Below are 61,608 nucleotides of genomic sequence, written 5' to 3' on the forward strand. Positions count from 1 at the left end.
TTCTACTCCTTGGATTTCTGATCTATGTAAATTGGACTCCTTGCACTGGTCACGCATAAATATATAGGACCGTTTTTACCAAAAAAAAATACATTGGGACTATAATTAAACGAAATTACTCGACTTCATAATATAAGGGGCAAACTTCTCTATACAGTGAGATGCTAAAAAGGGGTGCGGTTTTTTTTTTTTTTTTTCACATAATCATGTTGTGTTTTGACAACCCCCCTCTCTGTATGTATGTGTTTTAAATACATACCATATTATTGTCATGTCATAAAGGTTGGTTCATATTTTTAAATGCTATAAATTATTTATTTTTGCCATGTAAACAAATGATATATCAACTTTTGTTTTTTAGCAATGATATATCAATTCCAATTATTGGATAAAAACGCCATGGTCTAGATTAGTCATGTCAAATTTTAAAGTCTGATTCAATAAAATATGTTTTTCTGTACTAGCACACATCCTATGCACATTTTCAAAGTCTAATCCACGCACATTTTCAGAGTCTAGTACTGTAGACATTATTGTGCACTCTCTCGATTTGAATGGAAATAATTGGTTTATATTAAAAATATAAAATAAAAATGAATGACTCAGAATTGTCTTGTGATTTTTTAATATCGCCTTCTATTGTTACATAGATAACTATTCTAAAAGAAATCTAAATCTAATAAAAAAGCAGTTCCCTATCCAGGAGAATGGCTTTTGCTAATGTGTCTGTCTCTCTCTTCAATCCAAAATAAGTGGCAGCGATGTCTTTTCATATAAAAAGAAGAGAAGAGAGAGACAAATGGGAGCACTGGTGTAGGTTATGCTTCTTAATAGAGTTCCTTTTCCTATCTGTTTAATATCTATAAGGTTGTTTACTTGTCAAATTTTTTTTTTTTTTTTTTGGATTGAGTTTTACTAAAACCACAGTGAACATAAATTTGTTCATAGCGTTGCCCCGTGACCCCAGGATATAAGAGAGAAAGAGGGGGACGGGGGGTCACATTTAGACCATCTCATCGTTTAGCCACCAATCAAAGAAAACAATTTTTTGTCTACCCAAACTTTCTCACCTTGCTCTTGAGTTCTTAGTCAATCACTACCATGGTTCAAGATGTCGATGAATACCACATAGTATTACTAGCCACAATTTCGATACTTAGCTAATACCATATCCATGGAATGATACAGACTAGATGTACGTAAGGGTGTTAATCGGTTCGGTTTCGGTTTAAATGGTGTGGCTCGGTTCACATTTATTTGGCTGAAACCAAAATCGCACCATTTACTAAATAATTACATTTTCTAAAATTGCAATCATTTAGTAAACGGTTTTTGTTCCACTATTTTTAAACGGTTAGTTTCATGGTTTTAAACAGTTTCAGTTTCGATTTATTCCATACGATTTCTAAACGATTAGCTATCAGTTTGCTAGTTTATTTGCATGTTTACTAAAATTTGCTTTTAGTGATAAATGATTCAATCTTGAGAATGTGAAATGCAAACCATTATGTTTTGTTAAAACAACCAAGCAACTAAGCAAAATAAAATATTACATTGAGAAAGTGAAATGCAAACAAAACTACTAATGAACACCGGTAGTTGTGGTAAATGATGCTGAAATAGGAGTAGAAGGCTTTGAAAACACATCTTCCAAGGCTTCAAATAATTCCTCTTCATCCGTCTTAACTATATAAAGGAAGAAACAATTACTTAGAATATGAAACTAATATCCAAAAAATTTCATACGAGGTTAAAAGAAAAAATATTACCTCCAAAAGTTGGTTACTTAATCGTTAAACGGGTTAATCAGATTGATTTTGATGGTTTTAATTGTTCGATTTTCACGGTTTCAATTCAGTTTAAAACCAACGGGTTAAACGGTTAAAACGGATTCAACACATTTAATTAATCGGCCTTAAACTTAAAACCAAAACCGAACCATTTACTAAATGATTTTACAATTTCGATGTAAATGATTCTATTGGGTTTCGATAAACGATTTCGATTTTAGATCCACATCCTTAGATGTACGATCACTATCCATTACTCACCGAAAGGAGGAGCCAATCCCCGATACATTAGCCGCAGAAATTGAAGCCGAGCTTAGCAGCTGCAGCCGCAGCTAAACCGGAACAAGTGCAGAATGGGCTATTACACGTGTCGTTTAATTGTGACACGATTGGGCGGCTGCCACGTTGGAAACCAACAAAAAACCTTTTCGACATGGACGAGAAATGGGCAGATTAACCGACTCTGGAAATCTGCTGAAAGATTTGTCACTGTTCAAGGAATCGTGAGATTGGAATCTGTTGACTTGAAAAGATTGATGCCGATTCAGGGGATGTGATATGTCTCCTATATGTGTATGACTTCATGATATGACATGGTACGATAAAGCCATATAGCCATCATGGGCATGCAGCTGAAAGGAAACGAAACCATGAAACCTCCGAACCGGTTGGATTGATCGAGATCGATTGAATAAAATTGAACCGAATCAAACCAAAAGTGAACCCGGTTTTGTATCGGGATTTTAGTGACCAGTTAAAAAACCAAACAGATTGGATGGATCAAATGGCCCGCCCGAAGCTGGAAACCAAACCAACTCTAGAACTGATGAAAAAAGACGATAGGAAACTGCTACGAAATCAAAAAATTATTATTGTTGTTTTTTAAATATTAATATGCAACAAAGAAAATGAATGGGGCTGAAACGAAAGAACACTAAGACCAAACCGAACCAAAAAATTTAAACGATATAACCTAGCTTCAGCTTACATTTTAGTTTTGGTTTTGGTCTTGGTTTTGGTTTGATTTAATATTAAATCGAAATTGGTTTAGTACTAGATCAAACCGATATGCTTTCGGACAATGGAAAAAATCTCTTATAATTGTGCTTTCGTTTTGAAAAAGATGCGCTCACTTAGGGGAGGAGATTATTAAGACACTGTTTGATAACGTTTTTATTATTAAGACACCGTTTGATAATGTTTCTATTGTTTCTGTGTCTATAAATAATAGAAACGCACTTTTTGGTGTTTGATAAACCTGTTTCTCGAATTGAGTAGGGTTAGTTAAATTTCTTGGGTCGGTGTATGTTTTGTTGGGGAATTCGAACTTCCATCCCCAACAACGATTCAATAATCAATTCATAAAGGTTTGGAGAGAATTGGAAGAAATCCACAAAGGAATCGATAAATGTGGATTTAAGGCTTCCACTAGTAAAACAAAAATTCAGTATATTCCTTCTCGTTTCCCTAGAGAATCTTTGAACTTTGGAAAACCGCTAAGTAGGGTAAATGATGGGTTGTGAGATACAATTTTTAATCTGGAGTCCATTGATTTTTGGGCCCACAAGTTATTCCAAGAAATGGAAAAACAAGTCTCAATTGTTTTGTCAAACCTTTTTCTAGACATAGAAATAAGCGTAAATTTCTATCTATATTTGAAAAAACACGAGAAATGAATTAGGTTTATCAAACAATTTTTGAGGTGTTTTTCCATTTATGAACATAGAAAAATGAAAAAACACGTTTCTAAAGAACGTCAGCAAACGATGCCTAAGATTCAACATGAAAACAGATGATTTGTAAAAAATTGGATGAATTGAAATATTCTTTAGCGACTTTTCCTCCAACCTCACATAGGCACACAAATCAACACTCAGGTGATTAACGCTTAGCCAATGCTCATATCTCTGATTAAAAAACTGTTGAACATAAAGCCGTTAGAGAGGATCCAAATCCAAATTGGATATTCCTCCTTGGTTAGTCTTTTGTACGTAAGTTTTACTCAAATCCTAACAAGTGACTGATGAATGAGTATGAAAGCCGCTATAGCAGCTATTTTCTTCCATAAGAGACAAAGAAATCTTACAACAGCGTACTTACTACAGCACAGGGTTTCAAAGATTCAGGAGGGCAAAATGATGGATCTTAGGATTCCCTGGAGGCTGAAGCTCCACAGGTCACAGACAAAACTGTAGAGATGATGTGTTTGGTTGTCTGTATCGTCCTTGATTTTAGGTTCCATGCATGTATATATATGTATGAACTGCAACTTGCAAAATGGTCTATGACCTACTGTGAAGGTCTTATAAGTTCATTGAATGAAGCCATGCTCAAACAAGAATATATATTTAATTTTAAGAAGAAGAACACCTTTAAATAATGGTTGAAACTTGAAATATAGTTGTAGCATCTTAAATAATGTTTCTTCGAAAATTGAAGTATTTGCAATGTGTTCTTAGAAAGTATACACATTCCTAACACTCCCTCGTAAGTGAGAGAATAGGTACTGCAGACACATATCTAATACGATGAAAACCTACTCTAATATCATGTAAAGTTTTTATATCTCAATCACAGGTTTAAGGGATGGTATTGATATATTGATTCAAATTGGATCAATGCATATTGATCGGTTTTTTTTTTTTTTTTTTTTTTTTTTTTTTTTTAAGTATAATTTTTTACTATTTTACCCCTAAAACGATACGGGTAACTGATCCGGATCAATTAGGGATCGATCTTAACACTGATGCAATACGGTCGATACGATATTGATACTTGAAACCATGATCTCAATAGTTCGAATTGGTAGGTGGAGGGACACGCTGGTGTAGAGGTGTCAATCGATTAGTTTGGATTGGTTTCGGTTTGGTTTCATTGATTTCGGTGTGAGAATGAGTGAAATCGGAACATGAACTAATTTGGATGCACCACTTTTGGTTTCTCTTATCAGTTTTTACTATTGGTTTGATTTCGGTTTACCATGTAATTATATTAAAAAGTATGGAAAAAAAAAGTGTTTTTAATGAATCTCGAGTTGGTATCGATTTCTTATCGAGTTATATCAATTTCAATACAATTTTTTAAGTTCATTTCAATATCTTAACAGTTTCAATGCGGTCCAATTTGGTTTCAATGTCACAAATCTTCAACCCAAAACATGATCCAATAAGGTCATATCATTTCGATTCAATTCGATATTGTTTGGTTTCATTGGTTCATATTAAGTTTTGACACCTCTACCTAGGTGTATAAGGGTGGTTGTAGGTTAATTAATAGTCATTATGGGGCTAAATTCCTAATAACACCAATGAAGAGCGATGGAATAGTTTTGTTCAAGGAGGCAAAGAGATCATTTCACTTGAGGAGGAGAAAGATAGAGAGATAATCCTAATCTATGGGAGAACTTTTTATCTTCCACAGCCGGCTTAGAGTACTGTTTTTTCCTTCTTTCACTTATATAGCTAGATGTACCTATTGTAAAAGAATTCAACCCACTGGTTATCACTCTTTCTAAAAGTTCTCTTTAAATTTATCTTTCACATTAGGCTTAGAGAACTTTTTCATTTCTTTCTTTTATATAGCTAAAAGTACCTATTATAAAATAATGCAACTTGCTAGTTATCCCTCTTTCTAAAAGTTTGATGGGTCTATCTGCCTCCAGTTCTTCTGCATTAGTCTTTCTGTACCTCTCTAAGGAACTTAGACCATGATTTGTCCAATCAATAAGGCATTTTTGTATTTAAAAAAAAAAAGTATGGCATGTGATAGGTTGGTTAGTGCTCAAATTTTTTTAGTTTTGTTGTCTGTAAAGAATTTACATCATTCTTTACTAATGTGGAAAAGTTCAATTCAAAAGCTTCTGTTTTTTTCCCTAAGAAAGGGGTTTCACATTCAAGCCTGATAATAAGGTTTTCAAATTCTTAAAAACAGAAGACAGCTCAACAAAGAAAAGAGTTCCTTCCTTCGATATGAAGTTCAGTTAATAATATTTATTTTCATTTCGAGAAAAAGCTCGTACCATGGATTATAGTGGTATCAGTCTCTGCTGATATCGATCCAATCTGGTCCGGATTAGTATCAAAGACGATCGGTGGGTATCGATCATTTTTGCCTATTGTTTTCAAAAAGGTACGTTTTTTTTTTACTGTTTTACCCCTAAAACGATACGAGTAACCAATCCGGATTGATCAAGGATCGGAGATCTGTCTCAGCTGATATTGATACTTGAAACCATGGCTGGTATGCTATTGGGTTGCCTAGCCTGTGTCATTCTCTCTCTCTCTTCATTTTGGAAATGATTTCAATTTTCCTCCCATCCCAGCCCCCATGAATCCTCTCTCCCCCCTTTTTTTTGACACTAATTTGGATTTGTTTTCCAGGTCAAAACAATACATAAGAAAAGACATGTAATATTTAGGTGATTGAGTTTTATTAGACCCATGGTGAATGAGAATCGTGGGTGTGGGTGTGGGTGTGGGTGTGGGTGTGGGTGTAAGACGGTATCAGAAGGGTATTTTGAGAAACCTAGGATGTTGGGTCTTGAACCATCCTTTAGGGTGAACAAAAACTTTCTCCATTATCTAAGTAAAGGTTTTTTTCTTGAAAAATCCTTCTCCATAGAGGAAGTGACCATATATGATTGAACTCTTACCGTCATTATCTCACATGGTGAATGAACGGGTGAAATAAATCTCGTATCTTATATCTATTGAAAATATAAGATTGTGTTTGGTATGTATTATAGGAATAAATTATGGGTCTAAAGCACATTTTGAAACCAATTCTTATCTATTCTCTCGCTTCAAATATGTTCTAAACTCAAAAATTCTATTTGGAGAATAAATATCAAAATACGTTCTAAATACTAATAAATCTATTCGTAGAATACATACCAAACATCATAATATTTATTTCAACTTTTTTCCCTTCTTGTAAACAAAATGGAGAAGTAAAAGTGGGAAACTGATCCCACTAGTTTCCATTTCTTCAAGTAATCTATTCATAAAGGTCCTTGATCAGCAAGAAATTAAGATTGTGAACAGAATTGTGTCACTTTAATGGAACACAAGCTTTTACAAATCCTTTTTCTTTCTCTCTATTCATCTTTTGACTTTTTCCATTTGCTTTCTTTGAAACCAATCGCAAGAAACCAAACAAGAGGAATTAAAAAAAGTTGGAAAAGAAAAATATGAGAGAGAGAGAGAGAAAAAAAAAATTATTAAGCAGTGTCAAATCAAACACGTGAATGATAAAGTGAACCTTTTACCCTTTACGCTGTGAAAAGTAGAGACTACTTATCAGTTATCACTCTAATAAGAAAATCACTATCAGGATGGAGAGATCTGTGAATGAAAGAAACCATGAAACCAGGAAAGGGCGTGGTGAAGAAGACAGCTAAGAAGAAAAAGATTATATAATATGTGGAATACACGCACTGCCACTTTGCATAAGTGCATTTTCATACAAAGAATCACACATCACTCAAACCCCCCACCCCCTCCCCCTTTTTTTTTCTTCTTTTGAAGGAAAACCTGACCCCTACCAAGAAAAAAAGAAAAAAAGGAAAAAGGGCAGGGAACCAGACCTACTTTCTTCTCTTTAGTTATTACTCTAAGCTTGACTGATTTAACAATTAATGACTACTTTATAACAATGGTAGGTAAATCTAACATAGGTCTTAGATATCTTCTTAAAAAAAAAATCAAATAATAATAACAAAATCAAATAAAAAATAAAAAAACTTAGGTATTGATATCGGTATTGATATGTATCAATCGTAAATACAGAGATAGATTGGATCGTTTTGCCTCTCAAAATTAGGGGTGTCAAAATTTAGCAAGCCGTAATAGGTTCGACCTGAACTGATCGGTTGATCCTCAAGCCCAGTCCAATCGATTACTAAACTTTTGGGTTCAAGCACTAACTGATTAACAATCGAGCGGTGTTGGTGCGATGTGGATCGAATATCGTGACAACCAATGACCAACCATGTATAGGACCAATTAGATTGTTTAAGCCTATTTGACCTGATTAGAGCTCATTTATGTTCCATTTATAACTTAATTAATCAATTTGCCCATTTAAAGCTTGATTAACGACCTAATTACATGGAGCACAATTATGGACTAGAAACTGATCAGTCGAATAGACACATGTCCATGCCATGGTCCATGATTCCCAATTACCTAAATGAGCGAAAACAGTGTGAGGCCTTAAATTAGTGGGGGACAATTATGCCCAATCGAAATCGATCAAGCTCAATCGATTGACATCCCTACACAAAATATCCTAACTTTGGACCATTTTACCTTCCCTTGTATTGATACAACTATTATGGCATTGAATTGTACAAGATTTAGAAAAGTAGAGTCGAGGATCATATTGATTAGCAAGATTATAATTCGGTTCAAAATGTACCAGAATCTACCAAAAATGAAGTACAATGGATTAGATCAGTTATGAACAATTCTAATTCAAAACAGTCGTCTGGGCTTGGCCACTAGACCCCCTTTGTGAAGACACCCCTTTTTCTAAAGTTATTTTACCGAGTTCCTTAGAAAGAATTCTTGCACCCTTAAAGTAGTCTCTACCTACCCACTTGTGTTGGTTTTAGGTACAAGTAATCTTTTGTTGAAAGTTTTTCCTAGGCATGCTGATAGGATAACAATACCTTCAACCATGATGGGACATAAAAGTCACATATTTCGATTTCCAAAGACAGAAAACAAGATTCTCCACCAATGCAGCCGTGAGTCCGTGACCCATAAGGAATCAATAGAAATGGTGGGTGTGATCTGTTGGAATAATTTTTTATTGGGCCATTAAGAGTTCCACAGCCACAAATTGTATACGTTGAAGGTTGAAATCTACACAACTATAATGAATTGATGTTAGGGGAGAAACAAACAGGTGATAAAGTAATGGGTTTGGCAAAAGGTTTTATGTACGGCTGTGTCTGTAAATGATTCTAACTATTTTTTTGGCTAACTATGAGTATTTAAGAAGTCCTGGGAATTCATAATGACCCCATAACCATATGGTCATATGGATCGGATCATACCAGGGTTAAATAAAAATCATTCAATTTTCAGTGAAAGTTATGAAGAGCACTAAACATTTCGTGTGAGTGACCCAAGATTTTCTTAGTGGGAATCAAGCTTAAGACATTTGAATTTGCGGCTCATACCAAGTTTTATTGGTTAGAGGTAAATGATTGTACCTTTAATTGTTAGATGAGAGAAAAAAATATATATGATCACTTTTTTGCTGTTATTCTTATTCAACGACTGCAAAATACAATTGTATACATACACGATCGTGCGTAAAATAATATATATATATATATATATATATACACGACAAACTTTGGTTCAATAGTTTTGGTCTACCTAAAGAGAAATTTTTAATTTGTGCCGACATAGGTGAGGGTATGAGATGAGGCCATGAGGGTGAGGGCCATCTCTGATGGGACGACAGAGTTGGTCAAAAGGAGATGGAGGGAGACACGAAACCATTTCTAGCTTTTACGTGAATGTCTAGTTGGACAATGGCCTTTAACAGGTGGAAGGCACATGAATGCCACCAGCTTTTCTTGTATACAAGTCTATATTCTAAAACAGCACTTCCATCCAAAACTAAAAAGTCTAGAAGAACCCCCCCCCCTCTCTCTCTCTCTCTCTTACATTGTCTAATAAATCATGTACCATATTTTTAATTTAGGGTAGAGCTTTTCCAAAAAATCCTCACCAATGAGAGGATGGGAGGTGGATTCATTTAGTAGAAAACCTATATTTTGTTTGAGGAGAGAATGTGTCAGTATAGGTTTTATAGCTCATTATGTGGAATGGCATGGAAAGGAATATCCACTTTTTTTTTTTGGTAAGGAATATCCGCTTGGCATTATAAGAATCTTTTTTTAACTTCTTTCGGCTGTACCCATTTGGACTTCTAATGCTTATATGACAGCAATTGACTATGATAATTGTCATTAAGTTGATCGTCATCTTGACTTTGGCTTTGTCTTTTTCTTTCATTATATTAAATTTTAGGATCAAGTTTTTTGTCACCTATGATGAGAAGAGAACATCTTTTACTTGTGGGTTCTAGTGCTTAAATATGACTCTTGAAACAGTGGGGAGGTAGTTCAGATATTCATATACAAAGGAGCATGTCATTATAGCATCTTAGTGGTGGGATTCCCTTCATCTACAATGAAAGAAAACTTTTGTTTCAACTTTAAACATACTTTTTAATTCATTATTAAAAAAATTAGGTTTAATTTTATATCCTAAATAAGAGGACCTATTGTTGGATTTAAGTTATTCAATATTATAATTTTATTATAAAGTTTAATTTTCAAAAGATTTAAAACATTTTCTCCTTGTATTTGTTTTGGCATGAATTATAACAGGGAACTTGTAAAGGAACAAAAGAACCTTCTTAAAATTAAGTCCCATATTGGTTTGGGAGGAAATAAATGATGGACATATAAAGTTTTGGCTCCAAAATCATATAATCACACCCCTCCATTGAAGATACACACATACAAATATATTTGTATGTATTTACACTACATGGAGAGACATTTCATGAACCAAACATACTTGCACGTAGAAAGACACGTACAATCACCTCTACATCTATAAATATAGAAGTCATAATGGGATTTGTTCTTTGATACACAATAGCGTATAAGAATGTTCTACTAGTCCAATCTTTTTTGTTCGCTTTGTTCTCTGAAATTGTTCTTCATCCACAAAAGACTTTGTTTGGCTTAAAATGTATATTGTTTTCTACCCTTCTTGTCTTGAACAAATATTGAGTATTACCTTCAGATATCGTTGTTGTAATCACTTTTGGAGTGCACCTTAAGTAGTTGAAGAGTTGTTTTATCTTAGAGCTGAAGACGTATGGTCAACCCGATTGCATATTTATACTGGGATGTTCAAATAACTTAAGGAGAATTTGCCTATATGACTCAACTTTACATAGATTGAAGGATCTCTATTATCTTTAGGAAACTCAAATTTATAAGTTTTTGGATGAAATTTGGATGAAGAATAGGGAATGGAAGGCCTACTTGCATATGTTTCCTTTCACCTATGGTGAACGTGAGAATTCCTCCTAACAAGGGTATCGGACGGTATAAAAAGGGTATTGGGAAACAATAGGAGCATTATCGACTTCGTACAATAGGATGGAGGAAAATTTGGCCTTACTCTCTCATAGATTTTCCCCAATTAAATAGAAGTAAGCCGGTGGGGGAGAAAAATCAAGGCCCAAGTATGGCCTAGTGGTTTTCTCTATCCATGGGCTTGGCTCAACCATGGATACAATAGCGGTGCCAATTCCAGGCCGTGCCAGAAATGGCCAGGGTTTTAGGATTTACAGCCAATCCGTATCGGTATAGGCTGACACCGATACCAATATCTCTCGATGCCAGATTGGTGATACAGTACAGACAATGTAAAATGCTCAAAATCCATATTAATATATCTTTGAGAGCAAAAATGTCCGATACAAACCGATATTTATTGGTATTGATATTGGTTTTGGAACTGATCGATACCCAATCCGATACGATAAACTAATCTGTTCGATGTTTGTGTTTCATCTTTGTATCAAAGCAATGGTAATCTTCTCCCATCTTTGCACATGTTCGTGTGTTGGGATTGCGACTCTACATAGGCCCATTATTTATTTTGGTTGGGTCTAACTTTGAGCGGATAATTAAATGGCAGCGTGTCTTGAAAAGGAGAAGGTTTCCCTCGAAACCAATCTGGGGATGGAATCTATCACCCCACCTCAACGACAATGTGGAGAATGACATCATTTACATGGGACTCACATGCAGTGTTATCAATTCGGCTGAATAATTCGGTCGAACCGAATTTTTTCGAATTTAATCAAAAATTCTGACCGAATCTGAATTAAAGATAAAATTCGGTAAAATTTGCGATTTTTTCAAAAGTGAATATAAAACGCGAATAATTCGGACCGAACCAAATTAAACCGAATTATTCGGTCCACTTAAACAGTATTTAAAAAAAAAAACCAAAAAAAACAAAAAAACAAAAAAACAAAACCCAGTAAGCTTTTTTGACCGAATCCTTAAATTAATCAATCGAATTATTCCGAATAATTCTCCGCCCGAATAATTCCCGAATCCGAATTTGCTAACTATGCTCACATGATCAAGTTAGGAGAGAAAAAATAATAAAATAATCTCATGTGAGAAGGTGATATTATATTGATATTAGGATCCAGCTCCCTTCCGACACTATAGGGGTGGTAACGCACATCCAACGGCCGGAAGCACCCACACATGGACCCCAACACATTGACGCACGTCTCAAGGTGCTCCAAGCAGTCAAATGTGCACTATCACTTCCACCTTGCCATAGAAGAGCCCCACCCTTCGTGTCATTGTGGGAAACTTTTCCCCCTTTGGAATTGAAAGCCATTTGAAATGAATTCTAGCGCTCGTGGCATAAAAGTTCATAATAAGAAATGGGGTCATCCTTTTTTTTCCTAAGAATATGAAAAAAATGTTTCCCACACAACTGATTTCCCGTATGCCCTCTCACATGAGTTTAATTTATGGGAGAGAAAATTTATTTTTTGGTGGAATTTATGGGAGAGGCTATTCTAAGCAAACAACATTGTTTAATACACCAATGAGATGCAACAAATTCAAAGAAGTGAGGTCATTTCATATGAAGAGAGACATAGACATAGACATAGAAATGCTAACGTACCCACCTCTCCCTTTAGGTATTTATTGAAAGAAAAAAGAAAACTAAAAGGCAGCAAGACCCATGCACCCACACACATAGCAAAACGACACGACCCGAAACAAAACGAACCCACCCCCCGTCCTGGTGATAGTGGAAATCCCTTCATGAGTGGGGAACCCTGGTTTTGGCGGAGAACAAATAGAGCCCAAGAAAAGTGGGGCTTGGAGATATGCAAACCAGAGGCCAAAGAAAGTAGAGTTTAGGGAATCCCTCTTTACAACAGCTTAGGCCTGGACTATCCTAGCCCAATAGTTTGAGGCCCACTCACTTTCGGCTGGTCCATTGATGGCCTACGAGATTCTTAGTCTCCCGACCCATGCCTCTTTCATAACCAACGTCTCTGGCTCCGTCCCGTTTTTATTTATAGTTATAATCTACGAAGGTAAAAGACTCACACTCCATTTGTGTGCGGATTCTGCCCTCTTAATTTTAGTGAGGGCCCACATTCTCTCTTTCCTCTGAAATCCACTATTTATATAAACACTGCCCCGAGGAAACTTCACGTAATAAAATACCCAGTTCTTATTCAGTGGGCTTTGGGCTTCCATCATGGAAGTGGCCCATTCCATGTTTATGAAATATAACCTATGCTCTTTAGGATTAAGTCCAATTCGCTGATTCCATTCACAAAGAATCTGCACCGTTGATGAAGAAAGAAATTCTTTCATCCACCCCATTTAGACTATGGCTGCGTTTGATAATGTACTAGAAAAACATTTCTGGACTTTTTACGTTTTATGTGAACGAAAAACGGAATAAATCGTTCGGTGCATTTATGGTGTGTTTCGTTTTTTTTTTTGAACAAAAAGTGAAAAAAAAAAAAAAATGATAGAAACGAGAATTGATGGAACAATAAAAGGTTGTTCTGTTGTTCCAGTTTCGTTAAAAAAAAAAAAAACGACATTTTGACATATAAACTAAAATTTCCATTATTGACAAGAAATGTCGTTTCTGGAATAAAAATGTTACCAAACGTAGTCTATAGGTATGATTATGATCTCACATTAAGAATCACCTTTGAAAACATATGAGGCTGTGTTTGGCAGTCATTCGAAAAAACATTTCTGGCGTTTTTTCGTTTTATGGGAATAAGAAAACGGGAATCTTCTGTTTGGTATCCATGGTCTGTTTTTCCATTTTTTTGAAATGAACCGGGAAAAAAAGAAAAACACCAGAAACAAGAAATGTTGGAATGTGATAAGCATGTTCCAACTTTTGAGTTTCGTTTCAAAAAGAAATTTTGACATAGAAACGGAAAATTCTGATTTTGACATGAAACGTCATTTTTAGAACAGAATGACTATCAAACACAGCCTAAGGTGTAACAAACACATCAAGGTTCATTTGATGGAACATCACAGTAAGATGAAAATGGAATGTGAACCCTAAATAAGACATGCTTGTAGCTTCTTGCTAGCTGAAACAACAACCCAAGGCAGACACTTCTAACCGATAGCCAAACAACTGCGATCTGGTCCCCCTTATATATAGTATTATTTCTTGATAATTTTTGTGTTTTCCTTGCAGAAGCTGAGGCATTGATTCCTTAGGAAGAAGGTGGCCATAATAATTCTTTGCAGTGACCATTTGGGTCTGTTCTATCCATCTTTCTATGTAAGGATAACAAACAATCGAATCCATTTATCCACTTCAAGTGTATGAGATTCTTATTATATGACTTCATATAAGCTTTGAAGCTACGCAAAGTCTCTCCCTTGAGAGTTGAGGAATGGTTACAAGTAAAGACAACCAGCATTTAAATAAGGGTTGGATCCCCCCCAAAGAAACCACAAAACACAAAATAAGGAAAAAAAGAGAAGGAGAGGTAGGGGTTACCCTTTATTTAAGGTGTTGATTGATGGAAGAAAGAAAACAAAACCATATGAAGAAAGAAAGAAACAAAGAGGAGGGAGTGTGTCTTCACTCATCAAACCCTGGCTTTTCTCGTAACAGATTTTGTCTTTGTTCCCCTTTGTGTGTTACTGCCATGTGAACTAAGCCCATCTGCCCATGTATTCTGACCTGGTTAATAGAGGATCCAGACCCAATGAAGTATCAGATTTGGCCTAAACGAAGACAAGGGAAGTCCTTGGTCCTTTTCAAACTACCTTATTCTCTCAACTCTTTTTGTGGACCTTGGGAATCACTAGAAGATGAAGGCCTTTCACACTTCAGAATTGTTGATTGGAACTAATTTCCATCTCCAAAAGAAACAAGGGGGATGTCAAAGTTCAGCCTGAACCGATTGGACCGGATGAAATTGACCAGTTTAGTCCATATTGAATCAAATTTTTATCGGTTCGGTTTAAGATTGGGGTTTTATGGAACCGGTAGAAATTGAAATTCAATCGGACCAACAAAATGCATTGATTGAAGTTGGAAAAAAAAAATTGAGACCAATAGTAACCCGATAAGAAGCTAGAAACGAGGGGAGTTTCCTTTTCCCTTAGCCTAAGGGTGTCAAAGATCAGCACAAACTGGTTGGAATGACTAAAATCAATTGGTTCAATCGATATAGAATTGAACCTTTATCGGTTTGGTTTAAGAATGGGGTTTTTGAAACTAGTAGAAATCGAAACTCAATTGGATCAACGAAAAAATGGATCAAATCCAAAAAATAAAATAAAAAATGAGATCACCAATAGTAACATGATAAGAAACTGAAAATCTCTCTACCCCCCCTCTCTCCCAACCTTAAAAAAAAAAAAAAAAAAAAGGATTTCTTAATTAATTTACTGATGTATATGTGTAAACTCGAAAATGGACTGACCTATGTAGAATTGATGACAAAAAACGATAAGAGACCAGACTAAACCAGACTGAAACCAAAAACTTCCTTAACGATCTATTTTTAGGTTAACTTAATAATAGATCGAAAATAAACTGAACCAACCGATTGACACCCTTTACCGGCTTAGCCATAACCTTAGCCTTTACTTTCAGAAGCCACGAGGGGAAGAAAGAGATTGCAAATGAAGTTTTAGTTGTTGGGAAGATGCTTGATGGTGTCATCTCCATTCCCCACATGCCACAGTAATGCCCCACAATTAATTGTATCAATGCTCATCTGTGAACTGTGGAGTCACCATTTGTCTGTATCATAGGACCACCTAATGGTTTAATTGTGCATTGGCCAACCAAACCCAAACAGTCTCACTCTATTCCTTTCTCACTTTCTCAGCAACCAGATATATATATATATATATATATATATATATACACATAGGCTGCAGCAAAGTAGATTTTTAAATTTTAGTTCATGGAAGGCGAGTGAGGATTTACCATAACTAGATCTAGTATAATTGTGTGTGTGATTTCTTTCAATAATATGACCAAAATCTAATCAAAATGAAACTTGACAAGGCTGCATTTTTTTTCACCATAAATATTTTATAAGAAATATTTATTATTTATAAATATTAGAATATATTGTTTATCATATATGACCAATAAACACATTTGCATGATTAAAAGGAAAGAATCTAGCCATAAGATTTTTTTTTTTGGGGGGGGGGGGGGGCGGGTGGGCTGTGAAATCTTCCATGGGTGTTAAGAGTGCCAATGATCAAGACATATATGATTACTATTTTTGAAAAAATATATATTTAAATTTATATATTTTTTAAATTTTTTTTGTAGTATTTCAAGAAAATATTCGCTCTTTCAAATTCTTATATTGCATTAAAAAAAAAAAAGAATTCTTGTATAGTTTTATATTGGTTTTAAAAAAATCTGATAAAATATTGTACAGTGAAACAAAGGCATCCTAAATTTTTTTTTGTGGAAAAAATGCGTCCTAGATAAAGGCGGGTGAAACTTACTAATGCTATATTGAATTTTCCAAACGATTACCTGGAAAATGTAAGTGCGAATTGAAATTAATTTCATAAGGCCATTACTTATTGCTATGTAGTGAACTTCGATTAGTGAGGTGGATTTATTATTACAGGATTTTGACACCCATCATAAAAGATTTATTGGTTTAATATGAATATGCGTGAGGAACAAAAAAATAATTCAAAAGTTAATGTTTTGTAATCTAAAATATGTAATAGTTTGCAAACAATATAGGTTTTTTTCCCCTTATTTTTTTAAAATTTTCATAATTCTAAGTGAAGTTTTGAATCTTGCCTCATATAACATGATCATTTTGAATTAAAATTTGACCAATGAGATAAGCATTAGGCTCTATCAAATGGATTCACCGATATTATTGACGTGAGTGTCTCAATGACACCTCTATAGATGTATTTAAATATGTAATATTCTTCTTTTGATTACCCTTGACTTATTCTTAAGAGATCTTTAAATCAAAGTAAAAAACTATCTTAAAATTAATTTTAAGAAATATTGTTTTCTTGAACGTGTTTCGAATACACATGTGAAATGATAGAATTTTCTCCTTTTTGAAAGAAAAATTGTGCTGCACTAAAAGAAAAATAAAATAAGATAATAAATTATTTAACAACTTAAAAAATATCAATAAAGAAACCCTTTATGGATTTGTTTATTTCTTTCCTTTTCTTCCTTTTACAGGCTCCCCCAATGCATGTAAGATGGATCCCATCTCTATGATTGCATGGGCATATATGATTAAGGAATGTATGGTCTTAATTAGGCCACCCTAAATCTTTCTCCCCCAAAATAATAATATAATAATAAATGAGATCCATTTTATGATGTGTTCAAGTTTAACACATTTACCTAAAAAATGGTACCAAACACTACGTTATCAGTCTTGGGCCACATGACCTAAGATTTTGGTAGAAGAGGAAACAATTTTATGAAATTCTTATCACATGTACACTCAAAGACTGAATTTCTAGAGCAACTACCAACAATATGGCCATTAGGTCATGGGCTTTTCTATATTTTGGGGGGAAGGAAGAATATATTCCCAATATGAGGGGTCCTTGAATAACAAAAGGGACATGGCCCTACACATGAGAAAATATTATACCTCAATCCTAAGGTTTGTTTAATCACAATCAAAAGTTCCCTTTGCCCTTTAGAAGTCACCAAACCTCTCTCTATATATATATAATTCTAAATTCTAGAAGAGCAAATCTCTTCCTAACAAAACTGTACTGCCTATAATTGGGAGAAAGAGTTGTCCTATCATAAAGATGGAATTTTCATCATTCTTTGCTTTGAGCACCCAATGGCACCTAATATATTGTTCAGAAAGTTTTCTACCACACCGGATGAAGAGATTCTAAGTTGATTATATGCTATGATTGGAATCTTGGATCTGAAATATTTTTTCTCAATCCAATTGGAGATTCAAATTCTATGGATTAAAAGTTCCCCCACCCCCCGTCCCCCGTCCCCCCACTACCTATTATTTATTGTTTTACACTTGCAAACAAAAAGGTAGATGAAAAAAAATGTAGTAACCTAACTTTTTGCCCTTAAGTATGATACACTCCCTTCCCACCGAACTTTTTTTCCTTTTAAGTATGATCTAGAGAGTGGATAAGCTTCTCGTGCGAGAACCATTCTCGTATGAGATTGACCTACACAAGAAAAAGTTGGGTGGTGGATTTCATGTGTATGAATCAGATCGTACGAGAATATGATCTACACTTTCCCTTTTCCCTGGGTAGGGGGAATAAATCATTTTATTTCACATAAATACTACAATAAATAACTCTCAACAATTTAAAATCCCCTTTTTACCTTTGCATTAAATAACTTTTAGGAATAAGACTGAGGGACAATTAAATGGATGTTATAACTTCTTGATTCACCACTTTCATGATAACATGTACACATTTTCGAAACCGGATCATCTCCCATGCCATTGTAGGCCTCGTTCACATCTGACAACAACGAGGACTGGGGTATGCACCCCAACACACATGCACGTACCCTCAAGTCCTCTTAACCGTCAGATACGTGCTGAGTCTCTAGTACTACTGGAGAGGATCTGAAGTCCACCTCATCAATTAAAATAGTTATATTGATTGGGTTGGCCCCATGAATCTTGTTTCACCATTCAACTTTTTCAAGATGCCTCTTACTATAGTGAAAGTCCAAACTAATACCATCATAATAATTTTTTACCATGTCGGCAAAGGAACAAAAAAGAAAAGAATAAAATGACCAAACACTGCTTATGTCTTCCTTTTGGTGTTAAGCACTTGTGACCTTACAACTGCGATATGTACATTATTCAAGGGAAAACTAAGGGTATCACCACAATCAGTAAAATAGAGAGAGAAAGAGAGATTGATTTACCCTCTATTATTCCCTTGTCTTTCTTAATAAGGAAGCTTTCTACTGATAAGTTGTCATAAAAATAAGGGATGTACAAACTTAACCTTAATATTAGGACTAGCTTTGCTCCACCCTTCTCTACTTGTGTTGCGACTATGTGAGCATTATCACTAACTTCTACACCCACAAATACCCTTCTAGATTCAATTAGGATTTAGTCGTTTAGATGTCTGTGGTGAAGGGATTCTTTTTCACCATGGTTGAAGGAAAATGGGGTCCTTACTGTTATTTGTACAAGGAAATCATGGTAAACTTTCTACACCCACAAATGTCCCTTTTGGAATCAATCACCGTAGAACAGTCAGCAGAACAGTCTTCTACCGCAGAACATGGTAGGAACTGTTTCTCAAATTTGTCCACTACATTCTCCGAGAACAGAAGAACAAACCGATATGCCCAAACACTTTTTTATCAATTCTTCTATTCCTGAAGAACAAAAGAACTGTTCTCCCGAAGAGTTATCAAACGTAGCCTTAAAGTCTAAATAATTAGTTGTCATACCACAAGAATTACTAATATAGGTGACCTCTCCAATAATGTTGACAATGACAAATTAATAATAAAAGAAATTTTTTTTTTTAATAAGAAATCTGATTTTCTTGACTATTTTAGTTTACTTACCAAAGTAAAGACTCCAATAGGAAGGAGGAGATTCTACTCTTTTTGGAACTTTTCCTACCTATAGGAAGAGGATAATTATAAAAAATAAGAACAAAAATTATATAAATGGAGGGTAATTATTTTATGTTCATTCTCTAGTGGGAAATTCAGAATCGCCAGGCCTCAACCATGAACCTTCTCCTACCTTAAATGACTAAAAAATTAATAGAAAAATATAAATTATCATCAAAAGATGACAGCAAATGGGTGAGGAAGAAGGAGATAGATGCCAAAAAACAACCTGTACAAGATAAAATTATACTGTTAGGATCTACTTCAGACATTCCCTTTCCTATCTTTCCTATTACAGTATAGTTCCCATAATTCTAGAGAGAGAGAGAGAGAGAGAGAGAGAGAGAGGGGAGGGGAGGGTGGGGGAGGGAAAGCAAGTCTTCTTCTTCTCTTCTTCGTCTGTCGTTCATCCTTTCTGCAGAAGTCTCCCACCCTTTTCTGCAAATAACCAAAAAAAGAAGGAATTTTTATCCCAAATTCTGAAAATTAAAAAGGAAAACAGAGGAACCAAAGAGTTCTTACTGACCAAATGATTTCTTGCAATGGAGGACGGCCTCATCAATGTCACAGCAATCAGTATTTGAACAACAAGAACTGTTTCGAGCAGAGACCTCTCGAGGAAATGAATTCTCATGGATTCCCTCAATGGGCTCTGTTCTACTTGTACTACGAGCCCTTCCAGAGCTTCGTACTTTCTGATACAGAGGCTTGAGGAAACTCACGTACTTGTGGAATATGGACTTTGAAGATCTCCTGCAACTCCTCAGGAATCTCCACTCTATCTTCCCATCTTTATGGGAAGAAATCAAAGCTCCTGATGATTCCTTTAATTCAGAGATGGTTGCCTCTGGTGGTGGTGCTTTAATGGAGTCCGGGCCCTCCATTTTTGATGGGTTTATGAAGATAGGCATAACGAGGCCATTAGAGAAGAGTTCGTCGGCGTGAACAAGGAATACAGGAGAGTGAGAGAAATCGGAATCGAAGCTGAAATCATGGGCATATGATAAGAATCTCTTGGAAGGTGTCAACTTTGGATCCAAGTCTATGAAGGAAGAAGTTTCATCGTATGGATCGTCTGCTATGGGGGAATCATCGAAAGAGGGTCTGAAGTTGATTAACCAGCTGTGGGAGAAGCTCTCAATGGAGAGAGGAGGTTGTGAGCTTTCCATGGCTGCTACTACTCTCACCATCCAAATTCAAGAAGGAATAGGAAGGAGATTATATTCTCTTCAAGATTTGTGAAGGGTGTGGAGACCGGAAAGAGAAGCCTTTATACTTATATAGTTGTTGATTAGGGATGGGGGAAATGGGAATATATGGAGCCCTGCTCACCTTTAGAGGGGTATTTGTGAAAGAAAAATGATACATATGGTTGTGAAACGGTATGTAAAAAGTCGATACACTCTACTAATTATGGGGCCAGCCTAAGGACTCATCCGAGGGTGGGGAGGACCTGAACATGCACCCCAACGCATCGGTGCACACCCCAGGTCCTCCCCACCCTTAGATGAATCCATGGGCTGCCCAATAATTAGAGAGGATCTTTTTCCTTGGACAATTATCGACTTGCCTTTTATGATGTGAAGATGCAAACCCTTACAAAGGTGGGGAATTTCTATTGCTCTTTTAAGCTTCCTTAGTCCCCCATGCACCACAGCACTAGCCATAAAATATTGGGAGAGCGGTATTTGTGGGGGAGTGCAACCTCCAATAGTGTCCCACACAATATGTCTTTATCTTCTATCCATATAGGTCATTTTACATTGGGCGGGGGGGGGGGGGGGGGGGGGGGGGAAGATACACTATGGCGGAGGCTGCACTCTCCCATAAAGAACATTATCCCTAAAATATTTGAAGGGAAAAGGCTCTCTGACCATTAGGCGTATATTGTGCCTCCTCATATTTATTTTTATAATAATTTTTTAATTGAAAAAAAATAATGACAAATAAATATGAGAGGGTGTAGGGTGCCTTGCTTGCTCCAAGAACCCTCTCCCATCTCAAATTCTTAGAGGACCAGTTTTTGCTTGGGGGGGAAGGGTGTGCTAGCACCTCCCACTCTCTATCTCTCCTCGAGGCAGAGAGTTTAGTTCCTATGTGTGTGTGTGGGAGTGAGAGAGAGAGAGAGAGAGAGAGAGAGAGGGGCGCTAGTGCACCCTCCGCTCATAGGCAGGAAACATTATCCCAAATTCTTAACATGTAAAATATTTTTAGGGAGAGGGTTCTCTAAGCAAGTGGCATAGTAAACGCATCACCAAGAAGCGATGAAACATTTTCATAAATAGAGGGCAAAGAGGTAATTTCATGTGAAGAAGAGAGAAAAATAGAAAAAGTGCTAGAGTACCTCCGCCATCGGCTCAAGACTTTATCTCATATCTATAATAAAAATTTGGGCAAGAGAACGTTTGACCACGGTGTGGCCACTATACCAACACATAGGCCAATGGGGAGCTACACATAAGCATCTTCAGTGCACTCAATGGAGGGCAGTGCGGTTTTATCACACCTACCTATGTCTTGGCGTAGAGGGTGCAGGTAGACAAGTTTCTTCTTCCCTAAGAATTTTTATTTTGTTTCCCATATGGTAGGAAGCTAATGGATTGAGATTTACCACCACTGGATGATCACATGTGGAGAGAGATCACCCACTCATTTGTGTGGCAATTTGAAGGACTCAATGTTTTGGCTTACCAAGGGCATTTGAGAAGAAGAGCTCGGCTCCATGGCTAACGGTAATCAGTCTTATCCTAGTGACTATATCTTCAGCTTTGTCATTGCTTAAAGACTTGGCAATTCAGTTGCCCCTATCTCCATAAGAATAAGTTTACTTTATAACAGAAATAGAGGTTTGGTAAATGTTTGAGAAGCTAATATAAATAAAATCTTATAGAAGGCTTATACGGGCACTATCCAATCCATCCAATGATTGGAGTACCTAAATCGATCCTCCATGCAGTGAAAATAGCCATGGGATATTTTTCCCGTACAATGTATTATTTGCATGAAAATGGGCTATTATAGGAACAAGTGGGTCCTAACATGTAAATAATACATTATACAGGAAAATTTTATTACATGACCCCCTCAAATAAATGTTTCATTGAGGCTGTATTTTTTAGTCACGTGCAAGGTTATAGGTATTGGTATCAATGTCCATATCAGCCAGCATCCAGCGTGATTTCAATATTTTGTGGAGTATGAAATGAGGCGTCACATACACATGAAAATATATGTAAGAGAAAGAATCAAAGAACCATAGGCATTGATACCACGTTAAAAGGTTCAACTGAAAACACTAAGGCCGTAAGTGAAGAGAGCTACTCGAATATATAAATATATAAAAAGCACCAAAGACTTGAACAAACCCATGTGGGGGCTATAACCCTATAACTCCCAACAATCTCCATTTTGGGCTCCATCAGTGTTAGTCTTGGACCTAAGCCATGACAGACAAATATGAAAACAAGATTTCACCCAAAAAAAAATGAAAGTATGATATTTTTATGACAACCTTTTCTATCCTGACTGACAATAATGTGATTGTCAAGAATAAAAAGTCGTTAAATATGACCCTTTTTATCTGTCCTGACTACTCTGGAATGGACACTTGATTGCAAGCACCAATCACCACAAAAAAGGGTGTACCCAATGCACTTGGCTCCCGCCACTACAACAGAGCCAAGTCAGTATCAACACTTCATGCCTCACTGGAGTGATATGATATGAGGTTCACCATTTGCCCCGGTTGTATGAATCCACTAAAATGGTAAAAAAAGGCTAGGAGCCTTACCCATATTCGCAGAGAGGCTGTTTCCTAACTTTAACCCACGTCCACTTGGTCACAATGGAACAACTCTAGTGCACATGTGAAAAAGAGTACCAATTTTAATAGGTGTAAGGTCACATGTTACAACAAATCATTAGATGCTCATTGTAGATAGAAGGAACCAAACATAAACCCCACCAACTTCGAAGATTGGGTTTATACTGTCCCAAGAGTAATCCATCTCTCTTGGGTAGAAAGATTTCAATCCAAGAGTTCTCACATGGGTCAGCCACAGGTGTAGATACAAATGCCATTTTAGCTTTCAGGCTTTTACATCCACTAAAAGGTCTGAGGAGGTTGTAGATATGAGATTTTACGTCTAGGTAGGTTGTTAATGTCACATTCTTGCAGAATAGAATTCGTTAAAAGATGCATAGCTTAGAAAAAGTAAGGGAAAAGGAAAGAACCAAATATAGCAGACAAGGGTCCATGGAGTGGTCGGAGAAGATTGGCCTTAACCAAGGTTTTGAAGACAAAGTATCATACATGGAAAGCGACTTCAAAGGAAAACTATTTCTTTTGTCACAGGACACCCTTTAAAACCGGAAAAAGAAAAGCAAAAGTGACCCACAACCCATTCTCACTTGCTAAAGATTCCCACCCAAGCTTTCCTAAAAACTAACAAATGAGAGATGGATGTCTTCTCTTTTCACCACAGGAAAGATACAGTAATTTTGAAGAAATCAAAAGGCGGTACCAACTGCAACCTCTGATATAGATATCAATCCAACTTTTTACATAAGAGCCCGCATATTTCGAATCCCTGCAAAATATTATTGTCACAAGGGTTTGTTAGTTTTTCAAACATCATTAGATTTATATATTAACAGAAGGAAAAGATACAGAATGCACAGAATGCTACACCGCAAAGATCACAAGATAACAAAGAAGAAATAAAAGGGGGTGGGGGAAAGATAAGTTCCTGATTTACAAACATTCGATTGTTGGCTCCAAAAGAGGCTAAACTAATAAGTCTACAAATTAGCCATGTGTCAATTTTGAAGTAGTTTAATCAAATACCCTCATGAATTGGCATGCATCCAATATATGTACATGCATGTGTACCAGTACTCTAGCCATTACTGTGCACTCAACCAACTTTGAGCAAAACAGATGGTTTAGATAAGAATAAACCATGACAATGGATGGCTCAAATCTATCTTGTGACTACTTTAAACATCACAACCACGTGTGATGCAGATAAGTCACTTAATGGGCTTATTTTATTGCAAATAAGCATTGGGTTGGGTTATGTATGTGTTGGGTCTTTGATCCCATGAGTTTTCTTTGTAAGAGTCACTTTAATGAGCCTAAAATATGGGTAGAAAATGGGAAAACGGGATTTAATTCATTAGTTAGTTAGAGTCATGTTTTGAGTTATTTCCTTTGTTATTTCAGTTTGAGTCAGTTTAGATTTTCCTATTAGTGAATGACTAGTTAGTTACCTACTCCATGTTGGAGTTCTAGTCCTAGTTCTATTTGGAGTCCAACTCCTATTAGGTATTGTCTAGTCCTACTTGAAGACTAGCTCCTAATTAGGTTATGATTGCTATTCAGCCCTCTATATATAGAGGAGCATATGTACTCTCAATTCTCAGATTTGAATAAAGAAGAAATGCAATTATTTGCTTAGAGTAGCTAGGATAGTTGTGGGTGAGAAACCCAGGCTGAAATAGCCACCTCCTCTCCCGCTTCCCTGGTTTCTTCTTGGTTTAATCACTTTGTTTCCTTTGCTATTTTCTGTTTACTGTTATTAGAAGTTCAGACCTGTTAAAGCATTTATAGATAGAATCGGCCAGCTAAGAAGTTCCTAGTACTGAAGTTAATCGACCCCCATTGCTGCCCCATTCTGTGACCTGCCTAGAAAGACATCCAGCAGGACTGTTCCAGGCCCTCAAAGGAACCATCAATCCCCATTAGAACACAGTTATGGAATCAGCCTTGTTCATGAGAAACTTCTCTTGTTTCTCTCTCCTCAGCCTGAAATCAAGAAAGTAATTAACTCCTTATCCCTCCGTCAAAAGCTCCTCATCTTTTTAGGTTTTTGTACCCTCCTTAGGGACTACCATCGATCCAATTTTCAGCTCATTCTGAGCTTCACAGCAGCAGCCGCCCATCCCCTTTATTACCCTGCACAGGAGACTTTCTCTCTCCTGGCCGATTGTCACTTTTGGGGCTTGTTTCATGTGGGTTGCTTGTTTATTGTAAGGGTTGTTTAATATAGTTGTTACCTTTCTCTAAGATCTCTTTTAAATTGTATTGTTTGGGGTTACACATTGTGGGGGTTAGTCTTTTGTAATCTACTCCTACATTAATGTGTGACACCAAAAACTACTCTGACCAAATTTCACTTTCCCTGCCAAAAAGAAAAACCAAAACTTGTCGATGGAGCAATCAGATCAGTGTAAACCACTTGGATGGTAAATAACACACAGGATGAATTCCCTGGAGAAGTTGATATCATTCCTCAAAAGACTAATGGATTAATTCTAAAACCACAAGAAATCTCCACATAATGAGACCAAGTCTGAGAAAATTTTAGCTATAAGATGAGTTAACCTATTCAAGTTCCTAGGAATAATCTCAAAGAACTTTTTTTCCATTGGTTTGTAAAATTCTATCATGCTGAAGTCAATCCAGTTTTTGGGGTTACATTAAGCAAATAAATAACCAAGTTGGGCTGAACCTTAGCAAATTATGTCCCCTATCAACTAACAGTTGACTGCATTTTGGCAATGTTAGGCAACCCTATTAACACCATCACAAGCATGGTGATGATATAGTGACCAATTGTTCCTCATGTACAATTACAAATGACAAACAAAAAATACAATTTCATCAGATCTAAGAAAACAAACCATTCCACAGGCTATGCAACAGAATTGATGCTAACAGTTTCTTTGATTGTGCAAAGACAGCACTCATCACCCAAGGAAGATAAGAAGAAGCATATTTGGGGCATTGAAATGGCTAAGGTGAAGGCCAATGAACTTACTAGGATTGAACACCATACAGGCATGTATCTCATCAAAGAAGGGAGAAGGAATCCCTGGAAGATAATCTCCTCCCACACTGAAACTACTATTACATAGAGGGCCATTGCCACTGGATCTCGAACCACAATTGACTGCCCAACGCATTATAGAGTGATGGCAACAGATCAAGGTAGACCTGGATAGCCAATTGACCATAGGGAACATGAGACATCCCAAGCCAACATCAAACAGCCAGTTCCCACTCAGGCTGAACCTAAACCAATCAGATGAAAGGGAATGAAATTTTGTGAGGCAGTGATGAAGGATTGCAAACCCAGCAAGGCCTTCGGTCACATCCGTCAAAAGGCTGTACAGAGCTTGGCCTCTATATGTCATGAGATTCCTTGCTAAAGCCAGTTGCATGGGCATGGAAATGAGTTATTCAAGATCCAACAAAACAGAATGAAGCAATCCCGAGGAAGTATAAGTGTATAACCTGCAGAAACAAATGGGTTTTAACTGCTTGCATTCCGTTAATTCATAAAAACAAAATTTTATAGCGATTATTACATATTAACAACTCCTTTGAGTCGACCTGAAAAGCTACCTAGATTTTTTTTAAACTACGCACTAAGAGTATACCAACGAACTTGTACAACAAGTCCATATTAACTCATCCTGTCAGTGGACTATTAACAACAGTGCTTGGCTACAATAAAAGATTTCTGCACTTGTTTTCCTCTTGTACTAACTCTGCAAGACACTTTATAACCATATGTAGGGTTTCCATGAAAGGTTTGGATCCCATGTTTGGTGGAAACCCATTAATTGGTTATCACCTCTATTGTGGAGTACTTGAACAAACTATGGCAGAGTTTTGCACTGCATTAGGTTGAAGTTCAGGAGCAAGTCCCAAACAAACCTTCTGGGAGTCCTGACCATAAGTACCCACAGCGGCCAAGGATATTGTTTAGTCATTTATTTCTGGATGTTACATCATAAAAAGTGACAAAAATGCCCACCTGAAAAATGGTCTCTGCTGTCCATGGTACAGACCAAGGTTTACTGGGTATTCTAAAAACTGCATCTACAGCCTGAAACAGGATCAAACCATCAAACACTTCGACTTGTCATAGAATTCCACTGATATGTCTAATATCACTATCCAAAAATACCAAAATAGATCCAAAATAATAAACTAGTCAACATTTTGAAGAAGTATAATAGCTTGAGTAGTATCCACAGTCTATTACCACATACTATCTATACACATGAGCTCTGGCATCTCTTGTAACGTAAAGCATTCCAGTTTGAAGGATACGAAGCCAATAATTCATCATTTGGACAGAAATAGGGTTGTGAATACCATTGAACATGTGGTCCATGCTTCTACTATAATCCCACCTACCAACCCTCCTTTTCTTTCAACTCCATTTTTTAATCTAATTCTGAAAACTTTTCCTCATAAAAACTGAATATTAATCGAAATAAAAAGAAAAGCTAGTCAATCAAGCATGCAACTCATTAGTCAATTGGTCCAGGTTTGTCAGTATGGATGAGAATACGACCACAAATGAAGCTATGAAGATCTTAAGCCCAATCAATATCTAACCAAAATATGAGTTGAAATGCACTTACGAGGCAACAGTAGGGCGTGTTTGTATGGTTGTGGGTTCTTTCCCCCCCCCCCATGTGATGGGTTCAATTATAAGGCCCAAAGTTAGGCCCACAAGGGTTACACAGGATTAGTAGTTAAGTAGTTGGGTTAGATAAGAATATTTAATAATGAGATAGATTTAATATTTTCAGTCTATTTAATTTATTCATCGTGCTAAGAGTGCTAAGGAGCCCTCTTATGAGACAATTTGGGAATTTAAGAAGTTTTTAATACATTTAATACACCCCGTCAATTGAAGGTAATTTTAGTAAAGAATATGACCCCAAGGGGGTTTGCTCAATTGGCAAAAGGCCAACACCTCACAATTAAGAGGTCATGAGTTCAAATCTTCTAAGGGCCAAAAAATAAGGGAAAAAAAGGAGAGTAAAGAATATGAGTTCTTTTTATGAGTTTCAGAGTTGTTGAGTTTGGCATATGGGATTGGTATCCCAAACCTGATTTCTTTTCTTTTGTTGTCTTCTCCTCTCTTCTTTTTCTCCATTGATTACCATGCCACTGAAATAAACAAACCAGTGAGCTTTTTCAACCCCGATTTATCAGAAAAACATTTCAGATCTGGGTCTGTGGAGCAGCCGATCTAATTATTCTTAATCTGGAATCTAGGTTGGCTGACTGCATCAACTTAGTATCAGAGCCTAACCTAGCCATGGATACCTCTAATTTCAAGACTACAGTTTGTTTGCCAAATGGAAATAATTCTTCCCATTCATAGGTAAAGGGAAAAACACGAATCTTGTCTCGTAGTTTATGTAGAGATGTTTTCGAAAACATATGAGTCATGAGATCATCAAGTTTTCATCCAATTTTCAGTTTCTTCCTACTGTGATGGTGCTAGATGTCATATATTTCCTTCTTCCAAAAATGTCATCATTGTTGGCCAATCATGGTTAGAAGAAAGGAAAGTTGTCCTTGATCATGAAGGGAACTTGCATACGTTAAAGTCCTCTCATCTACAACAAACTATTGTCTTGAAAGGGATGAAACATAAAAGCTCTATAAAGCCGGTTGAAGGCTTGAAGCAACAACAACAGTGCATCCACAAAAGGAGTAGAAAGGGGCAAAACAAGATGAAGAACTTGTTCCTACAGAGCCTATCAAGGAAATTCAGCCCCTCTGAGCAAAAAACAAGCTTGTGAAAGATCCTACTGCAGAAAAATATGTGCTAACCCTTGAGTTTTTTATTCCCCACAATCCTGTGGATTACTTCTCCATTGGACACAGGAGATGCAGTGATGCAGCTCGGCGAGGGATTAGTGCTATCTTTTGACTTGATTTTTATTTACTTCCTTTATTGGTTAGAGATTAGATTAACAGTCTTTTATTTAGATTTGATTTTTATTTTAGTTGCTATCTAGGTTTAGTTTCCATTTTTAATTAGCTTCCAAAATTATGCCATTATTTTTTCTTTAAATAGCCCTGTAATGGAGAAGAACTCAGTTTTAGATTTTTGGAAATTGAATGTTTAATTGGCTTAACAGTGGTTGCCGTGACCTCCATCTCCTTCTTCTTCTTCTTCTTCTTCTTCTTCTTCTTCTTCTTCTTTGTTGAGTCTTCTTCTTCTCTTCCCTGCAATCTCTCTTTTGTCTTCTCTTCTTCTTCCTAATCCTTTTAGTTCTTTCGGTTTATACTCTGATCGGATATACTCTGATTCTGGGCAACGTTAGCAGCACCACACAAGTGGGTCATCTCCATCATACCCTAAGCTATTGGTACGTTTAACTTGGAGCAACAGTAGCCAGCCCTAAGGCAATTCAGATATCTGAATCTGAAGTCGAAAACACTTCTGGTTTGTGAATTATAACTCTGCAACCAGATCTGAAACAACATCCATCGCCAGACCTGAGTTGCAGGTTCAGATCTCCTCCTCTCCTTTACTGTTTGGGTGATCCATGACTGCATCCAAGAGGCTTCTGACATGGGGACCTTAGCCTAAAGTGTGAGATCAAACAGAGCTCTAATGAAGAAGTTTTCTTCAATGAAGCTGCAACTGGTACTTCCGCCTTGGGTTTGAGAAGCAGCGAAGAAGACTACTCCTCTCTCCCACGATTCTCCCAAGTCTTTAAAGCCTTCCTTTTTCTCTTAAGTACTTTATTTATTGTTTTCCCCTATTGCCCATCTCCATTATTCTTAATCCCACTTGTGTCCCCTTTACTTGACCGACCCCTCTATCACTTAGGAATTCCAGATTATTTACAAGTCTGCCACCCTATTACAAGAGTCCTAGTATTTACAATTCTGCCATTTTATTTTTGTGTTGAGTTATTTGGTCATTATTGTGGGCCCTAAGCGATTTGATTCCTGTTCTTGGAACCCGGATTCGCATCATGCAGCAAGGACCAAATGAGATCCTAATGACAATTTTATTGTGCATTGGCCTTACTACAAATTTCATTATCTCAAACAGCTTAGCAAATCCTTTTAACATAGAATTTAGAAGAAATATTTGGGAAAATGTAATGATTCACCTCTGTGAGTTTAACAGGGTTTCAAGAGGGTAAATTCCTCCAAGACTTTGGAATAACCCTTTTGATGCCATGGTTCGTAAACTCAAGCGAAACATGCGAAATTTCGCATGTTTCGACACAGGTCGAAACAAAACCATAGGGGATTTTAAAAAATCTCCTGTTTCAACCTGGTTTCCACAGGTTTCGACCAAAATTCCCATGTTTCAAAAATTTCGACCTTCTCTTGTGCATTTTGTCTCCCAAGTGTGGGAAGCTTGGGGAAACAGGGGATATTTTCATTTTTTGACACTTATTTATGTCAAATATCATTTAAGTAAATGTTTCATTTACTATATTATTCATAAATAAGGAAATACCCCCTATTTGAATCCAATAAAAATAGTTTAAAAATCAAATTCCTAAAGGATAAAAAGTCAACCCCTCAGTCCAAGAACAAAAACTGGATTTTGGTTATAGGGGCGATTTTCAACTTTTAAATACTGGGGTTTTTCTCAATTATGAAAATTTTATAAATCCTATAATGTTAAAACATTGCTAAAAACCAAAAATCCGGCCAAATAATATTTTGTTTTGATATCCCTAAAATCATTTTCATTCAGGCGATTTTAACAGCATTCACGCACTTTAAAATAAGTTTGACCAGAATATAACTATGTCATTACAACTCAGATTTAAGTAATCTTAGACTTGTTGGAAAGTTGATTTTATGTTATACCTAATACAAAAAGTCTAATGTAAAAATAAAAATCATCTGACCAGTCAAACTTATTATAGAACAAGAGCATTTCTCTAAATGTTGATTCTTTATAACTTAATGTGACTTTATGTTTTTTTTTTATGATTTGATGCGGCTAAATGTTGATTTTAATGACTTGATGTGGCTTAATGTTTATTATTTATGATATAAGATATATATAGCTTACTAAATAATGCTAAAAACTGATAACATGCGTGCCTTGAGGGTAGTGAGTCACCACTTGGATGGAACCGCCTCGACACTTTACTTGGAATTGAATCACTAGTTTCGAGTGTTGAGTAATTGAGTCACTACTGTTCAGTGTTGATAGATAACTATCGATGATGTAATATTTTTATCTATTTTGGATCATTTGGATTATGACTTATATTTTGATGTAGATTATAGACTATATATAGTCATTATGTAGTAAAGTTTCAAAATTTAAGCCAACAAGTCAACGTAATGATTATCGAACCTTTGGTTCACCACACAAGTAAAACTTTGTGTTTTTTTTATTAAACTAATGATGTGAATGTGTTAGAAATGTTTAAAATAGGTTGTACACAAAAAATCATACAAAAAAAATACTGTTTGGGGGTCGAAACCTAAGTTCCACCATATCGAGAAAAATTCCCCGGTATCCTCAAAATTTCGGTCTCCCCAAAGGTCCAAACCTGGTCGAAACCCGATACCGTGAACCTTGTTTGATGCTACTGCCAATGCAGAAAGGGATTCCTTCTTTGATTATATATTTAGCATGTGAGGTATTAATCATGATGGAGAAAATTCCTCATATTCCTCTGATACAGGTGCTCGTACTAATTGAGACATTATCAGAACTTTGCCCGAGGCATTAATCTACGGTCATTAACTTAATGGGCATCAGTCTTTCCAGTTGACTTATAATGGATCCATAACCCAGCTCCGGTTTGAAGGGAATTTTTGAGATTGTATGATAAGTACATGCGGCATAAGAACTAATTGTGATGGTCAACAATGCTATGATCATAGCCAGGTAATTGCAATTAGCAAAAAAATTGGAAAATTATATTTCCTCAAGGATGGCATGAGTAGCCTTGGGCGAGACACATCCTTATCAAAATTTGAAATCAAAAGAATTCGAAATTGAGAACTTTTCCTACATGAGCAACAAAGCATCATTTGATACTGAAATAGCAACACTAATCTAAGGAGCATCCAATTTCTGCACCTAATGGGACCTGCAATCGGAGCCACATCCAACTAGAAGTTGTTTGGCCCAGTTTCACTTCTGCACAGAGATGAAGGACGATCACACCGAAGACATTATCGGGTTAGGATCTGAGTCCCCTAAGTCTTTAGGTTCTCTTTTTATTGAGTCTCCTACTGTAATCTCTCCTGATGCTTATTCCATCGGTTATCAATAAAAATGCCTCTTTCTTGTATATGAAGTCTCTTTCCTCTTTCCTGTTAGATGAGAACACTGCTACTTCACCATGCAAAAACAAGGACCCCCTTGCCACCTTTAGATAAACCCACAAAACCACTTTCCATCGAGGCAGTTTATCAGTGCCTCAATGGTTTTAGCAACCAACATTAGTCCAAACATCAACAATTACAAAAATGATATGCTCATGTGGCAATTTGGACCACATCAACCAATAGTAAAAACAATCCATTTTCAATACACTTGTACGTCAATGCTCAAAGTGCCTCTTATCTTGGCTCAATATGTCCGTAAAGAGATAAGATTGAATTAGAGAGGTTGAAACTTGGTTAGATCCCTTGCACATATTGGGAGGTTTTGAAAATCTTCATGAACCTCAAGCCTCCTTATCTTAGCTCAGTGGACTCCTAGTAAGTTACTGACAAAATGTGATTAAACTGAAAAAGAAAGAGGAAAAACGAAGTATTTAAAATTTTTAGATCCTAAAGGGCCACCATTATTCATAAGAGAAGAAGGAATCACTTTGTTTAACGAAGTAGAACACAGCTAGATGGAGTCTTCTACCCGAATCCTGGACATCCAATCCGTCCTATTAGATGTCATACTTGGAGCAAGACCTAATCTATGCATATGTTTTCTCCCCACTTCTCCTATGGTAATTTTGGCATGCCCCGAGCTCTTTTACATCCTTCTATTTGGATCAGATCACTCCTCCTTACTAGTGCATCCAATGGCCTCCGTTGAACATGGTCATACTATCTCAAACGACTTTCCCGAAGTTTATCATAAATCGGGGCAACTCCCGAGTACACTCTAATGCTGTCATTCCTTACCTTATCTTTCCTAGTTTTTTTGCACATCCATCTTAATATTCTCATCTCTGCTAACAGAGCTTATCAATATGTCACTTCTTAATTGCCCAACATTCTGCACCATATATCATAGTTGGGCGTATGACTGTCCTATAGAATTTCCCCTTAAGTATATCAATTGTAAATAAAAGTGCATGCTAATGGGCAACATGAAGACAAAAATGATGAAGGTACACAAACGATAGAAGTCGAGGATAGTGCACATCGTAGATGGACCGTGCTCCAGTTCCCTAAGTTATCAAGCGACAGAAAAGTACAAGACAGTGATAGACCACTTGGACAAGGCATATAGAGACTCCAGAACTGCCTTGTGGATTTGGACTACTGTAAGCCAATTTTCTATTCCAAAAATTGAAATTTCAGCTCTTTGTAGAATTTAAGAACACCTACACAGAGTAAGCCAACATCTCTTCCATATAAAGGAACTAGAAAGTAACAATTTAAGTCCATAAAATCTAGTAGTAATGCTCAAACATGAAATAAATAACCAAGACCGAGACTGAGTAAATCTAACCTTCTGAAAAATTGAAATCCAGTCCATTTTCACAGTGCCTGATTGATCTAATTCTTCCTTGCATAGTTCCTCCGGCAGCTTATCATGCCTAAAGCACCAAACTCTCCATATCTAAGAGATTCAAATGCGACAAGAAATAGTTAACATGTAATTCAATTTACAGCTATAGATCAAACAAAATTACGCAAAAGGTAGCACTTATCGATATTCAAAGTAAAATTTAAGAAAAAAAATCGAGTTTTATATCACTTAACTTACATTCTTTGAAGATCTGGAATGAGACTCAACAAAATGTATAAACTCCGATCGAGCACACGAATCCCCATTACGCTTCTAAACCCTGGGCTCAGAAATGGATGATAAGAGAAGCGGGGGGCTATCGAGTGTCGATTGAGGCAGTAGCAGCAACGAATCAACATGGATTAATCCCGGATTTGTTAAAATCCGGCATAGATGATGAGCCTCCAACCTCTGCATTGCAGAACTAAAACCCTAGTGCAGCCCTAAATAAATAAATCACCTGCGACGTCTTTTGACGAAATATGACATTTCTCGATGCGGAAGAGAATAACCTCTTCGATTCAAACATGCAAATAAAAAGCGCGGGAACGAAACTCAAATCCTAACGGTCTCGTAATCGAATCCCACATTCCCATTGCAGAAGTGTAGTGTCTTAAATAATTATTGGGAAAAAGAACCTGTTCTAAAAAAAAAAAAAACCAGTTCTGCTGGTACAGGAAACGCCCAGAGAGACAGGATCGGAGAAAAGACGACTCTGCCCAGGGCACTGGAGATGCTGGTGTGCCCTTTCATTGGGGCCTGTGTACTGACATTTCCTACGCCAGTAGGACAGGGCTTTTCGCCCTTAGCTATCGCTCTTTGATATCATTTTTCATTTTTATTTTTATTTATATAACAAAAATCATTAATAAAAATCATTTTTTATTAAAACACAAAAATTGTTTGATAACTACTTAACAAAAATGGTTTTTTTGTGAGAAATAGTTTGGTATCCCAATGTGCAAAATGATTTTTTAAATAAATGGGTAAATAGGTGTTCCCTTCTCCCATCTTCCTCCACTTTGGACTGAAGAATAGTGGGGCAAAGGATTTAGATTTTTAATTACAAAACAAATGACTACGTTGTTTAACGCAATGACTATGTTGGGGCTTTAAGCACATGCTTATCAAAGTTCAACGTAAAAATAACTAAAATCAATTTTGGCCAAAACACATAAATGACTCTTGATCTCTTTTTTATTTTTGTGTTTTATCATTTTTTTGTAAATAAAAACAAGTTCCATTAATGATATCAAATGCAATGAAAATTGTTTTTGTGAACAAAAAAAAAAATTGATACCAAAGAGGGATCCACTGTTTAACTTTTATTTATATCCATTAAACAATTTAAAATAAAATTTATTCTCATTCCTCCTTTTTTTTTTTTTTTTTTTTTTGGGGTGTTAAGAGAACCTCCCTTGTTACGATAACTTTGCTAAGACGTATAATATACAATGATGACAGGATGGGTTAGTATTGTTATTCAAAGAAAGTTTGTCTCACTTTATGCATAATACATGATAATAGGAAAGTATTGAAGTTGTTACCCTGAGCCCATCCCTTCGGGATGAAGCAGGCAAAAGCATATGGATGGGGAGTGGAAGGAATCTAGAGTGACTAAGAAGATTTGAATTACCTATTCTCAACCGACAATACTACTTCGTGGTTATGGAGCCAAGGATGTGAATTTGTAATCAAAATCGTTTACCAAAATCAAATCGATCCATTTACACCGAAACCACATAATCATTTAGTAAATGGTGCGGTTATAGTTTCAAGTTTTAGGCCGATTAGCTAAACAGGTCGGGTCGGTTTTAACCACAAAACCTGTTGGTTTCAAACCGAATTGAAACCGTTTAAACTGAACCGTTTAAAACCGTTTAAACCAATCCGATTAATCCGTACAACAATTAAATAAAGCAAGGGCAGTAATCCGTATAATAGTTAACAATTAAATTAAGTGTCCATCCTACTTTGGTATGATTTATTGCAATTCAGTTCAAGTTAAGGCTTTAGATCATGAACTTGTAATCCATATATGTTACTATTTGTTATCACAGATGAGGTGTTTTGGCTGAACCACCTGTCATTTTAATATTTTATGTTGTAGAAGGCTGGATTTGGATATTGTATGATATTGATTTTATATGTTTGAGAATGGTCATGCAAAGAAATAATACTAGATTATCAAAGTAAGACATACCATCGTTAATATAAAATCTCTTATTTGTGGTTGCCAATTATTTTTGGATAAGTTTATGATCTTCAGTTTAGAGATGGTTGCAAGTTATAACAAACCAATTGTGAACCATTTAAAATCGTGAAACCGACACCGTTTAGAAACCGAAACCGTTTAGTAAATGGTGCGGTTATGGTTTTAGCCAAATAAATGTGAATCGAACCGATCCATACGGTTTAAACCAAAACCGAACCGATTAACACCCTTATTTGGAGCACTATTTCTTCTTCTTCTTCTTTGTGTCCATAACTTCCCCTTTTTTGCCTCATTTTTTCTTAGGCATACTAACGATTTGGTCATATTGTAGTTTTGGTAATAATTAAAACAATTAAAAAAAAAAAAAACTCTAACCCTAATTTGGATGTACTAATAAGTTATTTCACTTCATATAAAATAAGAAGGTAATGATTATTGTCACAATTTTGTATTGATATTTGTAATGCTTCCACTATGATTTTTAAGGATATTTTTTCATTTTATACATTCCAATAATTAAAATGCTTTAAGATAGTGATACGAAAGAATTTTTTTTTCTAGGGAAAAAGTTCCTAACAACGCGAGTATACTATCGATTTCACATGGATCTTTTTAATTGTTTTTTCTCTCTCCTATCTGACCATTTGGGCCTAGATTATACCGTTTCCCTTGCCACCGTTGGTATGGTGTGGGAATCTTTCCCCCAAACTAGCATTGTTGAGGAACCCTTCCCCCTTTTTCCATATGGCTTTATTTAGTTTGACATTCGAAATTGAGTTATTTCAAATATAACTTATGGTTATTTTCCTAACATCTTTGTTTTTTATGGGAAACAAAGAGAACCTTATTAATGAAAAAAAAAAAATATATATATATATATATATATGTATATTACACTCTGTTCTCTTAAAAGAGGGGGGTGTCAGAATGCATTCTAGACGCAAATTCTACCCTGAGAATGCATACCAAACACAGCATTAGATACAAGATTGCTGACACCATATATTCTCATTCATGCTTTATTCCTTAAAAGTGTTCAGATATACAAGGCAAATGTAGTGTTCCACAAAAATTGGTCCCCAACATCCTTCATCTCAGTATTTATATTATTCAACTCAGATTAGCCGGGTATTCAATTGCTAAGCTGGCTACCCACCTCAATGTAATGTCACCATGAAGTTGTTTAAAGGACCCACCAAACACACGAAGTCTGAAGTCAGGAACCAACAATAGATGGGGCATGCCAGCGACAAGAAAATACCACCCTGGCATGTTTGCGATTGGTATCTAGTGCATCCCCTGATGAAACCTGCAATTCTACACATGGTAGATCATGCCAACCTCAATTAGACTAATGTGAGGAATATTCAGGGCAACTGCAGGGCGTCGACAGTTCTTCCGAAGAAAAGAGTATAGCACATTGATCGCAAACTTCTTTAAAAATGATGAACTTCTCCTGGCCTTTATATAGGAATGGCCCATAATGTATGCTATCCCTGCATTTCTAGCTTCTACAAGCTCCAGTAGTTCTTCCTTCACTTGTGGGTCTACATACTCTCCCTGAGGTATGTCAAAACGGACACACCGCCTCCGACTCGACTGGGGGGACTCTTGCTCATACAAGGACTGCAAGTTCTGCAATGTGGCCGACTTGCTGGTCCTAATGGTGGATGTGGTAGCCTCACTGTTTATACCATTTTCACTACATTCCAACATCACTAGCCTTGTCCCAAATCTTTCAGAAGACCGAACGACTGCCATTCTTCCATCACCAGAGCCTTCAGAGGTATCAGAATCCTCCGCTTCCAATTCGATGAACTCTGCTATACTCATCATGAGGTGGTTTTCAAAGTCATCTTCATCCTTCCAGACATCTTTGTAGCCATATCGGACGATGCAACGGTACATCCGATAAGATTTTGGGCCAATTCGGCCGATGAGATACCTTTCATCAGCACTTACGTATGGCACAGGGACAGATTTCACACATACAAAAACAAGCACCTGGTGAAAAGCTGGCAGGTTGGTTACAAAATGGGAGAAAATGGATGGAACACCGGTTACCAACTCAGTGTAGATGAGACCAATCCCTGGCACCCTGACAATCCCTAGGCTAGGTCCCAGCGTGAGGATCCATTTCATCGAGACCTTGTTTTGCAGGTCAAAGAGGTACTTCCTCCTAGTACCATAGTGCCACACATACATGACAACCAAGAAAATTACTGATAGCACAAGAGGGACCCATCCCCCTTGAGAGATTTTCACATAAGCAAATGCAGTATAAATGAGCTCAATGAAGCCGAAGAAAATGAAGAATCCTAAGGCAAATAAGAGATTCTTCTGCCATACAAAGATGATAACGAGTACCATCAACCATGTAGTCACAAACATCACGGTCATGCATGCAATACCTGAAATAAAGAAAAAAATACTCAGTTTTACATTCAACTAGGATAAGCAAAGATCTTGCAATTTATTCCATTTGTATATGATCTCATTATATGAAATACTTAGGTCGTGACATTCACTTGTTCAGTTCAGTATGCTGCTTACATGGTGGACCATAGTTGCCATAACCACCTAGGCATTTAGGCAATTCTTGAACGCCTAGGTGCGAGCCAGGCCAAGGCATCAAGCAACCACCTAGGTTCGCCTTGACACCTTGGCGCCATGACAAGTATGTGGTGGACCCGCAGGTTGGTTGAAGGAGCAACTATCTGTTGGGTTCTACTTCAGCTGTCTCCTCCCAGGGCAAATATTCAACTAGATCAGAGTATCACAGCCATCGAATATCAGTCAAAATTTCATTGACTGACAAAACTGTGTCAAGAGAGGCAGGTATAATTCATTGGGTTGAAATTTGGAACTTGTCACAAATGGTCGATTTCATCCTTTTCTGTTCCCTATGTGTATGCTGCCCTTCAGAATATTGGTGTTAGATATGATTTAAGGCCTTCAGGCCTTTTGCATCCTGGCTTAATTGCCTCTCTAGTAAAATTGAAATATCACAACCATCAATTGTATTCTTTCCTTTAACATGTTGGTTATATAATGCTTGTCCTTGCTGTGTCATGTATGTGGTGCATCTGCGCGGACATGTATCTTGGACAAAATATTCAATTTCAAGGTGTACATGCAGCATAATATACATTTATAAACTATATATATATATATATATAAAAGCAGAATAGGATGGATCCATTGATAGGCCAACATAGAAACCACATACATATGGATGGTGCACATGCCAATGCAGTACAATATGACTAAGCAGACTTGATTTTCAGAAGTAAAGATCATATCAACAACTCTGGAATTTACCATAAGCATTTCCTATAATGTTTGTGTCCCGGAAACCAACTGTTACCGCCAAAGTTAGAACCATAAGAATCCAGTTTATCTCCGGGATGTAGATCCGACCATATATCTGTCTTGATGTATGCACAATCTTGACTCGTGGGAAACAACCCAATGCTTGGCATTGTTTGATGATCGAGAATGTAGCAGAGATGATAGACTGACTGGCAACAATAGCAGCCAGAGTTGCCAACACAAAAATTGGCCAAAACAAAGGTCCTACCAAATAAAGAGAAACAGTGAGAAAGCATAGCAATATGTAACCTGTGAATGCAAAATGACAGGAAGCTTTAGTAAAAGAACACACACACAAAGAGAAGAGTTTTCTTTTATTTTGGAGGGGGTGGGTGGAATAAATGAAGTGTTTTGTTGTGCATGAGGATGTATTGGGTTTAAGAAAGTTCTAAGATGAATTTGGAGTGAAACATATGAAAGGGGAAAGGTATCAAACATCAATGAGGCAGATCACAATTCAGTTGGCCAGCCTGAGGACCTTCCAGGCCAAATGCAAATCTGGCTGGCAAACCTGACTGGAGGATCCTAACTTTTGTTCTAGATATAATATATGCAACTCATAGTGATGGAATGCAAGGTTGGATACTACTTAGGGCTTCTCAGAGCACCGTCTTGGCCAAATGCAAATCTGACTGGCAAACCTGACTGGAGGATCCTAACTTTTGTTCTACATATAATATATGCAACTCATAGTGAAATGAAATGCAAGGTTGGATGCTACTTCGGCTTCTCCGAGTTATCCCTTGTTTTTGTGTCCATGTTTATTGATCCATTCTTACCAATTCACCATATGTAAAATATTCAATATTGAAAAATATGGGTGTAAATCAATATTGGGAAGTAAGAGCCTAAGATTACACATAAATATGTGGAATTTTAGCATGTAGAAGAATATATGAAAAATTACATAAGAATAATTGAAATATAGATTAACATAAAAAAATTTGGATAAATAAGAAGAAGGGATACACTAGATTACAATTTTTTTTTTCCCGACTATTTGAGTTGTATGCTTATTATACACGTCATATATCAGAGGCTGATAACTAACAATGGGTCTATCAGTAGGGCTTAGCTTTTCTGACGAGTGTTTTAGAAAGCTTACTTGGTATAGATGCATAGAAGCTGACAGGTATAGCAGAGAAATTTTTTGAAATAAAAGCAGCCTGACCCATGTATTGAAGTAATAAGCAAGGGTAAATAACGCAAGAAAATCCAACCTGCTCGTAACAAAAAATGCTTAGGCATTGACTGATATTTCTGAGACAAAAATATTTGACAAGACATTAAAGCCTATCATGATATGATATGAGTAATAGCAAAAAATACTTACGAAAAAAGTGAAGAATTCATATTGAAGCTGCAATGTAACAAAAGAAATTCTAGCATAAGCCTTATTCTTCAGAAAAAACTATCTAGAAGTCGGAGCACTCATGACTCAACTCAGATAACAGGGGAGCTAGAAATGATAACCCTTTCACATGGCCCTAGAGGACCAGGACCTGGAAATCCCTGGGTTTAGGAGATCTCTAGGCCAAAATATCCATATTAAAGGACAGTTCTTTAGGTTCAAGTTGAAAATGTAAAGTGCAAAACTGAATCACAGTTCTGGGTCTTTGCTTGTGACTGCAGCTTGAGAACACTGAAAACCAAATGGATTATCTATCTAATGAGCCAAATTTTACTAAATGCAAAAGAGGAGAGTTATGCCCATTAAAGAATAACATTGGTAGGCTTAGGAATTATATTTAGAAACTGCTTTTTTTATTTTTCAAGTCCTACAATAAGCAACAAAATTTCAAGAAAATGATTATTGGTTTCTTAAATGCGTTAGAGGAATCTGCATACTCCAAGAAGCAGGAAAAATACTCCAAGATGCATCCCTGAACATGTGGGGCATGAATGTGTGGGCAGTGCTAGTGCATCATACTCAAACATGCTAGATCTCCCACTTATCGTGGACCTTGCTTCCAATACATGGAGAGTGCCATGTTAAAAAGTAGAAAACTAGTCAAATCTGTCGTGATAACTGATTAAGCATATGGGGTCCGCCTTTGGATGGTCCCCGCAGAACAGACTGACTAGACAGATATGACATGGAAAGATATGAATAAAAAAATATTTTCTGAGCAGAGAATGGATCTGGGCTGACATGACCTTTGGCGGCTCCTCCATCACTGACACGACTGAGAAATTGACATTCTATGCTACCATCAACCATCTCTGGTTGGAGCACAATTTCCATAGATGGACTTCCAACTCTCGTTCCTTTGAAAAGATTTGGAAAGCCATCTACTTTGATGTCAGCTCTAAACTTAGATGCATCCCTCAGCGTAGGATTTCTGATACCTCAAGGAACAAGCTTATTGTTGTCTCCTGGGGCCTCCCTCTCTCTCTCTCTCTTCCCCCCCACTCGGTTCCGCTCCCCCTCACTGCCCTTAGGTGGTTTATAGTTCCTATCAGGGCCCATTTTTTTTTTTTTTTGATTTTGTGCTGCCCCCTGGGCTTGCCTTTGGTCTGCACCCCTCCCCCCCTCCTCTTTCCCCTCCCCCTTGTATATTTTTTTCCTCCGCTTGGTAATGAATTTATTTATTCATCTAAAAAAAAACATATTCCTATATTTGTTTCAACAACAAAACAAATTCCATTGGCATTCTATAGATCAGCAAGAAAAACATAATAACAACAAAGATCATTATAGTAACTAACAAAGCTCTTGTAAGGGCGAAGGACTGCAGAATTTCTAGTTCCCCAAGGATGGTGTGGAAGGCAACCATCTACCAGGTGGCAACATACTTGATGCCCAAATTTGGTGCACTAGAAACAAGAAAGCCTATCCCCCTTTATCCATATTTCCAGTTTCATCCCAAGTGACCTTAACATTCAAAGGATCAAAAGACCACTCGATAGGGACATCAAGGTGTACAGCCGAAAGAAGAAGAAGACCCAACCACACGATCCATCTTTGTGGTTGGAGGATTAGAAGAAACAAGAAAGAAGATGGAAGAAAGAAGAAGGAAAGAGAGGAGTCGAACCAGCCTTCCCAGCATTGGGTTCGACCCCCCTTTGTCCTCCCATTTGGCAGATCTTGTGGACCCCATCAAATCTTATTTTGTTACTTTGCTTTAATTCTAGTATTATTTGATTGTTTTAAATAATTAGGAAACTAGGACTTCTTTCTATTGATCTATTAGGTAGTTTATTATTTCAAGTAATTGAGTTTCGAAATATCTTTTGTTTATTTTTGAAAGTTTTATTCTATTTAAGTGTAAGGCCATTGGCCATCGTTTTTTTGAATCAATGAATAATATTTTGAATGCAGAAGTTGTCGCTTTTCTCTCTCTCACAATCTCCTCTCAGTCTCGGCCTCTCTTTCTTTCTCGCCTCCCCTCTCTCTCACGACTTGCTCTTCCATTAACTTTCTCTCTTTCGCTGCCTCTATCTCCCTCAACTGCTGCTGCTGATCTCCTCTTCAATAACTGGGCTGCTGCTGATCTCTTCTACAATAACTGGGCTGCTGTTGATCTCCTCTTCAATAACTGGGCTGCTGCCGGTCCTCCTACAATTAACCAAGAACTGTTGAAACACCCAATGGATTTTCTTCATCAACAACAGTGTGGACAGCAAGTTTTTTCATCCTTGGAGGACGTCATCTTCTTCTTTAATCCTCAGACTTGGACAGCAGGTAAGTAATGAACTGAACCTTTCCTCCCCCACTATTGTTCCGCTTATTATTTGCTTCATACTCTTCCATTAAACCCCCCCCCCTTTCAGCCCATTGTTTGACCTTTATCTGCCCATTGTTTTACCTTAGACGTTGCTGATTTTTCTTATTACAAGCATGACTAGTTTTGGAGCATATAACATGGGATTCTTATCTATCTTAGGTACTTAATAGGCTAGTGTTAGAACCTAACTTTGCTAGTTGCTATGTTCCCTACCCCATATTCCCCCTTGACGCTTGAGTGAGTTTATGTGTTTTTCTTCTTAGACTATTATTGCTCATTGTTACATTGCTCATTAATCTCACTTTATTTTGCATGTCAATCTTGTTTGCTGAGTTTTCCTTATCCTGTCCAACCCAAGTCCGTTGAGTTTACCCTACCTAGTTAGTTAATCTTGTAGGAAACCTAGTCATCTAGGAACCCCTACATCATCTTGGTATCAGAGCATGATTTTGTCTAGGTTTAGGGTAATTAGGTACTGCTGTCCATTGTTTACACGTCTTATCTTTTGAGGTCTAATCTCTGTCACAATCTGTCAGTAGTCAAGTCTGAGTTAAGAGAGCATTACCATAGGTTAGAGGACACCCTTTTCTTCCTTAGATTGGCGGGACCAAATAGCATTGGACGTTTTTCCCTCCAAAAGCACATACTTGAGAGGGCTAACTACCAATCTCAATTGGAGATTCTAAGTAGACCTTGAGTCTTTGGTGGCAACCGTACCTTAGCTTCCCCTCTCCTGATGTCCACTCATAGTGGTAGAGCATACCAGAATATGTCTGACCCTCCTAGCACCTCCACCCAACCTGAGCAGTTGGCTAAATTCATAAAAGCCATCCAAGCTACCCTCCAAGCTAACCAAGCTGTACAGGAGGCATAAACTGCCCATCTCCAAACCCTTACTGATAAGTTGGTTGCCCTTGAGACAAATGCCCAAAACCCTGATGGACGGCAAGTCCGTAACACAACTAGCACTGAACCTAGGGACAGAGACCTTAACCCTGAGGAAGTGAACGAGAATAACCACACTGATGGTTATGACCAGATAGGGGATAACTTCCAAGGCCTAGGGCGTGGCAGAGGTCAGGGTAGAGGTCGAGGACCACCGCCAAGACACCATACCCAATATGGAGATGATGAGGGTTATGAGCATCATGATAGGGGCTTTGATGTCAGACGGATGATTAAGGTAGATGCCCCTACCTATGATGGTCAGATTGATGCTAGGATCCTTCTGGATTGGATTAAGCAGATGGATAGGTACTTCAATTTTTACGATATGCTAAATGAAGTCCGCTACCGATTTGCTAAGTTCAAGCTTGTTGGAGCTGCTCAAGACTTCTGGATAGACCTAAAGTACCAAGAGGACCACCTAGGACTTGAGCCAATCACCACCTAGGTAGAAATGCAAGAGAGGCTCAAGAGGGAATTTTTCCCTATCACTTATAGGCTCCAATTGTTGAATGAAATGAATACCCTAAAGCAAGGAAAGTTGACTGTGACCGAATACATAAGGAAGTTCAATGAATTGAAAATTAGAAGCCATATTCAGGAGGATGTTGAGCAGACACTATCCAGATTCCTTAATGGGCTCAACTCAGAAATTCAGTCTTGTATGGCACCCCCACTTAATGCGAGATGTTCCACAGGCCTTCAGGATAGCCCTTGAGGTGGAATCCTCCATGAGAACTTATTCTCAGAAGAAGAGCTTCCAAGCTGGGGAGTCCCAATTTAGAAAACCACCCCAAGGCTCAACTGGATTCCCAGAACCCCCTGCTGCACCACAACGTCAATTTGACAACAGGGGTAAAGGAATTTTGGGAGAAGAACCCAAGAGTAGTGGGCAGCAACAGTGCTTCAAGTGTTGCGGGTTTGGTCACTTCTCTAGAGAGTGTCCCAATAGGAATCTTTATGTGGGAGAGCAGACTCCTGAAGAAGGTGACCAAAAGGGTCTTTAGGACCATGAGTATGAGGACCATAGACCAGATGAGACCACATATCTGATAAGGATGCCGACGAGGCCGGTGACCTCAAGCTTGGTATTATATGATGTATGGTCTCACAACCTAGAAGTAGCGATGATTGGCGGCGAACTAACATTTTCATCACTTACACATGTCATCAGGGCAAGGACTGCCGCGTCTCCATAGACAGTGGAAGTTGCATGAATGTGGTCACCAAGAGCATTGTTACTCGAATGGGCCTCAAACTTGAACCCCACCCCAAGCCTTACAAGGTTGCCTGGGTAGATCAGTCCACCATCCCTGGTTATACAACTGGGATGTCACCAATTATGGGAAGTCTAACACCTATGTCTTTGAGTTCGAAGGGAAGAAAATTAGGCTGACCTCCAATGCCCTTAAGTACGGGTTCAGAACACAAGGGGAGTACATCCAAACACACCCCCACCAAAACACTTACCATTCTAAATCAACAACAATTTGAAGGAGAGTGTCAAGAATCAGGGGTGATTTATGCTCTAGTTGCCCTATAGAGTAATACTGATAGGTCACGCTTATTCATTGAGGCTCCTAGAGAAGTACAACCCTTGTTGAGAAAATTTAAGAGGTTATTCCCTAAGGAACTACCCGATGAGTTACCACCTATACATGACATCTAACACGCTATTGACTTAGTTCCAGGGTCCTCTCTCCCAAACTTACCCCATTACCGAATGAATCCCAAAGAACATGTTGAACTCAAGCGGCAAGTGGATGAATTGTTACAAAAGGGATTTATTAGAGAGAGCCTTAGCCCATGTGCAGTACCTGCCTTGCCCACGCCAAAGAAAGATGGCACCTGGCGTATGTGTGTTGATAGTAGGGCCATCAATAAGATCACTATCAAGTATAGGTTCCCTATCCCTAGGCTTGATGACATGTTGGATATGATAGCCAACTCATCAATCTTCTCGATGATTGATCTCAAGAGCAGATACCACCAAATTCGGGTTAGGCCTGAAGATGAGTGGAAGACAGCCTTTAAGATGAAGGATGGCCTTTTTGAGTGGTTAGTCATGCCTTTTGGCTTGTCAAATGCACCTAGCACCTTCACGAGGATAATGAATCAAGTGCTTAAACCATTCATTGGCAAGTTCCTAGTGGTTTACTTTTATGATATCCTCATCTATAGTAAGACCCCGTCTTCCCACTTGGATAACTTACAGAAGGTTTTTCATGTGCTTCTCTAAGAAAAACTCTATATCAACCTCAAGAAGTGCACCTTCATGAGTGATCAAGTCATCTTCTTAGGGTTTGTTGTGTCAGCCCAAGGAGTGTCTGCTAACCCTGAGAAAGTGAAGGCAATTGTAGAATGGCCTGAGCCAACTAATGTCCATGAAGTGCGAAGTTTTCATGGCTTAGCCACTTTCTACAAGAGGTTCATTTACCGATTTAGTTCTATTATGTCTCCTATCACGAAATGCATGAAAAAGGAGTTTCAATGGATTGAGAGTGCTACGAAGTCCTTTACTGAGATTAAAAGACTTATGACTGAGGCCCCCATCCTGCGCCTCCCAGATTTTTCTAAGGTCTTCGAAGTAAACTGTGATGCATCTGATATTAGAATAGGTGGTGTCCTAGGGCAAGAAGGACACCCTGTTGCCTACTTTAGTGAGAAGCTTAATGAAGCAAGACAATGATATTCCACATACGACAAATAATTCTATGCGGTTGTCCACTCATTGCGCTATTGGCGACATTACCTTCTACCGTAAGAATTTGTGCTATTCTCTGACCACCAGGCTCTGAGATACTTGAGTGCCCAAAAGAAACTAAACCAGAGACATGCTAAGTGGGTCGAGTTTTTCTAAGAGTACACCTTTGTACTCAAACATAGACCTGGTGTAGAGAATACCGCTGCAGATGCACTGAGCCGGGTGAACATGTTCCTCAGTCTCACAAATGCTAGGAGTCGAGCTAGTGTGTTGCTTCAGACCATGAGTGTAGAGGTTGTAGGATTCGAGCGAGTCAAGGACCAATACCTCACCTGTCCTGATTTTAGTGAGCCGCTCATGTCCTTAAGTGGAGGCAACCTTGTCAGTATCTCAGACTACCTACTCTGGGAGGGTTTCCTTTTTAAAGGAATCAAGTTGTGCATTCCCAGGACTTCACTCTAAGATTTCCTAATCTGGGAATTGCATGTTGGGGGAGTCGTCGGCCATTTCGATCGAGATAAGACCATCACCCTCATTAAGGACCGATTCTTTTGGCCAGGACTGAATAGGGATGTTGCTAGAGTTGTGAGTCAGTGTAGGACATGCCAGACTGCCAAACAACAAAAGCAGAACACGGGTTTATACACTCCCCTACCCATTCTCCATTCCCCTTAGTAGGACCTTAGCATGAACTTCGTGCTTGGTCTACTAAAAACTTCGAGAGGCCACGATTTTATTTATACGGTTGTAGATCGCTTCTCGAAGATGGGCTATTTCATCCCATGCTCTAAAACCTCTGATGCATCCATAGTAGCCAAACTTTTCTTTAACGAGGTTGTCAAGTACCATGGGTTACCCCTCACCATAGTATCTGATAGGGATGTTAAGTTCACCAATCATTTTTAGAGGACCCTATGGCGGAAGATGGGCACTAAGCTCCGCTTCTCTTCAGCTTTCCACCCTCAGACTGATGGCCGGACTGAGGTTGTCAATAGGAGTTTAGGAAACTTGTTGCATTGCCTTATAGGAAAACACCTTACCAGTTGGGATCGAGTCCTTAGCCAGGCCGAGTTTGCATATAATAGTTCCAAGAACCGTACCACTGGTCTGTCCCCATTCGAGATTTGTTCAGGATACCAGCCCCGGGCACCCATAGACCTTATCCCAGTTGTGTCCAGTTCTAGGACATCCCCATCAGCCTAGTCTTTTGCTCAGCATATATATGATTTGCTTGCAGGTATAAGAAGACAGATAGCACTGAGCAACGAGCAATATAAGTCGAAGGCAGATGTGCACAGAAGGCTACAAGAGTTTCAAGAGGGCAATATGGTGATGGTTAGAATTAAGCCGCAACGCTTTGTTAAGGGAAAAGCGAGCAAGCTGCATGCTCGTAGCACAGGTCCGTTCAAAGTACTCAAGAGGATAGGTGCCAATGTGTATGTTCTTGATCTGCCAGCTAGTATGGAGATCAATAATATTTTCAATGTTGAAGACCTTGTCCCATACCATGGTACCTCTACCATTACCCCTTTCTATCCTGATGACTTTGAGGACTTCCCCTTCACCATTGATGAGACTACTAAACCAAACTAACCACTTCCCCCCACCTCAATACCACATGTGCCTAAGGTCACGAGAAGGACTGAAGAAGTTGAGGAAATATTTGATGAAAAGATTGTGTCCACACACACAGGAGGTTCTAAAGAGTTCTTGGTCAAGTGGCGTGGGCGACCGGAGACTGACAACACCTGGATCACATTGCAAGAAATCCAACGATTCAACCCAAGCCTGCTTGAGTACTACCTGAGCCGTAATTCACCGGAGGTGAATTCTTCCAAGCCGGGGAGGGTTGATGGGGACATCAAGGTATATAGCCGAAAGAAGAAGAAGACCCAACCACATGATCCATCTTTTTGGTTAGAGGATTAGAAGAAACAAGAAAGAAGATGGAAGAAAGAAGAAGGAAAGAGAGGAGTCGAACCAGCCTTCCCAACACTGGGTTCGACCCTCCTTTGTCCTCCAATTTGGCAGATCTTGTGGACCCCACCAAATCTTATTTTGTTACTTTGCTTTAATTCTAGTATTATTTGATTGTTTTAAATAATTAGGAAACTAGGACTTCTTTCTATTGGTCTATTAGGTGGTGTATTATTTCAAGTAATTGAGTTTCTAAATATCTTTTGTTTATTTTTGGAAGTTTTATTCCATTTAAGTGTAAGGCCATTGGCCATCTTTTTTTTTAATCAAGGAATAATATTTTGAATGCAAAAGTTGTCGCTTTTCTCTCTCTCACTCTCGGCCTCTCTTTCTTTCTCGCCTTTCTCTTTCTCTCTCTCTCTTTCTCGCCTCCCCTCTCTCTCACGACTTCCTCTTCCATTCCCTTTCTCTCTTTCGCTGCCTCTAGCTCCCTCAACTGCTGCTGCTGATCTCCTCTTCAATTACTGGGCTGCTGCTGATCTTTTCTACAATAACTAGGCTGTTGTTGATCTCCTCTTCAATAACTGGGTTGCAGCTGGTCTCTCCTACAATTAACCAAGAACTGTTGAAACACCCAATGGATTTTCTTCATCAACAACAGTGTGGACAGCAAGTTTTTTCATCCTTGGAGGACTTCATCTTCTTCTTGACTCCTCAGACTTGGATAGCAGGTAAGTAATGAACTGAACCTTTCCATCCCCCCCCCCTTGTTCCCCTTATTATTTGCTTCATCCTCTTCCATTAAACCCCCCTTTCAGCCCATTGTTTGACCTTTATCTGCCCACTATTTTACCTTAGATGTTGCTGATTTTTCTTATTATAAGCATGACTGGTTTTGGAGCATATAACATGGGATTCTTACCTATCTTGGATGCTTAATAGGCTAGTGTTAGAACTTAACTTTACTTGCTGCTATGCTCCCTACCCCATATTCCCCCTTGACACTTGAGTGAGTTTATGTGTTTTTCTTCTTAAACTATTATTGCTCATTAGTCTCACTTTATTTTGCATGTCAATCTTGTTTGTTGAGTTTCCCTTATCCTGTCCAACCCAAGTCCCTTGAGTTTACCCTACCTAGTTAGTTAATCTTGTAGGAGACCTAGTCATCTAGGAACCCATACATCACCACTGTAATCTGAAAAATAGTTGGATGGCTGAAAATAGAAAAAAGTCAAAACTTGATGGACCATAAGATTGAGCTAGTCCACAAAATTTGATTTGTTGGCTATCCAAATAGTATTCTATCCAACAGGTTGGATCAGTGACATCCGCCCTCTACATGGGCTCAAACTGGCTGGCATATCCTCCTAAGACTAGCAAGACAACGATTGCAATAATCTCCTCCCCTTGATAAATATTTAATACATGTTGACAATTTATCTTTCACATATTATATTTATAATAGGCACATAAATATAGACAGGTAATAAAAGAGAAAACAAATGTACAACCATTTAATTTATCCCAGTTCAAGCAAGCAACAACTCATCCAAACTCTGCCTCTTCTCTGTTACCCCAAGTATCTGTGTACTTTCAAAATTCAGTCTATGCTCTGCATATACACTGTTTTACCCAAATTAACCAACCCCATATTCTTCTCAGTTCTTCCTATTGATCACCCCTTTTAGAGGACCAAAGCCACCCGTGGAATAGGTCCATACTGAAAAGGACCAGCAATGATAATTCTGCGGAAAAGTACATTCTGTTTAAACAACTGTGCCAGGAAAAGGGGATTCTTAATCATGTGCTGTTAGACCATATATAGATCCAATGGAAAAAACCATGTTGAAGGGTGTCCCAGGATATGGGAAATGGGACCTATTGTGAGCTTGCAGATTTCCAACTTTGAGATATTCGAAGTATCCGAATGAGTCTCTGGGGTGTCCTCGGTATATTAATCATAGCTTTTCATTTGGTTACAGTTTCTAGTCTATTGGTTCAATTATATTGTTCATTGAATTTTATATGTAGTGAGTACTAAGTCCTCGTTAATTATAGTACTTAAGCCTTAAAGTGAAAATTAGAATAAAATTATGAATATAATAAAGCTCCAAAACATGGGAGACTTCTTTCGTGACTTTATCATTTGATGACTTAAATGACAAGTCACTTCGGCCTGATGCTTTCATCATCATCTTCTTTCTTTTTTTTTCTACACACTTTTTAATTTTTTTATTTCTATATTCCATAGCCAATTAACCCCTAGCTGTCAAGATGCCATCAATCCCTCTCCTTTATTTAATTGATTAATCTATCATCCTCTGACATCCCTGCACTAGTTGGCTACCAGTTTTGCAAAGTAACTCAGTCGTCATCCTTAAATCGTTAATTAAACCTCATAGACAGTGTTCCCCACCTCCTCCCAAATCCTCAACCCTTCAAAACCAAACCCTAACTCAGCAGTTTTTTCCTTCATTGTTCTACAAAATTCTCTCTAACCCATTTTGATGTAGATAAGTCACTTGGGCTTATTTTATTGCAAATAAGCCTTGGGTTGTGTTATATGTGTTGGGCCTTTGATCCCATGGGTTTTCTTTGAAATGGGCCACTTTAATAGGCCTAAAATATGAGTAGAAGGTAGGAAAACGGGATTTTATTCATTAGTTTAATTAGTTGCTATTTAATTCAATAAAGGCCCATTGGGCCATTAGTTGGTTGTAAAGTCCTATATGGACTATTAGTTAGTTAGTCCTATTCCATGTTGGAGTCATAAAGTCGAGTCCTAGTCCTAGTCCTATTTTGAATTCTTAGTTGTAGTAGGAGTGTCTAGTCCTATTGGGAAACTAGCTCCTAGTTGTAGTAGGAGTGTCTAGTCCTATTGGGAAACTAGCTCCTAGTTGTAGTAGGAATGTCTAGTCCTATTGGGAAACTAGCTCCTAGTATTAGTATGATTGTAAATTTCTCCTCTATAAATAGAGAAGCATATGTACCATTATTGGACAGATTTGAATGAAAGAAAGTTTGCATTTATGAAAGAAAGTTTACAACTAAATGTTTAGAGCAGCTGAGATAGCGGTGAGTGAGAAGCCCAGGCTGAGATAGCCACTTCCTTTATTCTCTTTCACCCTTCTCAATCCCCCATCTGTTTTATTCTTCTTTTTTATTTTATTTACTGCAACATTCAAGAGGTATAGTTCAGATTTTGATAAAAGTCTCCAGAAATCAGAACCGATCAACAATCCTAGTGGGAATAGGAGAGAGATCGATCTCCTCTCTTTCTCTCTTTTGTACTCTGTTCAGCCAGGTCTTCAATCAGGGTATTCCAGGCCTCATAAGGGTCCCACGATCCTTATCTAGTCACTGTTGGAAGCATTCAGCTGCTGTTCTTGAAGGTTCTTCTCAATTTTCTCTCCTAGGTCAAAAAATCAAGAAAACTTGTAACTTCACAACTAGCCGTCAGAATCTTCTCAACTTTGGGGGTTTTTGTACCCTCCCTAGGGACTATCTACGCCCAAGAGTGCAACTCAATCGGACTCCTACAGCCCTGGCCGCACCTCTCTCTCTCTAGCTCTATAACAGGTCTTTCTCTCTCCTATCGGGTTAGGTTTTGGGCTGGTTTTGCTCCTATATGGGTATTGTATCATTGGGGATTTATTTGATTGTATTATTTCTTTGTTTCCTGGTCCTATTTGTATTGTTTGGGGTTATAAACTGCGGAGTTAGTTACTTGTAATCTACTCCTACATTGCATTTTCTCCATTCAATAAATCCTAAATTTTTAATTCTATAATTCTAGTGATCAAATTCCAGAAATCCAATGTTCTACCCTACCCTGGACACCAATACCCTATCATGTTAAAACATTAATTTCTGAAGCCTTTTAGTTCAAGAACTCCTATCCTACATGAAGTCAGGCAATGTTTACCTTGTGTAAAGCCAATGTTTACCGGAGACAATTTATTCTCTTTTTGGAAACTCTAATACTTTATAACAAAAAGATGACATCAAATGTCTCAAGGTTACGTATCTATGTCCTTTTTAAATGTTGTAAGAAAATAATTGGTCTTGGCTAAAATCAATATTGTCCATGGGACACTAGCTGGCACCTCATATGTACTCAGGTAATCGTATTGACCCCCACCAAATTACAAAATTTTCCATAAGATGACAACGCCCTCAAAACCAGAGTTGTCACGGCATCTAGGGAACCCAAGGCGTTGGAGGCGGCCTGAACACAAGGCGACACCACCAAGGCAACCAACGTGACATCAGTTGTCAAGGCGTCAACAACTATGCTGAAAATTAGTCTTTACATTACCCATACAATAGCATTTTATATAGGACAGTAAATAGTGTCCACGTAAAGGAGGACCAGATGGTCTTCACAATATTTCGAACATATAGTGTGCTTGAATGAACATCAAGTAGTGATATGATGCAGCACATCACAACAAGAAGTTGAACTCATGTTAAACTCCATATCAATTCATTATTTATCATATATGTACTCTAACCCCATAATGAAGTTGTGAACCCAAAATAGATCAGTCAATAAAACCTCCAGTCCACCACATTATTAAACCCCATGTTCATAGAGACAAGGCATCCTGAACCTGTTTATTCTTGCCTAGAGAAATATTTGGATGAATAAATAAATTCATTACCAAGAGGAAAGAAAAAACAAAGGAGAGAGAAGGGCGGTGGGGGGGGGGGGACCAAAAGGGGCAAACCCTCAAAGGAAGGGAAGCAACATCAAGGGGGCAAAGGGCAACATTAGGGGCCTTGTGAAATATTAGCTAAACTTCAAATGGTGGCTTTTGTGCCTATGAATATACAGGCTCCTTGACCAACCTCTGTAACAAGATTCATATAATATGGCCAAGTTATAAAGCCAACAAGTTCCTAGGTCTTCAATTTATGAATGAAAATCCATACAGATTCATGCCTGCTCAGTTGTCAGAAACCAAATCAATGCACATAAAGCAACATCCATTTTAGCTCATAAAAGACCTGTTTGAAGCCAGAACCATGTTTGGAGGTTACAGCTTATCCCACATTTTGTAAAGGAAAATGGACAATCTCTGAGTGAATGCTACATATTATCATCTCCTCCACCCTACCAAATATGCCATCAAATGTTAGAAGGAGATCATCCTGTCTCAGTCCAGATCAAATTCTGATCACTCAAAAAGCTTATTCTTTACCAAACGACCCCACCCCTAAATAAGGCCCAAAAAAGGGGAAAAGTACCTAATGATATATTTTACTATCTGATCAATCTATCCTTCGCCAAGAATTTTATCACAGCAGACTTGAAGGTTAGGAGTGTCTAAAGCATACAACTACACTGAACTTAGGACTTTTCCTACATCAATCTAACTGATTGGATAGTCTACAACAATGGGCATGTATGCAATTTTTATTTAAAGACATCAGAATATCATATATAATATTTTTCGCAGTTTTCCATTACCACCCAAAATAAATAAATAAATCTTCTTAGGCTTGACCTATAAGGCTAGAGTTTCTCTTAGCCACCCTAACCAAGGCCACAGTAGTGCACAAATAAATAAGTAATAAGTGTGAGTTTATCTAGCTTCAGTTTAACAAATACAAAATGATGTCAGCCCATATTCAGTCAGAGCTAAAACACTACTATATAGAGAATCCTGGATTGACATACCCTTACGGATGAAGTTGTGAAGTGGCCAAGATCTGCAAACATCGCTTCAGTGCCTGTTTGGGGAAGAAGGGAACAAATTCAAAATTCATTAATAACTATTCTATAAAAATAACATACCAACAGTTCTCCAATTCTCAGGTATCGCCTTCACCTGTTATACACAGAAGTATTCCACCAAGAGAAAACCAACCATCTGTTCCAGTCACTCTAAAAAACTTATAAATATAATATGGAGAAAGAGCATGCCATATTTTTGGATTCCATTTCACAGTGTTGTAGATGCCAATGGCAGCGATAGAGAACAACCATAAAATTACAATGGGTGCAAACAGGAAGGCCACCTTCTGCGTACCACGGTGCTGCAATGCGAAGAGGCCAACCAATACAACACAGGCAATAAAAACCATCAAACCTGTGTATCCATCAGAATGCAAAGTAATTTCCAGGTGAGAAAATCAGAGAGAATAAAATAAGTACATAACAACAAGTAAGTTACGTGGAAACACAACAGATCATTCACTCATTGAAAGCAATATAGTCAACCCCCCCCCCCCCCTCTTCTCAAGAAATAAAAAAGAGGAAACAAAAGAGCCTTGAAGATAGCAAACAATTGTAGAAAAATAACATGACCTTGGAAGATTGCAGTATGAGCTCTTTTTGGGTTGTTCCAGTTTTGATTCTCTAACCCTCCTTGGGTTGATGTTTTTGTTCCCAATGTTTTTCTCTTTGTTTGGCCGAGGCCTTGTGCCTCTTGGTGGCATCTGTGCCTCCTAATTTTTTTTCCCTTCCTTAGGGTTTTAATATATTTATTTACTCAACCAAAAAAAAAAAAAAAGATAGCAAACTCTTTTTTCTTCCTCTATTTTATCCCTTTAGCTTCCTCCATCTGTTGGCATCTGCTCTTTACCCATGAAAATAATCAGAGTTACCAAGTCAAATTATTGCATGATAACTTCTTTCTCTCTTAGTTTCAGTGTATAAAATCAACACTTGCATCAGCAATATCATCAAATATCTGTTTTTTTTCCCTCAATCATTCTTTACATACAATAGCACTGGTAAGTTTGTTCATGCTGAATAGCAGGAATAAGATCTTAAGGAGAGAAAAAAAAAAAAAAAGCAGAAGGTAAATGAAAGTAAAAGGAAACAGCAACAGAAGCTTAGAATGGACATTTCTTTTCAAATGGATGCCAACAAGGAGCAATCAATGACATGAAGACTCCATGACTCTAAACATGTTTTTACTAAAACTTCTAAACATGCCATAACTGTCTTAATTTAGTTTAGTTAAAAAAATTTCTTCTTTTCTATTGAAAAGAGTGGGGACCTTCTCCAGCAACTTGCAAAATGAAGCAATATTCAGAAATCAGGCCAGAAATTGTGCCTTAACAGATATACAGATGGACAGGTATACCTTCTCACACTATATCATCTTATCCTGAAGAGTTTCATCGGCCCATAGTAGCTATATGCATCTAAAAGAATAAGGAACAATCCACCACTTTCTGCTTCTTTGCCTTCAAAGTCTGGCTGAGAGATTGGGATCTTTAAGACTAGCATGGGCAATGCCTAAGGAACGTTTTGCTTTCTTTTTTTCTTTTTTTCTTTTTTTTTTTTTTTTTTGGGGGGGGGGGTGTGGGGGAGGGTTTTTAAATGGCAATGGAACTTGGAAATCTACTAAAAGTCTGAAGCTGGGGAGAGTCAGATGGCCTCTTGGGCAGGAGTTATGGTCTCTTATACATGCAGCAGTTTTTTGGAGCATATGATACCAAGAAACAACAGATCCTTTGACAACTACCTGCTTCCAGCTTATAGACTGGCAGCCAAAGCCAAAGAAACCTTTTGGGCATCTAAGTGTAAGATGTTTGAAAATATATCTACTGGACATCTTGGAGGAATGAGCTAACTTTCCACCTAAGCACAATTTTTTGTAAAGAAGAAGAAAAGGAAAAAAAAAAAAACTTATGGGTCTGAAAATATACAAGCATGGCATCATTTGAATTTTTCTGCTGGTTCTGATTCTAATTTTACACTTCCAGAAGCATGGGTTTTCTATTGAGTGTCTCTCACTACCTCACAAAATTTCTAGGGCATGGATATCTCTTTTCCTTCCTTACTGCAAAATGCATTTTTCTAGACAATCCCACGCTGCAACCAGTACAACATTCAAGTCCACATCAGCATCAAGATAGCTTTTTGTTGACACTGGATCAGCACTCTAACCGTTCCAGCAGTCTCAGTCCCACCACCTTGGCATAATCCATAAACCTATGTTGACAACATTGCTTACACATCTAACGCTACAATTTACATCAGAGATATATAAATCCAACACAACAATTGATGTTGTTGCAATATATATATATATATATATATATGGGGGGGGGGTCAAGGTAATGAATTCCCAATTACAATTGGGTTACATTAATGATCAGCTTTAAGCCACTATATGTTTGCGCCAATCATAGATTAATTAACTAGATACATTCAAGATTAGGTCCCTTGGTATATGCTTTGGTGAATGAGACAAAAGCAGAGATTAATGCCAAATTGGAATTATGGAAATCATCCTTGGACTCAAAAGGTTTTAAGATAAGTATAACGAAAACAAAGTATATGATGTGTAACTTTAGTTACAATGAGACGGATAATGAAGTGATGAAAATGTTGAGAGGAAGATTCCACAAAGTGATTATTTTATGTACCTGGGTTCAATCATAAATATAGGAGGAGAAATAGAAAATGATGTTATACAGAGAATCAAAATAAGATAGATGAAGTGAAAAGGTACGTCCGGGGTGTTGTGTGATAGACGCTTTTCTTTAAAACTAAAAGGGAAATTTTATGACAACCATATGATTAACTATGATGTATGGTGTGGAATACTGGGTAGTTATAACATATCATATAGATAAACTCAGTGTAGCTGAGATGAGAATGTTAAGATGAATGTGTGGTAAAACTAGGAAGGATAGCATAAGGAATGAACATTAGAGCTGATTTGGGGTAACTCCAATACATGATAAGCTGCGAGAAAGTGGTTTGAGGTGGTATGAATACGTACAACGAAGGCCTTTAAATGTTCTAGTACAGAGAAGTGATTTGATTCATATTGAATGAGCTAAAAGAGCCAGGGTAGACCTACAATGACTATGGGAGAATTGGTGAGGAATAGAGATGATTAGAGGGTAAGAATCCATGTAGCCAACCCCATTTAGTATAAGGCTGAGTTGAGATTACAAAATTGCTTCCGAAAGTAACTTAAACACTAGCTGCTGATGAAAATGCATTTAAAGTCCCTCAGACACTTGGATATTTAAATATACCTTTTCTTTCCTCTAGCTTTGCAAACACACCCATCTTCCCATAAATTTAGAGCCACCCACTCTAGAACTACAAAAACTGGTTACCAATAATGGCAGTATCCGCATGAACAGGAATATGATATCAACATCCTGAAACTGAGTAGTCTTCAATAACTGACATCACCACAAATTTCTTTCATGCATCACCACAAATTTCTTTCATGATGCCCTCATTGATTGGTAAGTTCTCCACATGTCATGATGATGGAAAAATAATTAACAGTATGACATACACCTTATGATATCGGAAAACAAGCAATGTTCAAGGAACGTCATAGCCTACCATTCCCCCATTTTGAGGAGGCATGAGAAATGAAAGGGACCAGTACAGACATATCATCATCACTGTGAACTTTGAGCAACATGATGAAAGTTTTGTCAGTAAAAGATAATTGGACGATACAACACTGGGAGCATCTTTTCTCTTGAGTACTCCAACTACAAGTGTCATCACAGAAATGGTCCAACAAGCGCATACTTCCTAGTGCCTTGTTGGAGCAAGGAGATAAATGATGATAGTTCTTCCAAGTCGAAAGAGGCGAATGCAACCATTATGGTGTGCATATACGTTGTCATTTAACAGTTAAACAACCCCAAAAGAGAAGCAACACATGACGGGAGTGTTGGGAATAATCCCAAGTCGACTAACTCTGGGACCTTGGATGACTCCATACACCATTTGGGCCTCTCCACCTAACAGCTTAAGCTTAAGCTTTTGGGGTGAAAAATTCAATGCTAGGTGACCCAGATCATATCCGTGATAAATAGAGCCACGTTTTTACCCATAATATCCACATGACTGTACCAGTCCAATTTGCTCAGTATAATACTCATTTAATTCACATGCCTCAGATAAGTTGCGTTTCTGGTTGTGTATATTACTCTTTATACATTTATGTTACCAACGTGCATATAGGTACAGTACTTGTCACCTAAATTGAGTTTCAGTCATTGGTGTGGATCTCATTTGGTCTGGTGTCTAGAATTCTAGATAACCATTCTTGCACTTATGATCAAAGTTATCGTGAACAAAATATTGTTTGTTAGATGGCTATTCGATGTGTTGAGATGCAGATATTAGTAATTTATCTGTAGTGGAATATTAGTTTTCAAAGTCTGCCACGAGTTTCAAGAAGCACTCTAAGTTGGACCATAAAAGAGGGGAGGGGGGGGGAGGTTCTCATAAAGTAACATACCATCACTCAAGTTATTTGCTTGAAGTTGCACCCCTGAAACAGATGACAAGACTGCACAGAAATATTAATGTGAGCTGACACAAATATGAAAATAGTGAGCTATATAAGCAGAAAGGGAGGAACAGTTAAAAAAAAAATCACTAAAGTCAGTGTCATTACCAGAAATTGCAGGTGTAAGAACTCCGTCACCTATCACCATGCAAGCACCAAATAGAACTATAATAAGTAGAGATGTTCTCGATTTTTTATGCTTCTCAAGAAATCTTCTAAATGAAGATGGAGCCACATTCCTATGACCCTTATTGTAATATGATGGGAGCTCCTCATCAGCTGCTTGCTGATTAGGAAGCAAACTGAACTTTGAATGTCTGCATAGAAGTGTGTATAGTGCAAATGTTCCACCTGTGTGCAACTCAAGTATATCAGCACAATTTCATCAAGAATGGGACAATGGGTGAGGGCGCTGTAGTGCAACAGAGCTCATCAGACTCACCTTCACCATTATCATTTGCACTCAACACGATGACAACATATTTTAACAATGGAATCAAAGTTAAAGTCCAAAATATCAAGGAAAATGCCCCAAATATTGCATCTTCAGTCTGATATTTGAACAATCTCCCAGAAAATGTACTTTTATAAACATAAAGTGGCGATGTGCTTAGATCACCATATACTACACCAAAACACTGATATGTTAATAGAAGAGCTTGTTTCGGTTGGGTCTTCCAGTCAGCCTGCTTGATCAAATATAAAACAAACTTAAAAATGTTAATTTGATTTGAACATGCTTCCCAAGATTAATGGAAAACAGATATCAACATGCATGCAATAAGGATAATTCTAAGCTTTATAAAACCAGGCCATTCACTTGGGAAATACGCCAGGGGATCCCTGGAACTTCAAATTATAATCTATACTAAGTGTATATCACATCCTTGCATCATCAATGAGTTGCTCTTCAGAAAAATCTCCAGTTAACATCAATACTTCTCCGGAAAGACTACGGAAAGAGGCCCAAGAAATTGGCATTTCGATTAATTAACTTCACTAACCTAATCTATACGATGAGGATGTCCAAACTAACTATAAACGAAGAAATTACATACAGATGAGCTCCAATTGACGAATAAATCGTAAATGAGTGGGTAACCTAGTTGCCATAAGAGACTAAATGTGTCCAACTCGCGAGATGAAAACTCAAGGAACTTGAATTATGCAGGTTCTTTCTAGTTTTGAGTAGGCGAGAAATCTAAGTAGGTTTAATGGAGAAAAGAATTGAAGACTTACCATAGCAATGCAGCGAAACTGTAAATCTCTCTCTCTCTCCTCTCTCTCTCTCTCTCTCGCTTGCTTGCTCGATGTCGGAATTTGCAGAACGAGAGCTCAGAGAACGCTTTTTTTTATTTTTAGGTAAAACTCAGAGAACCTTTGGTTCGTATATGACGATGCTTTGAATTCGTCGAACGTTCTCGTTAATTAGTTCCGAATCTGATGGTTAACGGTCCGGAGTCCGGACTACAAGCGGTAGATAGTTAAGGTTAACAGTTAACGACCCAAGTGGGTCCGGATACGATAAGAACCAAAAATTCTATTTTGACGGTGTATGATGAATTTGATCCTTCTTAATCAAATCACTGTTTTCTGGCTACTACGCAGGTTACCATCAGACGATTATGATCCGTTTCTCGTATAAGGAGAGAGAGTGAGAGACACTTTTTTTTTTTTCTCGTGCCTGAAGGTTTTTTCTCGTGTCTGAAGTTGGGAGCACGTAAAAGTTGTGAGGGAGATTTTTTTTTTTTTGGGGTAGAAAAAAGGTTTATTTATTGAAGCATGTCCAACACAAAATATCTAATTGGCATACATCAAATAATGAAGGAATGAAAATCGGCCATATTATCTCACACGCACAAGACACAGCCCTCCTAGCCAAAGAATCAGTTACGCTGTTAATCTCCCTAGGCATATAACGAAAGATACAATTCCGAAAAAAAATATAAAGATGCTTAATGTCATGTAAAATGTCCAGCACTTAAGTAGGTGGGCAGGGATGGGGGCGCACTGATTAGTAGGATCATCTCCTTGAAGTTTGATTCCACATCAAGATCATCTATGCCTTCTGAGATACTATAGAAGAGACTTGTTCTAATCAGAGTTATCAATTCGGCCGAATAATTCGCGAATTATTCGGCCGAACCGAATTTTAAAGAATTTTATCAAAAATTCGGACCGAATCCGAATTAAAAATAAAATTCTTTAAAATTCGCTACTTTTTCAAAACTGAATATAAATCGCGAATAATTCGGACCGAATCCGAATTAAACCGAATTATTCGGTTTATTTAAATATTATTTAAAAAAAAACCAAAAAAAAAAAAAATAAAAAACAATT

General features: G+C 37.6%; 2 protein-coding genes and 1 pseudogene across 3 annotated transcripts; all 3 read right to left on the reverse strand.

The window, feature by feature from the left end:
* Positions 1–19,769: 19,769 nt before the first annotated feature.
* Positions 19,770–20,823, reverse strand: LOC122062061 (probable membrane-associated kinase regulator 6). The gene is made up of 2 exons (XM_042625701.1): positions 20,064–20,823; positions 19,770–19,975 (listed from the first exon to the last, which is right to left on the reverse strand). Exons 1-2 carry the CDS (start codon positions 20,725–20,727, stop codon positions 19,944–19,946), a joined length of 696 nt encoding a protein of 231 aa, XP_042481635.1. The 5' UTR covers positions 20,728–20,823; the 3' UTR covers positions 19,770–19,943.
* A 5,080-nt stretch (positions 20,824–25,903) lies between these two features.
* On the reverse strand, positions 25,904–34,355 carry LOC122061205 (annotated as a pseudogene).
* A 2,929-nt stretch (positions 34,356–37,284) lies between these two features.
* On the reverse strand, positions 37,285–60,686 carry LOC122061504 (potassium transporter 7-like). 2 transcript variants are annotated; one of them, XM_042624783.1, is made up of 9 exons: positions 60,508–60,686; positions 59,711–59,954; positions 59,377–59,619; positions 59,218–59,268; positions 54,808–55,068; positions 54,657–54,709; positions 40,785–40,899; positions 39,629–39,883; positions 37,285–38,718 (listed from the first exon to the last, which is right to left on the reverse strand). In XM_042624783.1, exons 1-9 carry the CDS (start codon positions 60,508–60,510, stop codon positions 37,625–37,627), a joined length of 2,319 nt encoding a protein of 772 aa, XP_042480717.1. In that variant the 5' UTR covers positions 60,511–60,686; the 3' UTR covers positions 37,285–37,624. The 2 variants fall into 2 exon arrangements, with proteins under 2 accessions (XP_042480717.1, XP_042480716.1); XM_042624782.1 differs by having other exon boundaries at positions 59,711–59,957.
* Between the last annotated feature and the right edge of the window lie 922 nt (positions 60,687–61,608).

Source organism: Macadamia integrifolia, chromosome 14 (genome assembly GCF_013358625.1).
Source record: "Macadamia integrifolia cultivar HAES 741 chromosome 14, SCU_Mint_v3, whole genome shotgun sequence".
Taxonomy (NCBI): domain Eukaryota; kingdom Viridiplantae; phylum Streptophyta; class Magnoliopsida; order Proteales; family Proteaceae; genus Macadamia; species Macadamia integrifolia.

Excerpts from the sequence above, each read along its gene's own strand:
- LOC122061504 (XM_042624782.1), bottom strand. Across the intron at positions 54,710-54,807 it reads AATACTTCTGTGTATAACAG|GCACTGAAGCGATGTTTGCA; the intron begins GTGAAGGCGATA and ends TTCCCCAAACAG. Across the intron at positions 38,719-39,628 it reads CATTATAGGAAATGCTTATG|GTATTGCATGCATGACCGTG; the intron begins GTAAATTCCAGA and ends TCTTTATTTCAG.
- LOC122062061 (XM_042625701.1), bottom strand. The coding sequence starts at position 20,727 with ATGGTGAGAGTAGTAGCAGCCATGGAAAGCTCACAACCTCCTCTCTCC. Across the intron at positions 19,976-20,063 it reads CCATTGCAAGAAATCATTTG|AAAAGGGTGGGAGACTTCTG; the intron begins GTCAGTAAGAAC and ends GGTTATTTGCAG.